At 34.1% G+C, this 72,089-nt stretch overlaps 2 protein-coding genes and 1 long non-coding RNA gene across 4 annotated transcripts; all 3 read left to right on the top strand.

The window, feature by feature from the left end:
- The first annotated feature begins 177 nt into the window (after positions 1-177).
- LOC130809469 (protein PECTIC ARABINOGALACTAN SYNTHESIS-RELATED-like) lies at positions 178-3,884 on the top strand. Of its 2 annotated transcripts, XR_009040816.1 has the most exons (4): positions 178-356; positions 463-558; positions 1,186-1,649; positions 3,617-3,884. XR_009040816.1 is itself a non-coding variant. In XM_057675262.1 (3 exons), exons 1-3 carry the CDS (start codon positions 354-356, stop codon positions 1,336-1,338), a joined length of 252 nt encoding a protein of 83 aa, XP_057531245.1. In that variant the 5' UTR covers positions 178-353. The 2 variants fall into 2 exon arrangements, 1 of the variants encoding a protein (XP_057531245.1); XM_057675262.1 differs by lacking the exon at positions 3,617-3,884 and having other exon boundaries at positions 1,186-1,338.
- Positions 3,885-29,802: 25,918 nt separating this feature from the next.
- On the top strand, positions 29,803-33,263 carry LOC130809470 (uncharacterized). Its single transcript, XR_009040817.1, has 3 exons — positions 29,803-30,004; positions 30,397-30,512; positions 32,935-33,263. It is a non-coding gene; the product is annotated as an uncharacterized LOC130809470 (long non-coding RNA).
- Positions 33,264-50,987: 17,724 nt separating this feature from the next.
- LOC130808320 (uncharacterized) lies at positions 50,988-51,793 on the top strand. Its single transcript, XM_057673798.1, has 3 exons — positions 50,988-51,204; positions 51,278-51,448; positions 51,681-51,793. The coding sequence occupies exons 1-3, from the start codon at positions 50,988-50,990 to the stop codon at positions 51,791-51,793; spliced, it is 501 nt and encodes a 166-aa protein (XP_057529781.1).
- Positions 51,794-72,089: the final 20,296 nt, after the last annotated feature.

The following is a 72,089-nucleotide window of genomic DNA, read 5'->3' as shown; positions in this document are numbered from 1 at the left end:
AATTGCGAATTACAGCCACCATGTTTCAATTTTGACCAGCATTCAGGCTAGGTGACCGGTTTCGTACAGATTAACCTGTTGACCAGCCATTTTACCTTTGACTTCCTTTATTTTTTTGTTTTAATTTCTTTTGTGAGTTTTTTTCTTTTTCTTTTAATTTTTCTTTCCCCAATTACTTTTCTCTCTCCTTCTTCTTCTTCTTCTTCTTCCCCAATTACCTTCATTCTCTTCTCCTCCTCCATTGTTACACATAATTAAGAAACCTTCTAATCCAACTAAAACTCGCACAGCAAAAAGATTTCAATTTAAGAAAACCTTCTGCTTACCACTATGATATCTTGGTGCTTGGATTTATGGTATATTGAGTACATAATAAACCTGTTGTTTAAAAATTGTATTTCAATGAAAATTGATTATAACCATTAAGGTTACTTTCTGAAATAATGTTGTACGCAATTGTAGACATTAGTTTGCGGACTTATTGGACTTCCTCCATCAAATGGCGTCCTTCCGCAGTCTCCAATGCATAGTAAGAGCCTCGCTACTCTTAAGAAGCAGGTAAGTGCAGTACTTTTATTAGTAAAAATCATTTTGTTAGTGATTATTACATTTTTAAGAAGCAGTGCTATGTTTGCTTTGCCCGTGATTAAGCTGATGCCCACCTCTGTTCTTTGGGGATACTTTGCATATATGGCCATTGATAGCCTCCCAGGAAGCCAATTCTGGGAAAGAATCCTCCCTTTGAGTCCTTTTTCTTTGTTTTAACTTTTTTTGAGTTTTTTTTCCCTTTTTTTTTTAATTCTTCTTTTCCCAATTACTTTTCTCTCTCCTTCTTCTTCTTCCCCAATTACCTCCATTCTCTTCTCCTCCTCCATTGTTACACATAATTAAAAAACCTTTTTAATCCCACTTGAACCCGGGGAAGTAGTTGTTATTCTACGCTTAATGGGTTATCCGAAAGAGACCCAAATATATGTTGCGTCTGGGCAAGTTTATGGGGGACAAAGTAGAATGGCACCTCTCAGAAACATGTTTCCTAATTTGAAAAAGTTTTTATCACCTCTTTCTAACACCCTTTTTAAAGAAGTGTTTCGACTTGTGTTGGTGTTCAAATGTATGCTCCTCCTTGAAGCTACAACAGCAATGAAATCGCTGGAATTATTGTTGATTTCGATTCTTATACAGGTGATGAAGGAAGAATTGGCAAACAAGGAGAAGTTAGATGGCTTCAAAAAGCATGTTACGACCCTAGCGGCGCTCGACTTGTTGGTTTGCTTGAAGTCTGATTTGTTTGTGATGACCCATGGAGGCAATGTCTTTGAAAACACATTATGTTGATGAATATACAGAGATTTAGTTGGATTAAGACTTAAGAGGGTTTTTAATTATGTGTAACAATGGATGAGGAGAAGAGAATGGAGGTAATTGGGGAAGAAGAAGAAGGAGAGAGAAAAGTAATTGGGGAAAGAAAAACTAAAAGAAAAAGAAAAAAAAAACTCACAAAAACAAAATTAAAGCAAAAAAAAAAGGGAAGTCAAAGGTTAAATGGCATGTCAACTGGTCCATCTGTACGGAATCGTTCACCTGGCCTGAATGCTGGTCAAAATTGAAATATGGTGGCTGTAATTCGCAAAAAATAAAAAAACAAGGTTGTAATTCGCAAAATCACTAAACATTAACACTGTAATAATTCGTAATTAATTCTTATTTTAGAGGCCAAAATATAAAATATAATTTTTTTGTTGTGTCTTATAAACTGAAGGGATAATTAATTTGATTATTAAATTTGTTATTATCGATATTGAATATATAATTACTACGGCCACTTAGTTTTATTAATGGTCAATTGAGACAAAAAGTTAGCTTGCAAACTTTTATGATGATAGACTGATAATCGACAGTGAAATATATTAGATTATCTAAATAATAGACCTAGGTTGGTAGAATTAATTAGTAAAAATTGGTAGAACCAATTAGGTGGAATGGTGGAAATGGATTGAATACTTAAAAGATAGAACTAGGGTAGTGCAAATTATAATAACAAAGAATGGTGGAACTAAGTTAGAGAAATTAGCTAATAAGTATTGATAAGTTAAAAAATATATATAATATGTTATATATAGCATGTTAAAATTAGGACCGTAGGTTGTATTGTTGACTTTATTTATTTATTATTTATTTATTTATTTATTTATTTTTATATCTAATTTAGTGATGTCAATGTTAAACTATTTAATTAGATCGTTTGGCCATTTCTCGAATAATAGGATAAATTTGGTTATTATTTTAGTTCTTGATAAATTTATAAATTTTAGACCAAAAATAAGCACTATAGTATTTTATTTTAAGACTTTATAATTTTGAAAAGTAATGTTACTTTTGAGATGTTAGGAGTGTTGTTGATCAAGTTGTACTTTTGAGTAGAATAACATTACTTCTTTGCTAAAAGTTTGTAATAGGGTTGACTTATGTTGACTTGGTCAAATTTAGAGTTGACTTTATTCTCAAACTCAGATATTACTCATAACATTCGTTTTGGTATTTTTATAAAAAAAAAATTGGAACTTATTTGCTGAAATATTATATTTATTTGATAAAGCATATTGAGTAAGATGTTAGAATTGAGTGTAAGACCTATTTTGACATCTCAAAATATTTTGATGGTGATTTTATAATTAAAGATTAATTTTGTGTGTTTTGTGCGAGTAAGGAGTCATAAGAGTGTAAGGCCTGTTTTAGCATCTCTAAATGATTAGAATATGCTACTGATGATACATATAAATGCTTAGGTTAATTGTTGTCGTCCCAGTACCCAGTGGTGTAAGGTAAAGGAGGCATCCACTGCTAGGGGAGAGTTGACCATTCTTAGACAGGTTTATTTTATAGACCGGGGTTCGCCCAAAAACCTTAGGAGGTATTAGTGAAAGGCCATCTTGTGGGCATCTAACACGGCGTTCGTTCCTTCTCCACTTGTCACTACAACAAATTTAACTTTTTGCGACATTGGATTTAGTGGCATTAAAAAAATGCCACTGATTAATATTTTTAGTGTAATAATTATTTGTTTTTATTTTTAGTTCCACTATAAGTGATTTAACGACACTTTATTTGATCTTTAGTGGCATATTTAATTGTTACTACAGTGTATAGTGGCATTTTTGACAAATATCACTAGATCCTATGTCGCAATAAGCTTTAGTGTGATTTTTTATAATGCTGCTAAAGGGTCTAATAAATGTCACTAAATCCTCTATATATACTATTAGAAATTTGAAATAGCGACATTTAAAATAAGTGTTGCTAATTATATCCCACTAAAAGCAAATTATGTTGTAGTGTGTTGATTATGTTTTGAAAATTTGTGAAATAATAATTGTTCGATTTACTAAGTTATTTAAATTAAATTAAGGTATTTATATTGTATGAAAGGTGTAAATGTTTTAAATTTGTTTTTCACATACGTTGATTTGTTTTTAAGTTGGATTTATATTTACATTTAACTAATGGATGAAAGTTTTAAATTTCTTTGTAATTAGAGATAATATTGTATGTGTTTTATGATTTGGAAGGACAGCTAGTTACTCCTTATTGATTGTGGATTTATATTTTTACACAGATGGTGAATGATAGCATGATTACTACCGTACGGGTAGGAAGTGTGAGAGTGTGCTCTAGGACTGTTCCTCTCATCTTGTCTCTTACATTTAGACCTTAAGACTTTTATTTCTTTTCTTTTAAAGGATTTTTTTTTTCTGCAATAATGTAATAAGATTTTGTACCTTTAAGTTTTATATACTTTACGGTTTATGAGGTTTATATTGTGGTTCTCATCCAATTATTTTTTTTAAGACTACGTGACAACCGACTTAAAAGTTATTTTCGAAACCTTTCTTCTTTCAAAAGACGGGTTTTTACAGTTGGCATCAGAGCCAAATGGTTCTATGACTTATTTTAGTAAGTTCTTAGGGATTAATAAAGTCTAAACTATAACATTAGGATCGCGATGAATTGATGTAAAAATTTTCATTTAGTGCTCCTAGGGCATAAGCTAGAAGTGAATAACAATGTTTGAAATTTTCTTGGAAGTATGTCTCCAAGAAGCATGTGAAACGTGAAAGAGAGTAAGGAAGCTACTCGCCGAAGACTTGCTACATTCGAGAATGCGATCTTAACTTAGACAATCAAAATAATCAGGCGACTAGGGGTCAATCCGCCTTTGACCGCTTTGATCGCCATAGGCCACCTACATACAATGATGCTGCTGATCCGGTTATTTTGGAAGGATGGTTAAGGGAGATAGAGAAGTTGTTTGATGCTACGAGCTACCCTCCAGAGGAAAGGGTAGTAATAGGGACATATTATCTGAAGTTTGAAGCTGACAATTGGTGGAGTACAGTTAAGAATGAGTGCTTGGCCACTTCTGGTTTTGGATGGCCACAGTTTTATTAGAGACTGAAAACGAGATTCTATCGAGATGGAATTCGTTGGCAAAAACAGGAGGAATTTCTTTCTCTAAAATGCTCAATGTTTGTCCAGGAATATACAGACAAATTCACCGAACTTTCTAAGTTTGCTCCAAATATTGTACCCACCAAAGCTGAGAGGGTAAAAAGGTACATAAAGAAAATGAACCCTAGGGTGAGGACTCATATTCTGAGCTCTTGAGCGACCACTTTTCGGGGGCATATGAAACTGCTTTGAGTATCCATGCCTCGATATTGGAAGAAGAATATTCAAAGGTTGAGACTTCAAAGAAACATTTTTCCTTTACATACTAGAGTCTAACTAAGAAACCAAAGTTCGACAATTCTAAGAAAGGGAGTTATCAGCAAGGGTCTGGTTCACGATAATGCGTCGGTCCGAAAAAATGTTGTGGATGTGGTAAGGAGATTCATCCGGGTAAAAATTGTGATGGCTCAAAGATTGTGTACAACTATTGTAAGGAGGAGGGACACAAGACATATCAGTGTCCTGAGAAGGGAGGTGCGACTAATATTGGAGCGGCGTCGGTGCAACGCGACATGATTAATTGCATGACTCAACAAGAGGCTGATACCCAACCTGATGTAGTGTCCGGTACATTCTTCTCAATAATGTGTCTGCTAATGTGTTATTTGATACCGGTGCAACTATGTCTTTTATATCAAGTTCTTTTGTTTCTAGAATTGGTTTGTCAGCTAGTTCTGTAGTTAAATCTCTTATTACCCTTACTTCTGGGGAAGAATACCCTTGCAATAGAGAATTTAGGGATATACCTATTGTAATCTCTAGATGTGAGTTGCAAGCAAATCTTAAAGAGTTTCCAATGATCGAGTTTGATGTTATCCTTGGTATGGATTGGCTCTCGGAACATTAGGCCACTTTTCATTGCCGAGACCAGAAGATTGTATTGAAGGGACCCAAAGGAAGAAAAATATCTTATTCTGGTGTCGTAGTAAAGAAGGGAGTGAAACTAGTATCAGCTCTAAGAATGAGAAAAATGCATCAGAAAGGCGAAATAATATTTCTCTGTAGAGGGAAGGATTTAAATTTGTTTTTCACATACGTTGGTTTGTTTTTAAGTTGGATTTATATTTACATTTAACTAATGGATGAATGTTTTAAATTTCTTTGTAATTAGAGATAATATTGTATGTGTTTTATGATTAGGAAGGACAGCTAGTTACTCCCCATTGATGGATTTATATTTTTAAACAGATGGTGAATGATAGCATGATTACTATCGTACGGGCAGGAAGTGTGAGAGTGTGCTCTAGGACTGTTCCTCTCATCTTGTCTCTTACATTTAGACCTTAAGACTTTTATTTCTTTTCTTTTAAAAGATTTTTTTTTTTCTGCAATAATGTAATAAGTTTTTGTACCTTTAAGTTTTATATACTTTACGGTTTATGAGGTTTATATTGTGGTTCTCATCCAATTATTTTTTTTAAGAGTACGTGACAACCGTCTTAAAGTTTATTTCCGCAAACCTTTCTTCTTTCAAAAGACGGGTTGTTACATAATACCATTCTAAAAGTGCGAGACTTAGCACTAAAATCGGGTCGTAAATGTGCTTGAAAACGAGCACATCAAGGGTGGCGCATTGCAACCATCGAGACCTAAAATTAAGGTCCTTGAGCCGCCGAAGTACCAAGCGAAGAGGGAAGCTAGGAAAATTAGAAATTTCCTTTGGTGCATGGAGACGATTTTCGAGGCACTACACATTGAGGATGATGCTTCAAAGATTAACACCGCAACATTGTACCTCATAGAGGACGTCGTCCTAACTCTTGCAGAAGTCAGTACGGCGACAGAGTCCTTAGATAATTTCCAATGGGTTCGGGATTCAACGAAGGACAAGGGCAAGAAGGTTGTTGAGGACAAGAAGGACCACGAAAAGCCTAAATCCTACCAATCAAGGGGCAAGGTCCAAGAACGAGCACGAGACAAAGCTCATCCCAAGGGAGGTCGTAAAGGAGGTAAGTGTTTTCTTTGCGATGAGGATCATTGGACTAGGGATTGTCCAAAGCGACAAAAGTTGAGTGCCATTGTCGCTAAGTTAGATGAGGAGTCTGAACCTTAAGAAGGGGTTGGGACGGTGCACATTACCAACATGAGACTCCTTAATGTAGGACAAGTCGAGCATCTTGGGGAGGAGGCCTCGACAACATAAGAGACCATCAACCATCAAGAAGGTAACTCGACGATTATCAACAGAGAAGTGAATGAGGGATCAACACGGGTTATTGTGGACACGAAGGCGTCACACAACTACTTGGCAATGCGAGAAGCCAAGGCCCTAGGGGTGAAGTTCACTAGAGTCGAGGGTTTGTTGAAAGCTATCAACTCAAAAGCCACGCTAGTGTATGGAAGAGCGTGGGACGTTCCTTTCCGCTTAGGCAAGTGGAAGGGAAAGGTCGACTTTTTGGTAATCGACTTTGAAGATTAATAAGAGATCGAATACTCTCTAGAGGGGGGTGAATAGAGAGTATGCCCGTTTAAAATTCTTCGCTGGACAATAAGCACAAGAACTTAAGTGACCTTTCAAAACAGTTTTCTGGAACTGTTTTAGGTCGTGTAACAAATGTATAATCTATATGCGGAATTAAACTTGAATAATGACAAGAGATTTGTTCACGAGGTTCGGCTCTAAATAGCCTACTCCCCGCCTAGGGTTCTCTTCCAATCCGTAGGATTCAACGCCTTTTATTAATGAACTTTAAGACACTTAGAAGATCACTCAATCTTCTCACACCACGTTCTTCCCCTTGAAGAACGTCTTACAAGTTCCCTTAATAAAACCAAATCTCAATCTCACAATAGAGATAACAAATCGAACACTTTAAAAAGTATTCTGTACTTAGGCGTATTTAATAATGAAATTTTTAACTCTTTAACATTAAGAACCTATTACAATTGTAAGAGTTAGATGACTAAGTTATTACAACACTCTAGGAATGCTTTAGAGAACACTAGATCTTAATCCAAGAAGAGAAAATTATAAGAAGTGTTGCAGCCTTAATCCTTGAATGAAGTCTTCTATTTATATTGTCACGCCTCAAAACAATCTTGTAGTCCAAGGAAGCTTCATCCGTGAAAATAGCATTTCTGATCAATTTGGACCGTTCCTCAAACTCTTGAAAACTTACTCAAACAGATGCTTCTGCTGTGATTTTTAAACGCGTCCTTTGTTTGCTATTTATAGTTTGCTTAATACTTATTTAGCTGCCACGTTAGTACTTGTACAATATATTTAAAATTCAATAAAAACAAGCATTAATAGGTTAATTTTAAGTTATTTTTCTATTACTAGTAAATATTCAAAATATCTCCTTATTTATAGGAAAGCCTATTATTAGTAATACTTGATTTCCAAGTAACTTATTAATTCAAATATTTCAATAACAAAGCGTGTACTATCATTAATTAATATTAATCACAAAAACGTGATACTATATTCTAACATTTAATCATTTAAATATCTTAAACATACATTTTAAATTCAAATTCAAATTTAAATACAAATTTAACATAGATCATAAAACACGTAATATATTTAAACATTTAAACTAAAACGTGTAATGATATATTCAAATATTCAAACATACGTTATTTTAATTCAAACTTAATTTCAATATATTTTAACCTATTAAAATATTTCAAATGATAATACGAAAATAACCTTATCTAAAAATAATTATCTTAAAGCCATTTAAACTTATTTAAACTTATTCCAGACTTCAGATTATTTATCAATTAATCATTTCACTAATATGTAATATATGTTTCATACTTAATCAGTTTATCAAATTAATTATTCAAACTAAAGACGATTTTGGACCGACGAAAAATATATATTAACATTTAATATTTAATATGATTTTGGACCGATTTAAACAACTAAATATAAATACTTAATTTATTTGTTTAATTAATATGTGTTTTGAATTATCATCATTTAAAAGAGTTGAGTCTTTAGACTTGGACGATGAAGTCGTGGTGCTACGTATGGAGTTCCGAGACAAGGTTAGGTCATCATCTTTGGTGCTGGAGTGCTCACCAACACATCAAAGGGGGAGACCTAAGACATATGGCTAGCAGCAAGCAAGGAAGAGGGCACACCGAGGATTGCATCCTTGCGAGCTACATGGACGCTAATGGGCAAGTGTTAAGAGGGGCACCAAGCAAGGGTCTAAGTGTGTTAAGTGCTAAAAGTTTTATTATTTTTATTTCTCTTTAGGTACGCTTTTACTATCTTTATTAAATAATAAATAATATTTAGCATATATTTAATTTATGAGTTAATATCTACACTTATATAATTATATTATAATTTTGTAGGATTTTTGACCCAAAATAAAGTTGCACGATATAAGAAAGTTGGAGTCAAGCGGATGAAATGTAATTCGCGAGTTACTTAATGTTCCAGTTTTACAATGAACAAGTCTAACTCATACGGACTCTGATTTAGGCGTTTTTTTGAGGCTACGGACATCTACTCCAACCGTTGTACAATATTTATATCTGAAAAAGAGGCTAATTCTACCTTGATAATTGTGAAAAAAAGATGAAAGATGTCGGCTGCATATGATAAGATAAGATGAACCAAATAAAGTTTGTCATTAGTTGTAATGTTCAAGGTATCATCATGTAGCCCGTAGGCTGTATCATCATATTGGACTCTCATGAGTCAAAGAAGTATGAAGAGAAGAATTTGGATTTAACTTCAATTCCTATTTGTTTGGCAGAAGTTTTATTAATTATTAGAAGACAAGAGTGAAAAGCTTGAGAAGCACATTTATTGATCCATAACAATTCAACCAAAGTGTTCGAATTTAGCAAGATTCACCTGTTAATTACCGAAAACAAAAAGTACAAACAAGAAAGACACTGACTTAGTTAAGTCGGTAAGATTCAAGTTGCAATAAACTTGATTATCCTACACCAACTAGCGAGGAGTTGTATTATTTTGTCTTTTGTTCCTTTTTAGCTCTATAAATATAGGCTTTAACATCTCACAAGCATATTATTGTAATATACTACTAATATAAGACTATGTAGAGACAAAAGAGAGATTGAAAAATATTTTCTAAGTCTTTGATTTTGTATAAAAGTATTTACTTAATGAATTTCTATTATTCTCCCTGCTCTGTCATGTTTAACTTACAGTAAATTTATTAGTGGTAACATGTACTAATGTCTTGGCATATTATTTTTATGAGATTTGAAATTGGTCTTTAACTTGTGCAACTTTATTATTGAGTATTTATGTAAACTAGCTTTTATTTCTAAATTTATATGAGAATAATTTTGTTCGGTACACTTAATCATTCTTGTATAAGTTAATGTTTCAAATTTAATTGGACTTTGTATTGAGAAACAACATAATATTAAACTTAGTTGGGTTATAGGGTATCTTCTTAATTAAGTTTAATGGTTGGTGAAGTCTTCCTAAAATTAAAGCAATCAATTCATTAAAACCGAATTAATGAACACTAGGCCTTTTTACTATCTTGGGTACAAATAGTAAGCTAATATAAAAGGGTTAACAGGGAATTTACGAGGGTACTATAAGTCGTACAACCACCTGTTCATATAAAAGTTGTAATTAATCAATGATTAAAAATAATCTTGCCAGTGACTAAAATACATATTGCTACTACATTCTCCTACTGATTTACACTCTTATTTACTCTACATACTTTACTTTCTTACATTAAGCTTACTTTATTATCCTATTTGTTTGGCAGAAGTTTTATTAATTATTAGAAGACAAGAGTGAAAAGCTTGAGAAGCACATTTATTGATCCATAACAATTCAACCAAAGTGTTCGAATTTAGCAAGATTCACCTGTTAATTACCGAAAACAAAAAGTACAAACAAGAAAGACACTGACTTAGTTAAGTCGGTAAGATTCAAGTTGCAATAAACTTGATTATCCTACACCAACTAGCGAGGAGTTGTATTATTTTGTCTTTTGTTCCTTTTTAGCTCTATAAATCTAGGCTTTAACATCTCACAAGCATATTATTGTAATATACTACTAATATAAGACTAAGTAGAGAAAAAAGAGAGATTGAAAAATATTTTCAAGTCTCTGATTTTGTATAAAAGTATTTACTTAATGAATTTTTATTATTCTCCCTACTTTGTCATGTTTAACTTACAGTAAATTTATTAGTGGTAACATGTACTAATATCTTGGCATATTATTTTTATGTTTGAAATTGGTCTTTAACTAGCTTTTATTTCTAAATTTATATGAGAATAATTTTGTTCGGTACACTTAATCATTCTTGTATAAGTTAGGGGCCGTTTGGTTGGGGTTAATAATCAAAGGGAAAGCGAATGGACAGACCCGATTCCCTTTGTTGTTGTTTGTTTGCCACTTTCTATCATTCTCTTTCCCCTTTTTTATTTTTGGGTTTACCCAATTTTGGGCCACACTCATTCCCCACCCTCCCCAAGACTTTTCCATTCCCATTCCCCACTTCATTACCCAAAACTTGGTTTGAGTGGGGGACAGTGTCACGGATGGCCTTTCAACCACCTGTACATTAGGCATACTCCCACTATGCGGAAAGTTCAAGAATGTCCTAGAGGTATCTAGGCTGTTCCGGAGTGTACTAGAGTTGTCTAGTACGCCCAAGAAGGTACTACACTTTGCTAGAAAAACTAGCATGCTCAAGTGGATTTCGAAAGGTGCTAAAGGGTCTAGCACCCTCTTGTATATACTAAACTAGTGTAGAAGGTTTTAGGGTAGTCTAGTATAGTGTGAAGTGTTCTGGGCTTGTCTAGAACCTCGTAGAAGCTTTCAGACTTGTAATACACTAAAGGAGTAGTATAGAACATTCTAGAGAAGTCTTAGATAGGAGCCTTCTAAAATAACCACAAGGCAAGGGAGCTTGCCTATAAATAGGCACCAAGGCTCATTTTTGCATCCAAGACTCCAAGCATTCATAAACACTCTCAAACACTTGTAAACTCTTGTAAAGCTTACTTATTAATATATAAGGGATACTACCCACCATTTTTTAGTGTGCTTTACTTGCACCCTTTTACTCATTCTAGCAAACTTGACTAGCCGGGAGTGCTAGTAACGTTCGTTAGCCCAACTATCTTCCGAAGGAACCTAGAAGGTAGTGGCACGTGTGCTACGACTTAAGGTGTCAAAGTCTCCGCACATGAAAGTGTGGTTGTAACTTGTAAAGAAAGTATGAGTTTGAGTTCCAATGTTAGTCCTCGTTTAATGGTTTAATTTGTTTGAATAAAATTACTGATTAAGATTGTTTTTGATAAATATGGATTTGTTTTGTTTGATTATAATTAATTGTAGCAATTCAAATCAAGTTAAGGAATAATGTTTTACATAAGTACCAAAATTCTAAATCCCTATTGCCAATATTTTATCTTCATACATGAAATAACATGATACGAAGTGATTTTGTAAATTTAGTTTTTTATTCTTAGTGTACAATAAAATAATTAGTAGTACTCTTATTAGATACAAATACATTACATCATTAATAATATAAACTAGTTCATAAGAATATAAGATTAATAAATATTCTTGGAGCAATAGAATGACAAGTTTAATCTTCCACAAAATATTCGGAAAATAGATTCCTCCTCAAGCATTTCATTCAAGGAATTTCCTTCAATTGAAGAATAACCAAGTCAAAACAACCAACAAAATTCTTCACCAGCTTATACACATGTTCACAAGGATGTATATATTGTTGAACCCTATTGTCTAATCAAGAAGGGATATTAAATTACCTAAAGATATACCATTGTGTTTGAGGTAATTTCTTTTCCTTTCCTGCAATAAAAATAGATTTTCACTTTTTTCACAATTAATGGATCAACCATCTTGGCATTGTTTAAATTGTAGACAAAGCTGAAATATTGGAGAAAAACACGGCCACTCTCTCTAGGCCAAAATAGTCGCATATAAGGAGGAAAGTCATAGTGAATTCTCAATCTATCCAACAGATCACCTGCATTGATCCCTTTTCAGACATGCCCATATTTGTCAAGATATTCTGTCACAATTTCTTGACCTTAAAAATTTTAAAACAAAATTATCAAAGCACATTGTACAATCGTAGCAATATAAAGTTTTAAAAGACAATTAAACAAGCTTTTACTAGGTGAAATACAAAAATTAAAGCAATATCATTAATTTCGAAATTAACAACTTATGTATTGCAACAATAATTTTGTTGATTTGTAGATTTGCATAGCATTTGAGAGCAAATTCCACGTACTCAAGGGAGCTAAGTTGAGGAATAGACCATGCATGCTTAAGCCCTTCTTGCCAAACAAACTCCAAAGCGAAATCTGGCGTATGATGCGCACCTTCCAAATCAGGCCAGCAATGAAAAATAGCATCCTCCAAAGCCTTTTGTTCCTCTTTAGAAAGCAAAAAATCTTATTGTTGATCATGTCCAGCCTTGGAAACGGGCTCAAGCTCCGCACGCATAAAATGTATGGTTATTTTGTCTCCATCTCCACCATTCTTTTGGAAAATTGCCACTTTTTTTTATTATAATAATAAAAGTGACCCTTTGCAAGCTGAAAAAATGGAGTACAAAATTTGTTTCCAAGGCATTAATTCTGAGAGTAATACCGGTCTAGATAAGGCTACCAAGCCTTGAAAACAAATTTTGTACTCCATTTTTTAAGTAAGGACCTACCTTTATAGTCTCAGCATATGCATTCTATGATTGAAATTTTAGTATGAAGTATCATTCTTCATGGAGATGTATGATAGGCATTTGACATGGGACCAGTGTTTACAGATAAATCCTCGGATAATGTCAATTAAAGCATTTTCCCCAACCATATAGAACTCGACAGCTCTTTTTCACACGTTAGCTAACTCTTCAAAATCATGTGTATCAATATGCACAATTTGTTTACCAGTTTCTAGCAAAGGGGCAACAAATTTAAGGGACATACCAATACTAGGGTTTAGAGATGATAACTTATTCCTTTAAGGGCCTATTTGGTTAGTGGTATTAAATGGTGGTAATGAGAATGATTTTTAATGTAAAATTTCATCAAAAGTTCCATAATCATTCCCATGGTATTGAAACTTTGATCACACAAAAGTTTTTTTGTTCAAAAATTTCCATTACCACTTGATACCACCTCTCCCAATGGTAATGCATTGGAATGAATTTTATGAAGAAAATGAGATGATTGAAGTTGGACAAGCATGGCCATCAAGGTAATTTAGAGATTTTTCATTCCCATTGCCACCATTTATTACCACCTACCAAATGGGCCGTAAGAGGTTAGAGGGGTTGCTTTCCAACATGAATTGTCTAATGTCTGATTTCCCAATGCCGGGAATTCACTCTCCAAATCAAGCTTAGTTGCATTCGACACTTGTTTCGATTATGGTGAAGCTTGTGCTGTCTTCCCTTTCCCCATATGTTAAGTGCTACCTACTGTTTTCGTTCCCGAAGCCGACAATTCACTCCCCAACCATAGCCCAACATCCCGTCCATTCGAAGCGAGATCCGGTTGTGGTGAGGGCTGTGCAACCGTCTCCTTCCCCATACTCTTATATATTCTTACAAGCTTTTCAATTAGGTTTTCAAATGCTTAAGTTCATCTCTAACCTCCTTTCCTTCCTCTTCTTCTGCTGACCCACCCTGGTTCGCGTCCTTTTCCTCCTCTCTAGGCTGCTGCTGGTGGTTTCCCCTGCCTCCATTATTTTGAACTTCATCTGTTCTTGCCTGACTTTCCTCTATTGAAATTTCTGCTGAGGTCCTCATAACCAAGGTTGTAGCTCTTGACTCCTCCCCTCTCCCTCTTCCTCCTCGCCCTCGTGACCCTCTCCTACCCTGCATACCGCCGGCAAATGGGGGCAGAAATTGAGCAGCTATTGGTGTTGAAAACGGCTACACGCCCATTTTCTCCAGCCCACAACACTCTAGAATTTGGTTTTTATATTCCTTATCAAGAATATGACGATAAGCAATATTTCACTTCAACATGCTACGAAAGTTATTTAGTATTCTGTAAGGTGTTGGGGCAATTAGCGTATGTGGAAGTGTAGGTTAATGAGAAATTTGTAAAGGATAAATGCATGATAAATACTAGAGCGGAACACACAAAATATGAAAATATAATCCACTATATTAAATAATATGAGAGTATTAGAATTACCCTAAGTATTAGGGTGATAAAGGAAATTACGAACTCTCACAATTAATAACTTAGAAAGAGATACAAGGATAGTGGATAAATGAAAACAAGGAAAAGTTTAGTGTGTTGTAATAAAATAAGAGAGTATGGCTTGTATGAAGATGGCTTTAGTGAGTAATGCTTTTATGGGATTGTTGATCGGATGATGAACAAGATGGAAGAACATATTCCTATTTATAAGGAACAATGATGATGTTCTAGTTATAGACCTTTGTTCAAGTCTCTTATTAGTTCACCAAGCTTCTAGAAAATGGATGACTTTTCCATGCTAATTTCCAAATGTAATTGGGAAATAATTTTGGGCCACACCCAACATTAGGAATTTAATTTGGTACTTCAAGAAATTATTAGTATTACAAGTTTTAATTTCTTGTGGTTATTGGATCCATGTGTGCCCACTTTGAAGTATCATTTCTCCCAACTTTGTTATATGAATGGAAATGTATTTAATTTTTTTTCAGCTTGCAAAGGGTCACTTTTATTATTATAATAAAAAAAAAAGTGGCAATTTTCCAAAAGAATGGTGAAGATGGAGACAAAATAACCATACATTTTATGTGTGCGGAGCCTGAGCCCGTTTCCAAGGCTGGACATGATCAACAATACGATTTTTTGCTTTCTAAAGAGGAACAAAAGGCTTTGGAGGATGCTATTTTTCATTGCTGGCCTGATTTGGAAGGTGCGCATCATACGCCAGATTTCGCTTTGGAGTTTGTTTGGCGAGAAGGGCTTAAGCATGCATGGTCTATTCCTCAACTTAGCTCCCTTGAGTACGTGGAATTTGCTCTCAAATGCTATGCAAATCTACAAATCAACAAAATTATTGTTGCAATACGTAAGTTGTTAATTTCGAAATTAATGATATTGCTTTAATTTTTGTATTTCACCTAGTAAAAGCTTGTTTAATTGTCTTTTAAAACTTTATATTGCTACGATTGTACAATGTACTTTGATAATTTTGTTTTAAAATTTTTAAGGTCAAGAAAGTGTGACAGAATATCTTGACAAATATGGGCATGTCTGGAAAGGGATCAATGCAGGTGATCTGTTGGATAGATTGAGAATTCACTATGACTTTCCTCCTTATATGCGACTATTTTGGCCTAGAGAGAGTGGCCATGTTTTTCTCCAAGATTTCAACTTTGTCTACAATTTAAACAATTCCAAGATAGTTGATCCATTAATTGTGAAAAAAGTGAAAATCTATTTTTATTGCAGGAAAGGAAAAGAAATTACCTCAAATACAATGGTATATCTTTAGGTAATTTAATATCCCTTCTTGATTAGACAATAGGGTTCAACAATATATACATCCTTGTGAACATGAGTATAAGCTGGTGAAGAATTTTGTTGGTTGTTTTGACTTGGTTATTCTTCAATTGAAGGAAATTCCTTGAATGAAATGCTTGAGGAGGTATCTATTTTCCGAATATTTTGTGGAAGATTAATACTTGTCATTCTATTGCTCCAAGAATATTTATTAATCTTATATTCTTATGAACTAGTTTATATTATTAATGATGTAATGTATTTGTATCTAATAAGAGTACTACTAATTATTTTATTGTACACTAAGAATAAAAAACTAAATTTACAAAATCACTTCGTATCATGTTATTTCATATATGAAGATAAAATATTGGCAATAGGGATTTAGAATTTTGGTACTTATGTAAAACATTATTCCTTAACTTGATTTGAATTGCTACAATTAATTATAATCAAACAAAACAAATCCATATTTATCAAAAACAATCTTAATCAGTAATTTTATTCAAACAAATTAAACCATTAAACGAGGACTAACATTGGAACTCAAACTCATACTTTCTTTACAAGTTACAACCACACTTTCATGTGCGGAGACTTTGACACCCTAAGTCGTAGCACACGTGCCACTACCTTCTAGGTTCCTTCGGAAGATAGTGGGGCTAACGAACGTTACTAGCACTCCCGGCTAGTCAAGTTTGCTAGAATGAGTAAAAGGGTGCAAGTAAAGCACACTAAAAAATGGTGGGTAGTATCCCTTATATATTAATAAGTAAGCTTTACAAGAGTTTACAAGTGTTTGAGAGTGTTTATGAATGCTTGGAGTCTTGGATGCAAAAATGAGCCTTGGTGCCTATTTATAGGCAAGCTCCCTTGCCTTGTGGTTATTTTAGAAGGCTCCTATCTAAGACTTCTCCAAAATGTTCTATACTACTCCTTTAGTGTATTTACAAGTCTGGAAACTTCTACGAGGTTCTAGACAAGCCTAGAACACTCCACACTACACTAGACTACCCTAGAACCTTCTACACTAGTTTAGTATATACAAGAGGGTGCTAGACCCTTTAGCACCTTTCGAAATCCACTTGAGCATGCTAGTTTTTCTAGCAAAGTGTAGTACCTTCTTGGGCGTACTAGACAACTCTAGTACACCCCGAAACAGCCTAGATAGCTCTAGGACATTCTAGAACTTTCCGCATAGTGGGAGTATGCCTAATGTACAGGTGGTTGAAAGGCCATCCGTGACACTGTCCCCCACTCAATCTCCTTGACGTCCTCGTCAAAGTCAAGCCATGTACTGTCACTTCGTTCCATCAATGCAACCTCATGAGTCCATACTTGGCCCATATGTTAGTCCTTATGTTGCATGCTCCTTGATTCTCATGTCCTTTAGTCCCAATAAGAGCCCCTTGTGTACGTATCCTGACACACTTCTGTTTAGTGTGAGCTCCTAGTCGCACTGCCTGATTGCCTAGATATCTAGGCCTCTGGTAGATGCATGTTCCACGATGCACCATGCCCTAGTTGGCCCCAACGTCACTTCTTGGCCACAAGGGCTCCGTTTTGCTCCATGTTCTAGCAAGCTTGCCCACCATGGCTCGCCATCGAGCCTTGCTCCTAGAACCCTGCTGCGCTTTGTTGCTTGACATTGCCGGCCCTTTGTTGGCACTTGGCTCCCCCATTAGCCTTGCCCTATCCCCCTGCATGCTCGATGTGGCTTGCCCTTGAGCCTTATTGCACTTTGTAGGACGCTGTCGTATGCGCACAAATTTAAATTATATTTTACCCTATACCAACTTGCTATCTATAGTAAGTGGCAAATAAGGGTCGATCCCACAGAGATTGTGATTACTAGTTTTAAAAGATACTATTAAATTACTTTTTTTTAATAGAAAATATGTAAAGTAAAAATATGGGGGGAAATGAGTTATGATTACTCTACTAACAACTTAAAAATAAAGTAAGCTAAATGTAAGCAAGTAAAAATGTAGAGTAAATAAGAGAGTGTTGTGTGCAAAGTTTCATGCAAAACAAACCAAGTTTGAGCTACTTTATGCGCAAAAGTTCCAAAAAAGCTTAAAAAACCTTAAATCGCAACTTACCAAGTCATATTCTTATGACTATGATTTACAATTCTAACCACTTCAACACAATAATATATACCAAATAGTGTTGTGTGCAAAGTTTCATGCAAAACAAACCAAGTTTGAGTTACTTTATGCAACATATACAAGTGTGCTTGTAGAAGGCTGTCTCGAGGAGGTGTGACCAATTTGGAGCCAATTGTTCCTTTTCTCTCAAGCCTTCTTTCATGTCGAGGGGTGGGAAGTCCAATAGGCTTTGCCATGGCCAAATACTCGGCTATAAAGTTACTAATCTCATCGCTCACAGTGTCTTGAATCATACTCCCCTCGGGTTCTGCTAGATTCCTCACCTTGTTTTGTAAAACACCCATGTATCTTTCAAAAAGATAACACCACCTTAAAAAACTGGACCCAAAAGCTTGATCTCGCGAACGAGATGGACAATAAGATGAACCATTATGTCAAAGAAAAAAGGTGGAAAATACATCTCAAACTTGCATAAAGTTACAATCACGTCGACTTGAAGAGCATCAAGTTTTAAGGGATCAAGAACTTTACTACAAATTGTGTTGAAGAACAAACATAGCTCGGTAATAGCATATCTCACATGTTTTGGCAGTATTCCACGGATTGCGATTGGTAAAAACACTTGCATCATTACATAGCAATCGTGAGATTTCATGCTTCCCAACTTCAGCTCACCATTTAGGACCACAAATCTCTTCACGTTGGATGAATACCCAGACGGAATCTAACATCGTTAATATTACAAGAGTGATCATTAAAAATTTTCCTATTTTGCGTTGCATCCAAATGTTGTAGATCATCTCAGTCCAAACTCCAGCAATGAGCTTATCTTGATCAGTCTTCTTTTTGTTCAACTTGTTCATCCTCAAATTTCGTCTGGGAAGTTAGTCTCTGCTAACGATTGGTGAAGGAAGCTAAAGAGGCAACTTTTGACTTCTTGAGCATATTTGCAGTCAAAAAGCAGGTGCTGAGTTGATTCGATTGCCCTATTACGCATCACACAGTATTCATCCACGTTCTCCATCCATTTCCTAACTCTATCTTTGGTTGCCAACTTATTTTGGATAGCCAGCCATGTGATGAATCTTGTACTTGGGCTAGCGATGTTTTTGATCATGATAGTCCCCCATGGCACCTTAGGAGCTTCTGCAATAAGCGTATCATAAACTTTCCCAATAGCAAACTTATCCCCTTTAGCTATGATCTCCCATCCCCTTAACTGGTCCACCATGTCTCTTTGGATGATGATTTTCTTAAAGCTCCAAACGCGTGAATAGAAACCCTCACATTATGGACTTCCTGCAATATCATATAGTAGCTGTTACCCATTTAACCTAGAGGTTATCCTTTTTCCGAGCTAAATTCCATAAGTTCTTGAGCATCATCGCAACTTTCCTGGATAACCCCTCCTTACCAGTCCAAAAGAAGAGCGGCACACATCCTCCACCATCTTGATATGCTTTTTAGGGAGGCAAAAAATTTGGGCCCAAAAGTTTTTCATCCTACCAATGACACTCCAGACAAGCTGAATCCTACCTGTGTACGAGAGCAAACGAGAGAACCAAAACTTGACTCTACCTAGAATCTTGATAAGGTTCTTAGTCGTCGTACCTTGAAGATTTTGGTTGAACTGGGTGATCTCGTAATGAATCTCTCCTTCAGTTTTGAGCCACTTGCCATCTCTATCTAGAAGCTCATATATGCCATTAGTTGCTCGTCTTTCCTTGATGGTAGCATGGAAGTATGCAGTCTTCTCATCCCCATTCCTCAACTAAGAAATTTCGGATTTTAAAGAAGAGTCATGCTTTCAATATTCCTCCACTTCCTTGCCTGTATGATTGCCTCTCTTTCTCTCTCTTTTTGATGAAGATCATCATTCATAGGGTTTTTTTGCATTTGAGTTTGAATTATGGCAAGGTTTTCCTCCCATTTCTCTATTTTGTCTTTAACCTTAGTGAACTCCTTGAAGTGCAACCTTTTTAGCCGTGTTTTGACATTCTTCAACCTGTACCATAGTTCTGCAGCCCTGTGTGGTTTTGACCTTCCACGCTTCCTTAACCTCCTGCAAGAAGTCCTGATGATCACATAAGTAGTTGAGGAAGCGGAACGACCTTTTCTCCTGCTGGTTCTAGCAGAATGAGGTTAAGATTAAAGGAGTGTGATCTGAGGTTTAGGCATTAGCATAACGCACATGGTCTTGACTGTACTTGTCCATCCAATGCAGATTCCCTATAACATGATCTATCTTGGTTAAAGTGCGCTTTTGCCCCTCCTCCTTGTTAGTCAAGGAGTATCTATGACCTTGCACATTCAGTGGGTGAAGCTCCATGTCTTCCATCCGCTATTGCATATCATAGAGCTCATAAATTGTCACTCACGAAGCATTTTTCCTATGATCTTCTCTGTAGACTGCATTAAAATCTCCGATGAATAAACAAGGAATGTCGTAGTCTAACCTCTGTGGTCATACACAAAGACTATATGGCTCTCCTGAGTATCCATGGTTGGGATTCTGGTGGTAATGTATTGTTGGTGCGTACCACACGTTTCGTATTTGCATCAGTCAGATCTCCAACCCACCCACATTCAAGCACTTCATTTATGTAAGTTTCATTTCTTTATTGCTTTCATGTCAACTAATGCTTTCATTTATGGTTTTGTTTGATTTCAGTGCTTTCTTTATTGCTCTTGTCCATCATTTATTGTTTTTATAAAATACTTGTTGGTTTCATTTATTGCTTTCTCTATTGCTTCTTGTTGACTTCATTCTAGTTTCTTCACGTCTTATTTCATAGCTTTGTTCATTGCTTATGCGCTAGTTAGTTTAGATATGAGTGAGTAGTTTTCTTAGGGGTTTTCATTAATAAAACCCTAGGATTGGTCTTTTTCTTCATTGTCTAGGATTAGGGTTTGAGGTTAATGATTATTGATTGTTGACACTCGATACGAATCTTGTCCTGCCACTCCTTGGGAGACATAGGATGATTATAGGTCGTTCGTGTGACTTGTGGGGGTCACCAACTTCCTCTCGTTGTCTTGAGTGTCTTGATTGCTTATTCTTTGATCTCCCTCTACCTAGCTAACCTTTTGTCCATATCAACCTTCCTAGGGTGGACCTAATCTATCCCGGTTTGTCTTCTATTGATTTATATCGTTTTTATTCTTGCTTTGTTATTATTGTTATTAGTTTAGTTTAAACAACCCACGCTTTATATAAACCTCCCTACGTTAAGCTTAGAGTCTAACGTCCCTTGTCCTTGTGGTTCGATCCCCGACTTACCATTACACTAGTTGTAGTCATATTAAGGTGTTTACAAATACTATTTGATTGATTGGCCTTTTAGCAAACGACGCTAAAAGCCGTTATCATAGGCTTGCTTGGGGGGTCTCTAGTTGGAGTTAATTTCCAGCTTGAGCTTGTATTCGGTTTTCCCTTTTGGTGTATAATACATATTACTTGCAAAAAAAAAATATTCTTGATAAAGGATATGATTTGTGCATAAGAAAATGTAATTACCTGGAGATTAAGAGTGACATTTGTGAAGCAACTGTCTGCTGTCCATGCGTAGCTTTCTGACAACGAAGCTTCCACCAAAAGAAAACCTTACTCAAGCAAAGGCTCGGTGGCAACCATCTATATTTGCCTTTGCCCCGAACATGTTGATCCTACGTAAATAAATTAAACAAAATTTTGGAAATGAATGATAAAATCCTTGATTTTCAAATGATAATTATGTATAAATCACTGTTAGAGCTATAACATTGCAAAATCAACAAGAATTAAGTGCACTGAAAAATGCTACAACACATGTTAGCCCCTTCACATTGTACACTATTAAGACCATATCCAAGAAACATTTGTAAAAGTACACAATACAAATAGATTACTATGTCATTCTTTCTTTCATTTTAGGAAAAAAAATTATACCCTACTAATATTTGGGGAGTCCAGCAACACTATTATTTCACATTTCGGAGAATAACAATACTACCTCCAATTTTGTACAAATGTGTCAGTTCCTTATTAGTCTAGTTCCATACAAATGTCCTATTTCCATTCATAGTAATGGGTTTACCCATTTTACCCTTACTTTTTACTTTACTTTAATTTCACCTAAACACTACCCCCATGTGGTCCTCATCTATTTTACCTATTTTATCCTTACTTAACTACTTTTCTTAAAATTGGTGCAAATCACATATGAGACATTTGTACCTAATCGGAGGTAGTATTTACTTTGTAAAATTGAACAAAAACCACTTAAAGAAAGAAACTCGTAAATTGAATCAACTAAGTGAAATCAATATCACTAGCTATTTTAAATTCTAACTTGCCTACAATCATACCAACACACCATGTTTGATGCATGCTACTTCTGGATAGTTGGAAGTTGGAATTTAGTGCCCTACTTGAATCTTTATAAACACTTACAAATTTTTACAAGAAAAAACTATTACCAATTTTTGAAAACTTACAACTTTGATCAATAGTAATGATTATCATGATAAAATAAATTATTACTCTCATTGTCTTCATCTTAGCTTGTCCCCAAAATAACAATAGAATAAAGAAATTTTTACATTAATCTGCCTAGACCCTCCTTAAACCACCTCAAAAGAAAAAAATATCTCTATACAAAATCCAATGAAGAAATGATACTGAAACAGCCCAAACCAGCGTAAACAATATAATAATATTGTAAACAATATAATAATATTGTCTACAAAGCACAGCGAAAGACTTTTAGAAGTCTAAGCTGAATCCAACCTGTGGCTCGATAGCCACAGCAACCAATATCAGAGTATTTAAAAACTTTACATAACTGTAATACAATAACTTATGACCCAGTTATAAACTAAGTTAATACATTATAAAATATCTATGTTTTTAAAAGACATGATTTGTCAAAATATCATTATAAGTTAACCTTCCGAAAACGATGTCCTCGCTATCGCAACACATGACACATAAATGAGCAGCACATCCATCCGCACTAAAGATGGCAACCTAAAAGTGGATCTATCCCCTGTAAGAGATAGGCCCTATAAAAAAAACTGTCAACAATTGCATTGTTGAGTAATCCAACAAACTACTACATTTGTATACAAGTCATTAACAAACATCTCCAATCAAATTCCTTGTTCACTTGGTAACCATTTATAAACATCTCCAACAAACTATTGCATTGTTGAGTAATCCAACAAACTACTACATTTTAAAAGACCGTTTGGTATCGACATAAATACGGCTATGAACCTTTAGTTCATAACGAATCAAAACACGGCTATAACTTTAAAAGTTAATAGCGTAAATCAAAACTCTTTTAAAAAGATCGTTTGGTATCGACATAAATACGGCTATGAACCTTTAGTTCATAACGAATCAAAACACGACTATAACTTTACAAGTTAATAACGTAAATCAAAACTCTTTTAAAAGATCGTTTGGTGTCGACATAAATACGGCTATGAACCTTTAGTTCATAACGGATCAAAACACGGCTATAACTTTACAAGTTAATAGCGAAACAATACGGCAAATGACAAATATGATATCATTTGCGAAACAAACAAAACTTTATGTACCAAACGTATTTATTCAAAACTCATATCAAATCAATAATTTAACAGCACTTTAAAACGTGGGAATATATAGACCGTCAGGAAGTAGGCTTGATCTAAATCCTGAGAACACGGGTGATCGTCATCACCGAAAATACGGTTCTTGCAAGAACGAAACGGGATCAGGGCTCGAGACCGATCCGAATAACCATTACATATTATCAAGCTATAGGATTTCACAATAATCCGGATATAAGTATCCGTTGCCAATTCCCAAATACGTACATTTTTCAATGTCGAACATTTCAATATAAAACAAAACAATAATTCAATTGATTTTCTTTGAAATCAACAATTATACCTCATTTTCATAATACAATATTTCAAGACTCGTATTTTATAAGTTAGTAACATACAAAACATGCTTTTGTAATCTCTTTAAATAAATACAATATTTAAAAGCTCATATATAAAAACCTATGAACATTCAAAACATAATTTAATCAAGGACTAGGAGCAAGGTCAAACGAAGTCAAAATCCACAGTTTCAAACACCAAAAGTTATACGATTTTGCACAAATATCAATAGTAGTAATACCACACCTTATAAAACATAACTTGAACTTTGAAATACTTGAATTAAATTTAAAAGATAGGATAGTAGTTTGCTTGTAGGTTACCTTTCTACGCCATGAATAACAATCAATAATTAAAATACCAATCAATTCATCATCAACCATCAACATGTAAAAACTTGAGTTACTATCAATGGAGTTTACCCAATTTTAAATCCCAAATACCCAACTTATATCATATCCACCTAATACCAACTAATCAAATACCCAATCGATACTTATGTTCCCAAATTTGATACTAGAACCAATTACCCATACTAATCAATTAAGAACCCATAACTCAACAATATCAATCAATAAAACTCAATCAGATGATAAATAATAACCCTAAACACTTGGAGTACTCAATTTGAACCCCAACTTTAATTATGAACAAGCAAATCCAAAATGCTATTTTCGGATTTTCAGGACACTCTGTTAGTATTTTGGGCGTAACTCTCTCATACGAACTCATTTTGGGACGATTCAAGTGCCCACGCGACCGCGACTCGAAGCTCTACAAATCATATGCAGAAAACAGAACCCAGAAATGGCTAGAAGAGGCTCTAAATCAGCCAAGAACAGTGAGGACAGAATCTGATTTTTAAGAACTCTAAATGAACTTTGCTCTTAAAGTTTGAAGATGAATCAAAACTCCAAATTGCAACCACTAATCAAATACTACCACATGAATTAGACCACAAAGAGAACCCAAATGAATCCAACATCAACACTTGAATTAATTACCCAATTTATTTCATAGCTTCTAGTTCCACTTTATAAATCCCGTATTAGTACCATTTCAGGACATATCATTACTAAAACAGACATAACTCTCTCATACGAACTCATTTTGAGACGATTCAAGTGGCCACGCGACCACGACTCGGAGCTCTACAAATTCTAAGAAGACACCAGAACCTAGAAACAATCACAACTGACCCGAAAATGGCCAAAACAGAATGCTCAGTTTTTGAGCTGAAATTTCAATATCCAAATACTAAATTTTATATTAGAAACCAAATAACCCAAATAACCAATTCTAATCAATACTAAAAACAACTCAATTACTAATTGAATCCATATACTCACCTTAAATTCAAGTTGATACCTAAATTTGAATCAAAGACCCAAATTGAATCCACAAATACCAAACTACTTTAAAACATTCAATTAATACTTAAATAGAATAGTTTGTGGATTACCTCAATCACCATTGAAGGACCTTTCAACTTTCAATCTTGAACTTCAATTTGAGTCACAAAATCCCCAATTATTTCATGTTCAAAGATAACACCATTTAAAGAGTGAGACTAAGAAGTGGACCAAGAGATAGGTGGTCCTTGTGGTGGTGGTGACTCACGTGTGTGATGGTGGAGGGAGGAGAAAGAGCCTTTGCTTGCTCCTGTTGGCGGCACAAGGCTGGTTGCTGGAAGGGAGGCAGCTGGCGTCACAGGAAGGGGAGGGAAGGCTGGTGACATGGCGGCGAACAGCCGGTTTGGTCGGCCAGCAGCAGGCAATGCACAAGGAAGGGGAGAAGAGAAAGAAAGGGGGAAGGAGGAAGGGAAAACCGTGGGTTTTCAATGTGAGGGAAGAGGTGTGTCGGTTTAGATTGAGGTAAAATGAGTTTATTTTTAGCTTTGACCCGTTAAATTCTATTAAAGCCGTCTCATCGTAAGACAGTCTTATATAAGACATGCTGTAAGGATATAATAAGCGATTTATGAAATAAGTAATTGGTAGTATGAATAAGGATTGCATTTAGGAATTTATTTTTAATACTTTATTTAAATTTATTTTTATAAAGATAAGATAGTAATCAATTAATAAAATATAATCAAAATACACTTTTATCGAAGTATTCTTTATACAAATTTTATACATTAAATAAAATATACCTCTTTCTTGAAAATGTTAACAAATGAAATACTTGAGTCAATATTATCAAAATAATAATATTATTACTCGAATTAACTTACTTAATAACCCCAATCATCTATAACCTACTAATAACAAACATTTCTACCAATTTCTTTATCCTTATATTTCTTACTAATCATCAAGATTCAACAAACTTACTCCAACATTCATCTATTTACCATTAATCATTTTTTGTCCAATATAACTTTAATTAACACAAAGTTAATTATTCTAACCTATAATCCACAAGTCCACAAGTCCAAAAGAGTCTAGTACTTCATCCAAAAATGTTAAATTATGTATTATTTATCATTAGAAAGCATTTTCCTCAATAAAATCCATAATCTCAATATTCACTTAATCTAATATCAATCAACCAAGGCCCATCTTCTTTAATAGAACAAGTATATACAATAAATCTTGAAATCAACTAATTAAATTTGAAGATGTAATGATTGTTTGATGAGAACATGATAAAATTATGACATGACAAAAAAGAGAAGAAAGAATAAAAAATATATAATTCCTTTGTTCCAAATTATTTTTACGAAGTTCAATCCACCAATTCAATCATTGATATATCAAATTATATATAATAAAATATTATAAAAAATTGATATTAATAATCTTTACATTGAAACGAATCAAACAAGATTCCATTTAACTATATTTTAAATTATAAATTAAAAATTAATCACATATTAAAAGTGATGAATAAATAGCGTAAAATCTCTAACGTTTGGAAGTAATTTCAAACGGAACTAGTATATAATAATATGAGTTGACAAAACAATTAATCATCCAAAGTAGTATTACCTTGCTTTAGGAATTCAAGATGCAAGACAGCAATGTTGCGGCTCAATCGTGAGTATACTAAGTAAGATTTGTTATTGTTTTTTTTTTTTTCCTGATTTTTTTAAGATTTTCCTGCAAATGTAAGAACCAAGGAGGAGTGAATGCAGGAATCAGGTCACAAGACCAAAAGTTGCAACCAAGGCGGCACCAAAGTAGGCGATTGTTTGTTCATAAAGAACCCAGGCGACGAAGGGAAAAGGATAAGGAAACAATCGAATGTGTAACCACAACATAATGAAGAACAATGGCACAAGAGGAGGGTAATGGTGTTGTGTTGCTTTCGAATTTTCAGAGGGTGTAATGGTTGATGGTTGCCCAGTCTAAACAGAAGAGAGAGAAAATAAGGGTTTGGAAAAGGGAATTTTAAGGAAGAGGATGAATAATAAGTAGATGGGAAAAAAACAAACCAGATTTTTTTTTTTTTTTTTGCCATTAGAAATAGGATTAATAAAAAAATTAAAATTAGGTAATAAAAAATAATAAATAAAATAAGAAAAGGATGGATGAAACTAATACTATTAAAAGAGATGTCTTATAATATTAGTCATCTACTTAGGCCTAATTTGTTTTTTCATGTTCTAATCTAATACTATCTTCTCAATTCAACTTACATTCCACCTAGAATAATTCTTGATATTTATTTTCAATTTTTCAACTCTAAAATATTAATTTCTCAAATGTTAGAGTATTAGTATATTATTATTTGTATTAATACAATATTTGTCGTGTAGTGTATTATTAGATAATTATTAGTCCTATTGGTTTAGTATTAGTCGTATTAGTGTATTATTAGTATACTAGTGTAAAAACTCGTGCAATGCACGAAGTTATTAGTATGAAAATATATTTAAATATAACTTAAGATAATATATATTATCATTATAAAATTTATAAAAGTAAATTATATTGATTATTGATAATTTTATATACTATGTATGTTATAATTAAAAATACGAATAAATATCGAAAAACATATAAATTTTACTTAAAAAGATATTTTACATCACGAATACTTCCCAAATAAAAAATCAATTGACCAATTATATATACATTATATGTTCCAACTAAGTGATTTTCTCTACAGGAATATATTATCTAGTAAGATTGTACTTTGCTCACTTTACCACTAATTAACTAAATCTCATGTATTGCAAACATTAGATTGAACTTTAGGTCAGTTTATTTTATTGGGTTATAACTAGTTGACAAATTGCATTCTCCGATTATGTTGATATGAAAAATATATAGGACCCACTAATTTGATGTATACGAAGCGTCCATGTGATTTCATTATTTGTATATATTTTAATTTGAAATTAATTTGATTTGTATAAATTTAATTTTTAAATTAGTTATTTTTATAAAATCATGATTTTTTATTGTAATTAACTAAATAACTAATTAATTAATTAGTTATATTAATAATTATTATTATTATTATGATAAAATAATTGAAAAAACTCAAACTCCATGTAGCCCTCCCCTCCCATATGATAAATCAATTAATTCCTTATTCTTTATAATTTATGCAAATCTTCTATTTTAGAAATTAAGTTATTTTGTAGATTTTCGGTCACTTAGAATATATACAGCTATATATTTTTGGATCTTTTATTTTAGGTATTAAGAGAGATAAATCAAGTAATAATACATGTAAACAAATTAAGTCCACTAAATTATTACACTTGACAATCAATCTTAGAACATAACATGTATCATTTTTCAAGCATTTTATTAAATAGTATGATTTCATTTTAAAATTAGTTATTTTTAAAAATCATGATTTTTTATTGTAATTAACTAAATAACTAATTAATTGATTAGTTATATTAATAATAATAATTATTATTATTATTATAAAATAATTGAAAAAACTCAAACTCCATGTAGCCCTCCCCTCCCATATGATAAATCAATTAATTCATTATTCTCTATAATTTATGCAAATCTTCTATTTTAGAAATTAAGTTATTTTGTAGATTTTCTGTCACTTAGAATACATACAGCTATATTTTTTTGGATCTTTTATTTTAGGTATTAAGAGAGATAAATCAAGTAATAATACATGTAAGCAAATTAAGTCCACTAAGTTATTACACTTGACAATCAATCTTAGAACATAACATGAAACAGTCGTATTATTAGGAAATTTCATTAGTCGTTTTTAGCGCCTAATTTTTCTTATATATTTGTTCGTTACGAATTATAATTTAATTAGTGATGGTAGTAATTTGAAAATTCTCTACAAAGATTAGAAACTTGTTAATTCGTAACGTGATTATGAATCGTAACAAGTAACGTAAATTTTGGAGGTAAAACTTAACGTTGAGCAACTACCCATAACAGTTCGAGAAAATTTTAATTATTACCCAAGCATATTATGTACCCATGATGAAAGTAAATTAAATATTTCTCACATATACAAGTGATTTTTAAACATGAAGTACAAGTTACATAACTTGTTACATGTACAATAATTTTTACCTAAACTTTAAACTATCTTAGATAAACCTTTCTTATACCATAATAGACCAAAGTGAGGACAAAAAGCACTCCAAATCAGCCCCAAACAGCAGCTAATATGGCTGTCCCAATTCCCCTTAGTAGGTCCTTGTTCTCTTACACACTCAAGCCAATCACACTACCCAAAACCCCTTTTGTTCTACCCAAAGTTTATGCATCATTACAAGCATGCAAGAGGCAAATATTTGAAGCAAAAGCACTCAATTTTCTGAATTATTATTCAGCCATAAACCCCAACACATTGCTCCCAAGTTCATCCATGAACAAACATTAGAATCCTCCAAACTTTCAATAACTAAAACACCTTCTTTTCTCATCAAATCTTCTTCAAAAACCCATCTAAAACTTCTGAAAATTTATGTTTATAAACTCAAATCTCCCATAAAAATAATCTTCATCTTAAGAGCTTTCCATAGACACCAAACTTGAAGAAATCCACCAAGTATAGAGTAAGTTATGTTCATTTCTTTATTCCACTAGTTTTTGTTAAAACTTGTTCATGTAAAACATTTTTTTTTCATGAATCTTTCTATAAACTAAGATCATTATAAAATGAGTATTTTATCTCTAAACTAAGAAAATCATCACTTATAAATCTATAAAAATCGGCCACAATAGAAAATAAGAAGATGTATTTCCACAAATATATAAATTTTGTTACTTAAAGGATTCAAGTAAAATTATGGGACTTAACTAAGTATGTTGCTCAACATAATAAGTATACTCCAAATATGTTAAAATCATCACAAGTATTAGTCTAACAACTCTAACTAGGGAAAGTTAAATGCATGTTAGAAATCCAAAATTATTATTGATTTTTGGATGAATGCAATATGTTTAGTTGAAGAGTTGGAGTTGAGACTTGAAGGGCAAGGACCCGAAGTTAGAACCACTTCTAAGAACGCGTAGGAGCTTACGTGGGAGCTTACGGAATAATCATATAGGCTTGGAGTCGAGGTATGTCACATGGGGTGATTTTTAAAGGATTTAAGAACAAGTTCGGAAAGTTTGTGTATAAACTTGTTTTTTTTAAAAAAAATAAAATTCCCGAAGAGAAGTTCTTAAATCTTGAAAAATGATGTCAAAATGATAAATTTGAGTATGGAATAATTTATTACATGTATTATTATTGTGGGCATCATGCATGTTGATTTTACAAATTATTGTATGTTTAAAGGCATGTTTAACACTACTTTGTGAAAGTTATTGTGATGGAAAAGATTATATGAATTTGAAAATATTTGAAATTCATTTTAAAAGAAATTTTCAGTAGCTATATGTTAATAAAATTTCTTGGATACTCTTTGTTGAGATTATTCGTTAAATTGATATTTTAATGGATTTTAAAGTGTTAAATACTCTTATTATAAAATATGGTATTAGATGAACTTTTCATCATCAAAAATAATTACTAAAAACATATTATAATGTCTCCAACAAGATTTGGCCAGAATATATTTAGTTTGGAATTTTTTTTTGATTTTTGAATAATCGTTAAATTGTTTAACGGTAAATTGTAAAATGGTAAAATATAAAATAATTACCAAATAAAGACATATGGACTCGAAATTTTTATCACATACTTATATGAACAGTAGGTAAAATTGGTAAAAGTTTGGGAAGGTTTCGTTGACATTTAAGGACCTTAATAATTTTTACTCAGTTATTAATAATCGGTAAGTTTGAAAACGGTAAAATATAAAATAAATACTAAATGACGTCTTTTGGACATGAAAATTTTATGAGACACTTATATAAACAGTAGATACATGTACAAAAATTTATATGGATTTTCGTGACCATATACGGACTTAAATAAATTTTATTCGGTTTATCGGTAAAATAACGATATTAATTATTAAAAATACCCCACATGATTTTAATGATTATTTAAAATTTTATACCCCTTAAAATAACTTCTGGAATGTCATATAAATTTTTATAATATTTTATTTGAACTCAAATAATTTTAAACCTATTTTATTCAATTTATCGATAAAATGTCTATACAAAATAATAAAACATCATACATGACTTTTATAAGTTCAAATGGCCTAATAAAAATGTTATATGACTTTTGAAACTTTGGTATAATTATATAAAATAAATTATTAATTATTTACTAATTTATCAAATTAATAGAAAATGTTTATTTATTAAAAAGTGTAATATTGTTAATTAAATTTGGGTAAAAATAGACCTATATAAAAAATGTATAATTATAATAATAACCTACTGCCTCATAGTATAAATTAAGTTTAAATTACATGGTTTATAAATTTTACGGATTTAAGACACCATTTAAACAACGGTAAATACCCAAATTGTCGAAAATAATTATAAGATCGTTATAAATTCGCATAACCAGTTATAATCTGATGGGACAACCATAAATTCATTTTAAATAAGGTATTATAATGACTTGATTAATTTGGGCCTTGTTAGAGAATTAATATGTACTTTGTAAATCAATTATCGATTTTATTACCGGCAAAACTATCTCGTATTTAAGAAAATAGTGTTTTATGAAATCTTCTGTCATAATGATTTTATAGACTTATAAATCATATTCTAGTTGTTTTGAATGAATTTCAAAACCCTTTTAAGTTATATTTACTTTAAGAAGGATTGAAACGAAACATTTTAGTGGTTTCCTTGAAAAATCGTATTGAACTTTAATCACTTTTTATTGCGATGCATTTCCATACATGCTAGTGATGCCCCAATATAATACAAAAGGTTATGTTTAATGATATGATTATGCTAAGCATGTTTTACCCATGTGGGAAATATTGTGATTTGATTTTGCTAAGTCGCAAATAAAGTATGTTTTGCTATGTGCAAATAAAAGATGCTTATCATATGGAAAAAGTTAATATTTTGACTTTCAAATGCTATTAAAATTACAAGATATATATTATGTACAAAAAAAATGTTTTAGCCTAAATGGCGGGTACATATGCCACAGCAAATGTTGTGTGCATGATTAAACGGCTCACCAATGCTGAGCGCGTATTGTTCACAATACCATTGTGTTACACTTGCCGGACATGTCGCGGACGGTAGACCGACTACCAAACGAGTCACAGGATGACTCACAGAGTACCCATGTAAATTTATGATATGAGTTTGAAATTGATTTGGATCCATTGAGATCTTATGATTTATGGTAAAAAATGAGAATTTGAAATGACTATAGAGCCATTGAACTGGATTTGAATCATAATATGATTTATCAAATGAAAAAGCATATTTCAAAATGAATTTACTCAAATAAAAAAGGGTTTTAATAACTTGTTTGACGGACACCAGTGTGTTTATACTCAGCCTTTTTGCTGATACTATGCTTTGTATGTTTTTCCAATGGTTTTGTTTTTAGAGTAAACCCCTATGGCACCTCGACGAAGAATGGATATGCGAGCGGAAGATGAACCCGAGTTGGAGTATGACTCCCCTTTTTGTTTAGATCTCTTTATTGTATTTGAGAGACTATTAGTTTAGATTTAGACTATTTAAGGATGTAATTTGAACTTTGGACTTATTTCGATTTGGTTGTAATTTTCCTATATTTTGGACAGTTAAGACTTCCGTTATATTGCTTTGGTTTGGTTCAAGTATTATACTTGGATATTGGTTTGACCTTTAAGTAACCCCTTAATTGTGTTGGCAAAAGTAAGCTTCCGCTTGATTAATACTAAATTCCAGTTAGTGTTTGCCTTCATAATTCGAGGCGGTTACATAACATGTGTCATTTTTCAAGCATTTTATTAAATAGTATGATTTAATTTTTAAATTAGTTATTTTTAAAAATCATGATTTTTTATTGTAATTAACTAAATAACTAATTAATTAATTAGTTTTATTAATAATAATTATTATTATTATTATTATTATTATAAAATAATTGAAAAAACTCAAACTCCATGTAGCCCTCCCCTCCCATATGATAAATCAATTAATTCATTATTCTCTATAATTTATGCAAATCTTCTATTTTAAAAATTAAGTTATTTTGTAGATTTTCTGTCACTTAGAATACATACAGCTATATATTTTTGGATCTTTTATTTTAGGTATTAAGAGAGATAAATCAAGTAATAATACATGTAAGCAAATTAAGTCCACTAAGTTATTACACTTGACAATCAATCTTAGAACATAACATGTGTCATTTTTCAAGCATTTTATTAAATAGTATGATTTAATTTTTAAATTAGTTATTTTTAAAAATCATGATTTTTTATTGTAATTAACTAAATAACTAATTAATTAATTAGTTATATTAATAATAATAATTATTATTATTATTATAAAATAATTGAAAAAACTCAAACTCCATGTAGCCCTCCCCTCCCATATGATAAATCAATTAATTCATTATTCTCTATAATTTATGCAAATCTTCTATTTTAGAAATTAAGTTATTTTGTAGATTTTCTGTCACTTAGAATACATACAGCTATATATTTTTGGATCTTTTATTTTAGGTATTAAGAGAGATAAATCAAGTAATAATACATGTAAGCAAATTAAGTCCACTAAGTTATTACACTTGACAATCAATCTTAGAACATAACATGTGTCATTTTTCAAGCATTTTATTAAATAGTATGATTTAATTTTTAAATTAGTTATTTTTAAAAATCATGATTTTTTATTGTAATTAACTAAATAACTAATTAATTAATTAGTTATATTAATAATAATAATTATTATTATTATAAAATAATTGAAAAAACTCAAACTCCATGTAGCCCTCCCCTCCCATATGATAAATCAATTAATTCATTATTCTCTATAATTTATGCAAATTTTCTATTTTAGGAATTAAGTTATTTTGCAGATTTTCTTTCATTTAAAATATATACAACTATATAATTTTGGATCTTTTATTTTAGGTATTAAGAGAGATAAATCAAGTAATAATACATATAAGCAAATTAAGTCCACTAATATTATTACACTTGACAATCAATCTTAGAATATGACATGTGTCATTTTTCAAGCATTTTATTAAATAGTATGATTATTAGTCGTATTAGTATAATATTAATAATATATTATTAGTAGTCTTATTAATTTAGTGTTAGTTTAGTCGTAATAATATAGTATAGTATTTGTCACACTAGTATATTATTAGTCGTTTTAGTTTAGTTTTTTCATCGTATTAGTATAATACTGCTAGCAAAAAGTATATCAAGTTTATTAAAATATAATAAAAATTTTAAATTCATCATGAATGACTAAAATTTGAATAATAAAGTAAAAATAACCATTTTAATTGAAAATTTTAGATAGATTTTTTCATTCCGACCAAAATTTGATCAAATATCAATTGGAAAATAGTCGGAAATATTTTTTTATCGAACTAAATTTTAGTTGGAAATTAGTAGGAAATAGTCTAAAATAAAGGGTGGGTAATTTCCCTCCCTCTCCCATTGTAAATTTCTCAAACATTCTGTTGAACATTGTGTTAGTCGAATATTTAGTCGGAAACAATCCGAATATTAGATTGTGCTGTAAGAAAAACTGTCTTAATTTCTGACTAACATGATTTTAGTAGTAGATTTCAGTCGGAAACTGTAACAGACTCAAAATTATTAATCTTAATCTTTCGATTAATTATTCCGAATTTCTATTCAAATTCCTAATCCTTTGGTTATCCAATTCAAACCACCTTTAATTCCTAAACCTTATCCCGATTTTGTAAATATTAAACTTTAAAATATTAGTTTCTTTTAAAAAAAAATTTATAAGCACTAAAATATTATTTTATTATTTTATATTAGGAAAAGTAAAATTTTATTATTATATTTACGGTTTTGTTAAAACGTTACGTTTTAATTTCCTTTCTTTAGACTAACTTTACTACTTATCATTTTAACCTTACAACTTTGATTTAATTATTTTATACCTAAAAATTAACCATATTTTTATTATTAACTTTAAGTATACTTTTAACTAAAATTTTCACCTTAATTAACTTACCCATTATTCTAAAGCATATTCACTTGTACAAACTAGAACAAAAATTTGATGAACCAAAATCCTTTCTATTTAATCCATGATGTTTATCACTTACACAAGCTAACCTTCTTCTACACTCCAACTCTTACAGATCTCTTACATACTCACTTACACACTCCAACTCTTACACATTCACTTACACACTCTAAATCACTTAACATAAGTTAACCTTCTTCTATACTCATAATACTCTTTTTCATACAATCTTATGAACTAGAAATTTGCCCAAAACCCATTATAAATACCCCCCTTAGCCATAAGATCACTTCCACCACCATCATCAAATCTTTCTAACATTCTTTCTTATATCTTCACTTCGTTAAAATCTTACTAACTTAATACCCTTTTTATTAGTTGAAGAATCGAATGAAGATGGAGCTTGATCTTATCATTTCTTAAACCATAATTATCAATTTTTGAAGAGTCAAGTATTATCATTTTTGGAGCTTGGGTATCATTTTTAGGGTAATTGAAAATCTACTTCTATGAAGCTTGGAGCCTTAAAAACCTTCTCTTTTGGAGCTTACTTAGAGTTCTTATTTTCCTATTATTGTTCTCTTGCTTGGTCTTAATACCATCATTGGAGGAAAATGGTACATATTTTCTTAACTCTTGATATTTATTTTATGTATACTTGATAATATAAAAAGCATGATAATATGATTTTATTTTAGTTATATAAGTTTTACATGTTTATATTAAAGTCATATCAAGTTTAGAGATATTTTCGTAAAAACGATATTATTTTAAAGTCATTGATATATATGAATATTATTATGTAAAATATCATGTATGTTAATGTAACGGCCCGGTTTAAGTGACCTGGAAAATCATACGAAAACATGATTCCGGTTCACAAACGGACACATGAAAAAAATTCATTTTTCACTCGGATCGTCAACGTTCCAACGGTAAAGGAATATGGTCAACGCAGGAAAACAATGTCAAACAAAATAAAACAAGTCAGCGGAAGTCTTTACATACAACTCGAGAGCCTACCGGCCTCTAGACTAGCTAAAAAGTTGTACGAAATAAAAAGAAAAACGTCATAAACTTTTGTTACATAAACTGAGTTATTTCGACTCATAAACTTATTACAAAGTATATCTTAGACTTGATGGTTACGGGTTCTAAGCTGAGTCCTCACTCCAGCCCCCACCTGCAATCAACCTACTGCTCGTCGTATGACAACACGTAGCAGGTTCCAAAGAATCAACCAATACACGTCAGAGACTTCATACATATATCAAACAGGTTGAATACAAGCATGGTGTTTACCCTATCATGCAAAGGCTCTAATACATATTCATTATTCAATATTTCCAATCTTGTAACGTTGCCCGTCCTGTTCGGGTCGTTCAAGTATAAACCATTTATTCTTAGATAATTCCAACTTGTAACGTTGCCCGTCCTGTTCGGGTCGTTCAAGTACAATTTCAAATATTTTTGGTGGAATACACTTGGGAGGGCTAATCCCAAGGCAACCACCGACCTAAGACGTTGCCCGTCCTGTTCGGGTCGCCAAAGGCTAAAGTATGCATACCCCATGGTGACCGTAATGATCCAAAACTGCCATGGGAACAATAATTTATAATATTCCAAACCATTTGTTAACCCTCTTTGGGTAACATAACCAAACGTCAATCCCTTTGGGTGACAACACAAAAATTCTTAGTTTCCACTTAATTATTTCATATTATTTGAGGTGTCTAATCCTTATGTGATTTACAAAGCCTCAATTAGAAATAAAACAACACTACTTGCACAACCACATAAACAGTATGGTCTAAGCGTGTACCTTTGAACGCTGCAAACACACGTTGTTCAAGCACAATTAGAATTTCGCCCTCTTATGAAACGAGGTCCTAAATAACACACACACAAAACGATCACGTATCAGATCGTGTTTAAACATTTAATCCACTCAATACCATTAAGATATCACTAAGACTTGATAATTTCAAATGTTTTCATCCAACTCCCAATAGTTCCAAATTTTACATTCTGACCAGAAACTTTTATGGCCATTTCGGACAGTTTAGAAAATTCAAATTAAAAATCCGACTTCACCGCTGCGTCCGGAACGCATCAATTACCTTGGGTACCAAATTTCATAATTTCTAGCATCCAATTACTATTTTTAATTATTTTAAGCGTTTCAACGAGTTTTAAAACGCATCGGTTAAATAAAACAACAACGAAACACACCCAACACTCGGATCGAGGCGCCACTACCGAGGCAGCAGCTGCTGTCCGAAATTCCTTTTACTTTAATTATTTTTATTTATTTTTTTATTATTATTTAAATTATTTAATCCTTTTTAAATCTCATAACCAAGATACACCCAACCGAAACCGAATTTACATTCTACTAAAATAAAACAAACAAGACCAATTCTCCAATCACACAACCACTTGATATTTCCTCACATCTAACAATACACAAAATCCCATCATCAATCTAAACCATCATCAAAACATAAGGCTAACAACTTAAGACATACTCATCCACAAGATCCTTCAAGAGCACTTAAAATTTCATAAACCATGATAATTAAATTAAATACTTGATTCTCTTATCAAATTAAAATTTTGTAGAGAATCATAAACCATCATTTTTTTTTGAATCAAAACATATATATATAAGGACAATCCTTTAAACAAATCAAATTTTGTTAAAGGATTTATAAACTCATGGATACCTACATTACTTAATCCATACACTTAAAATTTCTTCTAACAAACTAAAATCTTGCTAGAGAAATATAAATCGTAAAATAAATCCATTTTAACCTTTGAATAGACTTTATTCTTATAACAAATTTAAACTTTGTTAAAGAATGCAAATCAAGGAAAATTTTATATAATAGAAATAGGATTTAATCCTTTTAACAAACCAATTTTATCAAATGATTATTAAAGAAAACTTATATAAAATACTCAATCCTCCTAATAAGTCATAGGATATCATCATAAAAAAAAAAAGAAGATTATGTAATCCCATACTAAAATTTTTTATAAATAAAATTTATAATTAACAACCCAACTTAACTTACCCTTTGATTAGAAGATTGGATTGAGCAAAAAATGTCAGACTTTTGGCGATACGCGAAGTAAGACCTGTTCTCCCACGGTGAACTCTTCTGGCCGTCGTTTCAAATCAGCATAAGACTTTTGGCGATCCTGTGCCGCTTTCAAACGATCCCTTATCAATCTCACCTTCTCCGTCATTTGAAACAACAATTCAGGTCCCAAGGTCACCGCTTCAGTGAAATCGTCCCAATAAACCGGGCTACGACAACGACGCCCATACAAAGCCTCGAATGGGGCCATCTGTATAGAAGCCTGATAACTGTTGTTGTAAGAAAACTCAACTAGATCCAAGTGCTCATCCCATGACCCTTGCCACTCCATGGCAATAGCGCGTAACATATCTTCCAATATCTGATTTGTTAGTTCTGTCTGTCCATCCGTCTGCGGATGAAACGACGTACTATAGAGCAACGTTGTACCCATTGCCTGTTGCAAGGTTTGCCAAAACTGTGACAGATATCGTGTGTCTCTATCGGACACAATAGTACGGGGTACACCGTGGAATCGCACGACATACTTAATGTAGGCTCGAGCCAATTGTTCCATTTCCCAATGACAGTTCATAGGGATGAAACGTGCTGACTTAGTCAAACGATCAACTATAACCCATAACGCATCATTACCTGCTTTCGTTCGAGGTAAACCCACAACGAAATCCTTAGAGATATCATCCCACTTCCATACTGGTATCTCTAACGGTTGTAATAACCCTCCTGGTCTCTTATGCTCACTTTCAACCTTCTGACAGGTCAGGCAGCGTGAGACATATTCTGCAATATCCTTCTTCATCCCAGACCACCAAAACATTAATTTAAGATCTTGGTACATCTTGTCACCACCCGGATGGACGGAAAAATTTCGTACAATGCGCTTCATCCAGAATACGTTCCTTCAAAGATTCCTCCCATGTTGGTAAACACCAGCGACCATTGAACCTCAAGCTTCCATCTTCCTGAACAAAGAATCCCTTCGCTTTTCCTTCCGTTGCTTGTTCCTTTAACTTTAAAAGTTTCGGGTCTTTATCCTGGGAGTTCAAAATTTCTTCAAAGAACGAAGGTCGAATAGACAAAGCATTCAGACATCCCTTTAATTCACCCTTACGCACCACTTTCAAGTTTAACCTCACAAAATCCCGATGCAACTCTTCAACTCCGTCTAAGGCGGACAACGAGTGACTGGACTTCCTACTCAACGCATCGGCTACTAAATTTGCTCGTCCCTCGTGATATATGAACTCCAAATCATAATCTGTCATCAACTCTAGCTACCGACGTTGTCGCATGTTTAAATCGGGCTGAGTGTAGAGATACTTTAGACTCTGATGATCAGTGTAGATCCTACATTTGACGCCATACAAGTAATGCCGCCATATTTTGAGAGCAAACACTATAGCAGCTAACTCCAGATCATGGGTAGGATGATTAACTTCATGTACTTTCGATTGTCGTGACGCGTAAGCAATCACCTGATGGTCTTGCATCAGTAAACAACCCAATCCTTTCTTCGATGCGTCACTGTAAACAGTATAATCCAACTTTGGGTCAAGTAAAGTAAGAACGAGGGCCGTAGTTAACCTTTCCTTCAAAGTCGCGAAGGCCTGTTCACACTCGTCAGTCCACTCAAACTTCTTCTCTTTCTTCATCAACGAAGTCATAGGCCGGACAATATGCGAGAAATCCTTGACAAAATGACGGTAATACCCAGCCAAGCCCAAGAAACTTCGTACTTTGGTGACATTCTTTGGAGACAACCAACTTCGAACTGCCTCTATTTTTGCCGGATCAACCGAGGCGCCCTCCTTAGAAACAAAATGTCCCAAAAATGAGACCTTTTCCAACCAAAAGTCACACTTCGACAACTTATTTTTGCGTAGGGTTTGCAGGACTAAACGTAGATGTTTCTCATGATCATCCCGGTCTTTCAAAATGACCAATATGTCATCAATAAAGACTACCACAAACTTATCCAAAAACACACTAAATACTTGATTCATCAAACACATGAATACAGCTGGAGCATTTGTTAATCCAAAAGGCATCACAGTGAACTCATAATGCCCATAACGTGTTCTAAAAGCTGTTTTATATACATCCCCTTCAGCTATTCTTAGCTGGTGATAACTCGATCTTAAATCAATTTTTGAAAAGATCCCAGCGCCTCTCAATTGATCAAATAAATCGTCGATGCGGGGTAACGGGTGCTTGTTCTTAATGGTCACTTTATTTAGTTCCCTATAATCAATACATAATCTCAGACTGCCATCTTTCTTCCTTACAAAAAGAACTGGAGCCCCCCAAGGGAAAACACTAGGTTGGATATAACCCTTGTCCAACAATTCCTCAAGCTGAGACTTAAATTTTTCCATCTCCTTCGGAGCCATGCAATAAGGGGCTTTAGAAATCGGTCCTGTCCCCGGTACCAAGTCAATCGTGAAGTCAATTTCCCGTTGAGGTGGCATTCGGGGAATCTCGTCAGGGAAAACATCGAAAAATTCATTCACTATAGCAATATCTTTGGGATCCTCCTCTTTCTTTCCCCCCTGGCTGATATGATATAAGTACAAAGGGTGTCCTTGCCTCACAAGCCTTTGCAACTCTAAGGTCGACACCAAATTCGTTTTGGGCCCCTTGGGAAACTTCCTATATCTAACACTTTCCCCTCGTGGTCCTTCCAACAAAACTCTCTGCTCCCTGCATTCAATAGTGGCCTTATACCTTCCTAGCCAATCCATCCCCAAAATTACCTCTAAACCTTCCATATCTAACAAATACAAGTCACTTGGAAAGACAACTTTTCCTATCTTCATGGGTACATCTTTATACAGTCTATCGCAACTGTATAATTTTTTTCCCGATGGGACAGCTACCGTATAAGAAACATTTTCAAATGTTCCTAACTTTAATTCTTTTACTTTACTCTTTGCAAGAAAAGAACATGTAGCTCCCAAATCAAATAATACATTCACAGCTATAGAATGAATGGCGAACGTACTTATAACCACATCCGTCGCCTAATCAATTTCTCTTGCACTGACCGCAGATAGTCTTCCATTAGCCGGCTGTGCATTCATTCCTCCCACTTGATTTCCCCCACGATGCTTTTCTAACTCTTCAACCCAGTTTCCATCTATCCGGCCTTGTCCCCCATTAAAAGGTCGCTGAAACCTCTGATCCGCATTGCCATGATTTCCATTCCCGTACTGTCGGCTGACTTGACTGCCGGTGTTGTTTGAATTCTTTTGCCGGTGCTGCCCACCCGGCTGTTGACTTCTACCCCCTTTCTTTATGTAGCATTCATACTCTCTATGGCCTCTTTTGTGACAAAAATTACACTCACCCAAATTTCCGTCACAATCTTTTCCCGGATGTTTTTTTCTTGCACCTTCTACAAAAATAATTCCTCTTATTGCCATCTCGATCCAGTAATTGCTTCGCAGGCTTAGCTTCTCTCTTAAAGCCCACATTTGCCCCAGACCCACCTTCTTGAAAATTACCAAAATTTATGGCTTTCTTTTGATAAGAACCTGCTGGAGTCCTTGATGCCTGATCAGCACCTTCTTTTCTCTTCTCGGGGATATTACCTTTCTCTCTCTCCTTCTCCTTCCTCAAGATATTCTCTATTTGAGACGCTCGCTTGTACATCTGTTCCAAGCTGTTATAACGATCACTTTCATTATGTTTTTGAATGTCATACGACAATCCCAGCTCAAAACGCTCCATTTTCTTCTCTTCAGTGGGAACATCATCAGGACAGTACTTGAGATACTCCATAAATTTGTGGTAATACTCATCAACAGTCATACCACCCATCTCTAACCGCACAAACTCGTTCGACTTATCTTTCCTTACGTGCAGCGGATAGAATTTCTCCCGCATGGCCCTTTTAAACAAATCCCAACCAAAATCCCCCTCAACCTGCTCCAACAACCCCGATCTACTGTTTGCCCACCAGTAGTCGGCTTCTCCAACTAAATAAAATGCAGCCTGATTGACTTTCAATCCTTCCAGGCATTCTACTACATCAAAAAGTTTTTCGAATTCTCTTAACTAGAGTTCAACCTCCGATGGTTCCCCTTTACCTTCGAAGGTCGAGGGTTTGCTCTGACTAATCCGTTTGCTCATTTCAGATGCTAATTCCGAAATAGACCTCTCTCGTGGTGCGCTTACACTTGATAATACTTTCACCAGATTTCTTAGCGTACGGTTAACATCATTTCTAGACAGTCTCTTTCTTGACAAAGGAGGCATCTTATTTTAACACCAAGCGTCCCAAGTCTCAGCACTCTCATCATAGCTTGCTAAGTCAAAGTCCTTATCATCTTAATCTTCCCCAGAATCAGAGCTGGAGTTCGAGTGCGCTTCATCTGATTCACTATCGCTATTTTTAGGGTGGTTTATTGGTACTTCCTCCACGTCTTCCTCAGGATCCTCTTTGTCTGAGCAACCCCTATCAAACCCAGTCTTATAGCCATACAGGTCATAGTGCGACCCCCAATTACCACTCTCATCTTCGCTGGAAATCTCTACATAAATAGGTGGTTCCCGCTTAGGCTCCCACATTTTGATATCACTCTCTGATTGAACCTCGGTTTCTACTAGAGGAGGGTCGGGTAAGTTCCGCTCCTTCGATGGTTCCATGATCACATCAGCGCCGTCCGATATGTAGGGCTCGCCCTCCTCCTCGGGTTCTACATTTTTCCTAGATTCGGACAAACGATGTAACTCATTTAGGTCCAAATCTAAATCATAACATACCCTATTAGCCTTTGCCTTAACCATACGCATCCTCTCCCTATATATTTGGATTCTTTCACCATCCCTTATTTTCCATATATCAGCATTGGAGACTTCTCTCTAGTCAGTCTCTAGGTCAAACATCGATACCTCACTAGTCTCCCCGGGGGTGTATAAGTCAATGGGTGTTTTTCCGTTATCCATAAATCCTGATTCTACACGTACAAAACAAAACAAAACATTACTAACACAAAATAACTTACAACACAAACACATTTCAACAAACCTACGTCCTAAGGACTACTCCCCAACTCTCTACTAGGTTGTTTATTCCTTTATCATCTGAAGAACGTTGGCTCTGATACCAATTGTAACGGCCCGGTTTAAGTGACCCGGAAAATCATACGAAAACATGATTCCGGTTCACAAACGGACACATGAAAAAAATTCATTTTTCACTCGGATCGTCAACGTTCCAACGGTAAAGGAATATGGTCAACGCAGGAAAACAATGTCAAACAAAATAAAACAAGTCAGCGGAAGTCTTTACATACAACTCGAGAGCCTACCGGCCTCTAGACTAGCTAAAAAGTTGTACGAAATAAAAAGAAAAACGTCATAAACTTTTGTTACATAAACTGAGTTATTTCGACTCATAAACTTATTACAAAGTATATCTTAGACTTGATGGTTACGGGTTCTAAGCTGAGTCCTCACTCCAGCCCCCACCTGCAATCAACCTACTGCTCGTCGTATGACAACACGTAGCAGGTTCCAAAGAATCAACCAATACACGTCAGAGACTTCATACATATATCAAACAGGTTGAATACAAGCATGGTGTTTACCCTATCATGCAAAGGCTCTAATACATATTCATTATTCAATATTTCCAATCTTGTAACGTTGCCCGTCCTGTTCGGGTCGTTCAAGTATAAACCATTTATTCTTAGATAATTCCAACTTGTAACGTTGCCCGTCCTGTTCGGGTCGTTCAAGTACAATTTCAAATATTTTTGGTGGAATACACTTGGGAGGGCTAATCCCAAGGCAACCACCGACCTAAGACGTTGCCCGTCCTGTTCGGGTCGCCAAAGGCTAAAGTATGCATACCCCATGGTGACCGTAATGATCCAAAACTGCCATGGGAACAATAATTTATAATATTCCAAACCATTTGTTAACCCTCTTTGGGTAACATAACCAAACGTCAATCCCTTTGGGTGACAACACAAAAATTCTTAGTTTCCACTTAATTATTTCATATTATTTGAGGTGTCTAATCCTTATGTGATTTACAAAGCCTCAATTAGAAATAAAACAACACTACTTGCACAACCACATAAACAGTATGGTCTAAGCGTGTACCTTTGAACGCTGCAAACACACGTTGTTCAAGCACAATTAGAATTTCGCCCTCTTATGAAACGAGGTCCTAAATAACACACACACAAAACGATCACGTATCAGATCGTGTTTAAACATTTAATCCACTCAATACCATTAAGATATCACTAAGACTTGATAATTTCAAATGTTTTCATCCAACTCCCAATAGTTCCAAATTTTACATTCTGACCAGAAACTTTTATGGCCATTTCGGACAGTTTAGAAAATTCAAATTAAAAATCCGACTTCACCGCTGCGTCCGGAACGCATCAATTACCTTGGGTACCAAATTTCATAATTTCTAGCATCCAATTACTATTTTTAATTATTTTAAGCGTTTCAACGAGTTTTAAAACGCATCGGTTAAATAAAACAACAACGAAACACACCCAACACTCGGATCGAGGCGCCACTACCGAGGCAGCAGCTGCTGTCCGAAATTCCTTTTACTTTAATTATTTTTATTTATTTTTTTATTATTATTTAAATTATTTAATCCTTTTTAAATCTCATAACCAAGATACACCCAACCGAAACCGAATTTACATTCTACTAAAATAAAACAAACAAGACCAATTCTCCAATCACACAACCACTTGATATTTCCACACATCTAACAATACACAAAATCCCATCATCAATCTAAACCATCATCAAAACATAAGGCTAACAACTTAAGACATACTCATCCACAAGATCCTTCAAGAGCACTTAAAATTTCATAAACCATGATAATTAAATTAAATACTTGATTCTCTTATCAAATTAAAATTTTGTAGAGAATCATAAACCATCATTTTTTTTTGAATCAAAACATATATATATAAGGACAATCCTTTAAACAAATCAAATTTTGTTAAAGGATTTATAAACTCATGGATACCTACATTACTTAATCCATACACTTAAAATTTCTTCTAACAAACTAAAATCTTGCTAGAGAAATATAAATCGTAAAATAAATCCATTTTAACCTTTGAATAGACTTTATTCTTATAACAAATTTAAACTTTGTTAAAGAATGCAAATCAAGGAAAATTTTATATAATAGAAATAGGATTTAATCCTTTTAACAAACCAATTTTATCAAATGATTATTAAAGAAAACTTATATAAAATACTCAATCCTCCTAATAAGTCATAGGATATCATCATAAAAAAAAAAAAAGAAGATTATGTAATCCCATACTAAAATTTCTTATAAATAAAATTTATAATTAACAACCCAACTTAACTTACCCTTTGATTAGAAGATTGGATTGAGCAAAAAATGTTTTTTTTTTTTTTCTTGAGTGCCAAAAACCAAGAGCAACAAGGGAGAATTTTCTGAATTTTTTCTTCACTTAGAAGATTAAGGATGTGAGGAATTCAAATTGAAGCTTAAGGATTAATAGGCAAATTAAGGGATGGCTTAAAGTGTCATAATTCACACTTATGAGAGGAGTTACAAAACTCCTCCCCTCTACTCCTACATAACCGGCTGCCTATTCCCCTTCCCCTATTTATTTTATTTTATTTTATTTTATTTTTTTGTTAATTAATTAATTAAACAATTATTATACTATTGTTAATTGTTACGCGATAACCTCGTACGCGATAAAATTCGTTACCGTTAAAATTTAACTCACTTTATTTCTTGTAATTAACTATGTAAAATAATATAATTTAATATTACTTATTTATTTTATTTTATTATACTTTATTTTATTATATTTTATTTATTTTTAAACCCGATAAATTACGGGGTGTTACAGTTAATTCTATGAATTTTTGCATCAAGAAAATGCTTAAAAATAATGTTTAGTGATGTTTTTGTGATGAAATCTTGGTGGATAAAATTGGGGTGAACTTAGAAATTTTAAAAGTGTATTTTATGAGTAATTTACAGTAGCTAAAAGTTAGAATAACATTTTAGATATGTTCTTTGAATTTTACTTCGTTAAAACTACGTTTAATTGAATTTTTGGTTAAAAATATTGTTCTAATTGAAAAAGAGGTTAAGATAGTTAAGATAATATATTATTTAAGTTAAAAATAAGTTTGGACCAGAATGTTTTTATTTTAGGATTTTTCTATGTTTTTATTGATTGTTGAGCTAATTAACGATAAAACAGGAAATAGTAAAATATGAAATAATTACTAAATGAAATTATTTTGAGTTGAAACTTTCATGAACTCCCTACATAGGCAGTTAGTACAAGCTTTGATACTTGGATAAATTTTTAAGACCATCTATGGACCTTTGCAAATTTTATAGTTTATTAATAAATCGGTAAATCGAAAAATGGTAAAATATGAAATAAATACAAAATGGACTCTAATTAACTTGTAACTTTTTTAGAACATTACTTTAATATGTTGAATCATATGAGGACCCTTTTACAAATTTTCGTGGACCCTATGGACTTTTATTATTTTTATATCCGTTTATGGCTAAAATGACTGTATTAATTATTTAAAATAATAATTATGAATTTTATTGGTTAAATAAACTTAAATATCACTTTTAAAATGATTCTACATCATCTTGGTATTTTTAAAATTTTATTTTGGACTTGAGTAATTATAAATAATTATTAATCAGTTTATCGGTAAAATAGCTAAACTAATTTGTTGAAATGTTAGTGTTATTTTCTTGAATTTTCTGGTCTAAAACTCATTTTATTTATATTTTGGACCCTTAATAACTTTTTAGATTATTTTTCATGGTTATGATAGATTCGTTTTACTATTTTTTTTTACTTGGCCATTTGATAAAATGTGTTATAAAGTATTTAGAAGTATTATCCTTGACTGTTATGATTATTTATGGCATAATAATGACTTAGTTTAGCCTCTGAAATTTCAGTATATGTTGTGAAAATTCATTATATAATTAATATTAATTGATTAGATAACTAGTAATTTGTTTCTATTAAAAGGGTAAAATTGTCTAATTCGACTGAGTGGAAGTTTGACTTATAAGAATGTAAAATTTTTGGTGTTGAGTCTTGTTTGATATTGCATGATGTTGATTGTATGACTCTGATAGTAATAAGGTAACATCGAACCATGGACTGGCATGTAAAATCTCGGCGCCCGTGTTAGCTGGCACGTAAAATGCGGTGTCAGACAGGGGGTCTGAGAAAAACCCATCTTGTGAAGTGTCGAGCATAACAGTATTGAGAGGAGCGACGACTCCCACCACAGTTAGGGTTTAGGTCTACGGTCCTCACCTAACCAGACCCTTACATATATCAGTAGTCATTATTGTTGTGATCTTATGATATACTATGATGGTAAAGTTATGAGTCTTAATCGAACTTGATTAAATAAGCATTAAGGTTACCAAGTATTTAGTAGGTGTTATGAACTTCTGCAAGTATTTGAAAATGGTAACTTAATGGCTTAACAAAGGTCAATAATGAGTAATAACCTTCTATATTGTGCTTGATTATTATTTTGTAAGCATGATTTAACTATCGCATCATAAGCTTGTTGAGGAAATTGTACTCGTCTTTATCGCTGACCGATTCAATCGGTCGTCATCCGTATTATGGATGACAGTATTTTGCTGGAAGGTTTAGCTTAGGGTTCGATCCAGGCTGCAACTTTATTTATTCTATCGAGGACTTAGTTGCATTGATTTTACTTGATGACTTTGATGATTATGTTGTACTTTTGTTTTTTTTTATTATTATTTTGTATTTTTTAAGCAAACATTATGTTATATTATCTCAGTTGTAATATTTTAAACTCATAAACTAAAAGGTTTTAGTTTTTAATGGTTTTTTAGCAGTTTGACATTTTAGACTTTCGCATTATTTATCTTAAATATTATTATTAATGTAAATTATGTATCAAGAGTGCCGCTCCTGCTACAGAAACTTTCAACTATTAAATGATAGTAGGAAAATTCAGTCTGTGTACCAACTTTTTTTTTGTAGTGAAATGTTGTATTTCCATTGTGTCCTAAACGTTGGATAGTCTCACCTACGCCTACACCTATGTCAATTGTGTCTTATTTATTATACTACATTGTATGATAGCTTTTCTATTTCTTTGGTCATGTTATTAGCCTTAATTTTATCTTACATTGCCTTATTATGTTTTTTTGTCCTATCTTACTTTGCTTTCCTTTGCAAGTCTTGCATCCCTTCTCAAAACTTGATCAGAATTTTTATAAGCGAGATACACTAGGTACGATGTTGATAAAATCTCTCAACATGATACTAATAAACTAAATTCAAAAAAGACTTATTCTTTATTCAACCCCTTTTAGAGCTAAGTACGAAATACAATCTTTTAGAACATTTAACTTCGTATGATGCACGACTTTTTGAGAACGGTGGCACATTGGTGTATTAGTAAGTAGGGATGATTAATGGTCGAGTTTGTGTCGGGTCGAGTTTGAGTCAGGTCGAACTAGAGTCCGACCACTACGAAAAATGTTGCCTCTAGCTACGCTTAAAAATACATTTAGACATTCTTACATGTGAGGCTGATGCATTTAGCCACACTTAATTAAGCGTGTTTCCAGCTTGTGTGAGTGAATTTTAAGCACCCTTAATAAACGTAGCTAAATTTGCTTTTTTGCCACGCTTATAAGCGTGGTTGAATCTATCTTTTGCCACACTTATATGTGTGCCAACATTTCTTCACTTAATAAGTGTAGCTTAATGCATTGGTATTCTTTCATTTTTCTTCCTATTTTTCCATACAAATAAGCGTGGGTAATGATCATAACTAACACTTTAATTTTGACAGAAAAATTAAATGTAATTATTATTATTTTTTTTTATTAATATTATTATTATTATTGATGGGATTATTATTATTATTATTATTATTATTATTATTATTATTATTATTATTATTATTGTTATTATTATTATTATTAATAAAATGCTAGGAATGAATGAAGGGAGACCTAAACATAAGAGTTTAAACTTAAGTAATACAAAATGTACAACTCAATTCCAATACAAAAATCAAATGAGTTTTACAAACTTTACAACTCAATAACTAAAGCCACATAGTAGCAACGTAATCAGCACTTTGATTCCTAACACAACATGTGTCTCATGTGCATCTTTTAGAATGGTTTGGGTTTTTGTTTGATTTCTAACACAATACAATCAGCAGCAATACCATTGCCTAACAGCACATAAATGATAAAACTCAGCACTTTATGCAACAAAACATAAAACTCAGTACCATAGCCTAATACAGGGGCGGTTTTGGGCCAGTTCAAAGTGCTCAACCGTCCAGGGCCCCTAAAATAGAAGGGTCTCATATTTTTAATGCTGCAATATTTTTTAGTTATACTCCATAGCACAGTTGGTAAATAGTTTATCTTTTTGCTAGAGAAAAGTAGTTCGAAACCCGGTAAATACTTCACTTTCCCAATTCCCATACAAGCATTACTTCTATTATTTATTACCAAGACTCTGCTAGCTACTAGCGTACTACTTAATAGCTAATGCTAATAAAGTACACCTGCACTTCACTTTTTTCAAACAACAGTCAACCTCTTTTAATTAATCTTTTATTATTCTTTCTTTTTCCAATGTCATCACACGTATAGTACTACTACCTAACCAAGATACTCCACTTCATCTTCTTCAATCCTTCAAACTTCCATAATCCATTTAGTGTTTTTGCTATATCTCTAAATTTTTTACCCGTTAGAAATAAAAAACTGGCTTTCAAAATTCCTACAAACATAAAATTAAAGTTTATATCGTTAAGAATCGAAGTAGAGATCTGCATCTTATATATTCATCTAAAAGAAAAAAAAAAGGGAAGGATTAAGGTGTTCAGGGGTGAATTTGAAAAAAGATCTATAAAGAATTTGAAGATTGTGATATGAATATAATTGAAATTTTAATTTTGTCTCCTTTGGCTTTTATATTTCAAATTTTAAGTCATTGTTACTTCTAATTATCTGTTAATTAATTTTATGATGAATTTTTATGATAATTTTTATTTTTCAAATTTCTGACACAATATTGGTTAATTTTATGATAAATTTTTTTTGATAATTAGTGGCATTACTGTGTACAACCTACGGGTTAAGATTTATGGCTGAAAGTTTCATTCTTGGGAACATACTGCATATAATTTTCATTCTCTCACTCGGTGCTATCTTCTCCTTCACTCTATTTTTTTGTTTCTAGTCCTTAATCTGTGTTTAATAATTAATTATAATATGATTCGAAAACTACAATCTGGAGCTGAAAAGCATAATAGGAAAAAAAGAGAACAAAGTTTGATTCAGTCCCAAAAAGGTGCTTTAGATAAATTCTTTAAAAAAGACATCCCCGCACAATCTTCAAATCCTTTAGAGGAACAAACTGTTGATTTTGATGATGTTGAACATGTAGTTATTGATGAACCAGTAGGTGTTAATCAACCTATAGATGTTGGTGCTAACTTGAAAAATACTGAAAATTTAAGAGACTCAACCTAAAATTTACATGCTTGACTTATATGACCTAGAAACTGGATTGATATTTTGGCTTTACCCTAAAAGAGATTTGAGCATAGTTAAAGATCCTAAAAACACTGTTAATCGTAGATTTTTTTCGGCTTTATATGTACGATATTTGCCCAATGGTGAAGCTTGTGATAGAGAATGGCTTGTTTACTCAAAGGAGCTTGATAGAGTGAGTATTTTGCTTTTGTTGTAAGATTTTTAACAAAGGGAATGTAAAAGGTGCTTTAGTTTATGAAGGATTTTTTAACTGGAATCATTTGAGTGCCAGACTTAAAGAACATGAAACTAGTAGTGAGCACATTTTGAATATGGCTAATCATCAAGAACAAATGTCCTTAATTTTAAGATGTGTTGATGGCTTTACCAACTCCTTTAAAGTTTAAGAAATTTTTCTTGAATTTTTAGAAGTTGATGATACAAGTGGTGCAGGAATTTTCTTAGAGTTGGAAAATGTACTAAAATCTCATGATCTTGACATAGATAATGTGAGAGGTCAGGGATATGATAATGGGTCGTAAAAATCAAGGTGTCCAAAAAAGATTATTATATTTGAACCCTAGGGCTTTTTATACTCCGTGTAGTTGTCATAGCCTTAATTTAGCTTTGTGTGACATTGCAAATACTTCAGACAAAGCCAGAGATTTTTTTGGAATTGTCCAACCCATTTATACTATGTTTTCTAATTCCACTAAAATATGGCTAATTTTAAAAAAAACATGTGAAAAAATTAACACTTAAGCCATTGTCAGCCACAAGATGGGAAAGTCGAGTTGAAAGTATTAACGGCCCGTTTGGTTGATGGTAATGAAGTAATGGGAATGAAATGTTGTAATGGCAATAGTAATGAAGGAATGGATATGAGAATTGGTAATAAAGATTCTTTTGTTTGGTGTGCATGACTAAAGAATGGTAATGGAAGATAATATTCCATTGATTGCATTTGGTTGTTAGTAATAAAAAATGGTAATGACTCTTAGTTTCATTATTGTATATTTGTATCTAAAAGCATTATTGTATCTAAATTATTTTATGGTTTGAGAGAGTGAGGGGAAAATAGGGAAAATCTATGCTTGAGAGAAAAAGGAAGAAATGACTGAGAAAAAATTTTCAGCTCGAAACAACATTACCTTATTTTATTACCACAGTAATACTTCATTACCATTACAGCCTAATACCAGGTTGTTTGATGGTAATAAAAATGGCCCTTTTTGGTAATTTCATAACCTTATTTTATTACCATCCATTACCATTGAAGGCATCCAAACAACCAAATTTTTTATTACTAAATTTTATTACCATTACCGCCCTCTAATACCATGTACCAAACAGGCCGTAAGGGTATAAGGTTTCAAATTGTTGATGTCCAAGACGCCTTACTTGAACTAGCTGAAAAAGATATGGATACTCGAGTGCAAAGTGAAGCAAAGTCTTTAGCAAATAATGAGCTTGGTAATTTTGAGTTTTTGCTTGCGACTGTTATTTGGTATGAAATTTTAAGTGGAGTTAATTTGGTTAGCAAACAATTACAATCAAAAGAAATGATGATAGATGTTGCTATTAATTCAATTAAAGGTTTAATAGCATTTTTTAAAACTTACAGAGAAAATGGTTTTTCAAATGCTTTGAACACAATAAAGAATTTAACAAATGAAACTGGTATTGAATGTGTATTTCCTAAAAAAACGTCAAGTACGTAGAAAAAAACATTTTGATGAGACAAATATTGAGAAAACTTTACTTTCACAAGAGGAATCATTTAGAATACAATACTTTTTATACATCATTGATCAAACTATTGGTTCCTTAGAGAAAAGATTTGAACAATATCAGTTACTAAATATAAATATATAGGATATTTATGAAGATAATAAAGTTAATTATTATTAGTAATTGTATTTACTTGCTAGAGAATAAATATAATTGGTGGGTCAATAATAATTGGACCACGACTAATATAATTAATCCTATAAGGTCTTACAAAAGAATCAATTGAACGATAAATAACTCAGGCCCATTAGGAGTATGGGCTTGTGATCCAATTAGGTTAACAAAAGAATCAGTTTTCTTTTGACCTAGGTTACTAGTATTATATTAGGATATAATATTTGTAGTGGAAAGGGAGGAATCATACAGTTATTTTAAAAAACCAGAAAAAGCAAGAGAAACATCTCTTCCATTCTAAAAGACGTTGGTATTCAATTGATTCTGGTAGACTAAATAGAGGAGCAACGTTTGAGGCTCTCCAGATTATCTTATTGCGTTAATTTTTGTGGATTTCACGCTACAAAGGTAATATAGACTAATCCTTTTATATGATTCATGTGTCTGATTATGTTTATGATCTTGAGATAGATGTTAGGAAAGTGTTTCCTGAAATTCCGCTTTTAAGTATCTATGAATCCCAACATAAACAACATAAATGAGAGCTTAACATTTGTAATTTTACTTTACATTTATGAGTATGCATGAAGTTTTATTTCAAGTAGTTAGTAATGCATAAGAATAAACACAGTTTCGTTAGATGTTATTAAATTAATTTTGATGAATGAAGTTTGATCTCCAATGATTATTAATTCATAAGAAGAAATGTAGTTAAGTGTCAATTGTAATCTTATAAGATTCATTTTAATGTCTAGTTTCTCTTAAAATTATGAGAGATCAAAGTAAGAATTACATTGTTATTTTCATAATCTTATAAAATTCAAAATGAAATCGTAGTTTAAATAAAAATAATGAAATAATTAAAACATAAATTTAAAATAACGAATTGGTTCATTACTATAAACTAGTAAACTACCCATGATCTCAAATGCAAAATATCCTCCCAATCTATTAACCAACTAACACATTACTCTACTAATCTATAACCACTAACTGATAAAAAAATATAAAACATTAATTCACTTAATGAAAAACCACTTGATGACTTTGAATCAATTATCAAACAGTTTCATAATATTATGTTTTATAGCTTTTATGCTATTTTAATTTCACCTCAAAAAATAAATACTCTATAAAAATAAATTTTAATCAGTAAAACAAGTTTTAGTCAATAAAAATCAGTAAATATCAGTTACAATTAGTAAAAATCGGTTTTAATCAATAAAACACAACTATAAATTATGACTACAAATAGATTACAATCGGTAAAATTAGTAAAAATAAGTTTAAATCATAAAAAATCAATTTCAATCAGTAAAAATCAGTTAAATCATTAAAAATCCCTAGAACTAAATATATAGAACCTTACTCTTACATAATTAGATATATTATGTTTAAAGTTGAACGTCGAAAACGCAAAAGTTCGAATAGTTCAGTAATAATAAGCAGAATTGTTTCGAGTATAAAACGAGGAAGTACAAGACACTTGGAATACTGAAAGTGGAAGCGCTGTCGGGAGTAGCAGTTCGCGGAATGAAAGAGACCTGAATTCCTGCAACACAACGTTAGCCTTGCCCGGGGGGTGATCTCCCAGAAAACCCCTCCGACGCTCAAGTTAGAACGGAGATGAGAGATTAATGAACAAACGATTATAGATTGAACGCCGGAATGTGGATGTCGGGGCAGAGGTTATTTGTATTTATATTTGTTAGGCTAATAAAGAGGATTGTAAGCAAGTATTTTAGGAGAGCTTGTGTGGTGTTTTTTCCCTGCCTTCCACTTGAGGCTGGCTGCCTCTATTTATAATGGTGGATAGGGAGTTATTCTGGGAGAAGGTAGGTTATCATGGATAGTGGTGGGCAGTTATCAGCATAAAAGAAGGGGAATCATGATGGTGAAGAGTAAGGGTTAGTTACATAAGGGAAGTGGGGTAATGGCCAGTTACATAAGGGAAGTTAGGGTTCTAGGAAGTTATTAGCTTATGGGCCAAGCAAGGAGGTTGAGAAATTCAGAAAAAGCCCCTTGACCGAAAGTCAAGGTCAACCCAAAAGGTCAAAGGATATTAAGGTAATATGACATTAATAATTTAAATAAAAATAAGTGAGTGAATAAATGTTACCATGACATTTAGCCCCACGCATGAAGGATGATGTGAGGAGAGAGCCCCAACGACTTGAAACATCTTTCTTTATGCGGAAACACTATCGTAGAGGACATTCGAATGCTTAAGGAGATGAATATATCCATAATTTGGCAGACCTTTTAAAGGATTATGGAAATTGGGCTTGTAAGATTCGAATCAGCAGTTCACACGCCAAATTCCGAGTTGTAACGAAAAAGTTATGACATTTTCAAAATAGCCATGTGAGACACACCAAGTCCAAGAGGGAGGCGGATAAAGCAAATCGAGCTGCGTCTTGTGGCATGTCGTGGAGTAGCCCCGGCCGTCTATACCGTCCAGCAGCAAAAACGTAGATGTTGAGGTTCGATCCCACGACCTCCAATACAGCGTGCAGCACTAAGGACCAACTGAGACAGCTTCACCAGCATGTAATAATTCGCGCGGACTTTTAATATTTTAATACTTCCAGTTCAGCTTCTATTATACTCATGCCGCGGAAGCTCCGATACTTAAAATATTTTTGGAATTTGCTTGCCAAAGGAGGGTCCGACTTGTCTACCTTGCGGACAACATGTTGGTTTTCTCCATTTCATTTCGGATCATATTGTATCTGAGGCCGCGGAAATTCAAAGACTTAAAATATTTTTGGAACGAGATCGCCACCAAGGGGGGTCCGACTTGTCGACCCCACGAACAAGGTACTAGTTTTATTTTCTATTTTCCTTCTCGTTATTATATAATATGCCATGGAGTCTTAGGAGGATAATATGCCGCGGCACAAATTAGTTGACCCACGTATGTCTTGAAGTCCGAATAATAAATCACATGAGCGGTTGATGACGCGGCTTGGATTTATACTTAGATTTTTTAATCTCCCCTGGGGGACCTAAGGGGTCCGACTCATCGATATCACGGAATGATAAAAATACTTAGAATAATTTCTCGTCTTAACGAGCCCCTTATCTTTCTATGACGCGGAATGAGCAAATACTTTGAAAAATTCCTCCTCTTAAAAGGTCCCATATTTTATATGCCGCGGAACAAATGTAAGGGCCCGCGTCTTCAACCATACGGACAATACGAAGATCATTACATACGGACAATACAAAATTATTGGGGGCACTTGGGGGTCCGACTCATCGACCATCGAACACCTTCCACAATGAGCACGGATTTATTGAAACTTTGATAATTTTGTAAGTTGATCATGCAGGGGTTTGTAACGATGAAGAGGATGACGCGGCAAAGGATCCGCCACATCTATAAGTCGGAATGTAGAATGAGCAATCCTCATACTTAGATTTTTTCCAATGTTTTTAACTTTTGGGATCTAATTTAGGGTCCGACTTATCGACCCTACGGCTTCGTGAGGAAGCCTGATAACTTAGAGAAATTATCAACATCTTCACACACCTTGGGAGTCCGACTTATCGACTCCCCGGACACATTCAAGTGTTTAGATACTTAGAAAAATTATCCATTTTCCCCCTCTCATTGGGGGTCCGACTTATTGATGACACGGACATCTTCCACAATAATTGTTTCATGCCTTATAGGAATTGTAGGGCAACACCAAGGCAAGTGAACTCAGCTATATAGAACATTGTCGCGGAATAAATAATACCTGCATGGACTCATTGCGGAATTCTCATAACTTAGAAAAATTGCAAGAAAGTTGGTCATATATAGAGTCCGACTTATAGACTCTGCAGACACAACCAATATTCTCGAAGTTCTATAGCCACCGCGGCTCCTTCGTGATGTCTTCCGCAAGTTTTAAAGATTCAATTCAGAAGCCTCAACTACTTTTTGCAGTTGTCGGGCAGTTCGTGGAAAATGGAATACTTCCGCGGATGTGTGGTGAACGCTTCCGTTAGCAAATGAATTCAGGACTAAATAGTATAAGGGGCCCGATTTTTCGACTTTACGGATTGGGCGTATTGGTGCCTGCCATGTTGGTCGCGACTTAAATCAGCGCTTGAAGGAATTGTGACAGTGCAACGTTGACGAGAATGACGTGACCTCAACACATTCCACAGCTAGTATGGATGATGCGGCAACTGACCAGTCACGTCTATAAGTCGGACGAAATATGAGCAATCCTTTCATACTTAGATTTAGCCCAAGGTTCTTAGCTTTTAAGACCTATTTTGGGGCTCGACTTTTCGACCCTACGGTTTCGTGCGAAGGCCCGGTGACTTAGAGGAATTATCAACATCTCCACCCACCTTGGGGGTCCGACTTTACAGATGCCACTGATTTCTGCCGAGTCTATGGAAAACGCTGATTTTAACAAGATTTGCAATAAGAAAGTTTAGTGGGCGTCTGATACTTGATAACTTAAGGCTGTGTAAACGGATGTCGAGTACGTCCGACAACTCTACATTTTGAAGACTAGATAATTATGAGAAAGTAGAATATAACACCGAATAATTGGAAACGTTGGAACTTGACGTTGGATGATGAATGAATTGTTGAAACTTCTACCATATTGAAATTGAAATTGTGACGGACAAACGTATGTAACTGATGAATGAGAGCTATTGTCTAATTCGACTAACGCTGCTTTTAGTTGAAATTGAGACTGATCAATGAGAGCTATTGTCCATGTACACTCATGACGGATGGAGACTTTTCTCCCCTTCCTTTTTTAGAGGGGATGACGTAAGTTCCTCGTTTCATGGTGTTGATGAGGCATTGGCGGCCATTATCTGGTCTCCCTTAAGAATACCAACTTGTCCGTCATCTTGTTCAAATTGCAATAAAAGTTGATGAGGGAAGGTTGCGGCTTTGATTTTGTTGATGAGCTAGAGCCCATGATGGCATTATAAGGGAATGTCAGGTCCACCACCGTGAATCGTATGGGCATTGTTCTTGTAACACCCCAGAATTTCCGATCCCTTAACGAAACCAAAACCGTAAAGGACGGGAGGAAATTCGGGTGTTACATAAAAGAAAAAAAGGAAAAGAATTTAGATAAACTTCAATTATTAACTTTAAAAAGGTGAGTAAAAATTTTGGCAGCATCTGCCTTAAAACTGTGCGCCTTTGTAGAAAGATAAAAGTTGATTTAGAAACTAATAAAGTAAAGGCACCAATGGCCTGTCAAAGCTATGTCACGGCGGAATGATTCGTCGCCGGCTTCTCAAATCAACATGCCAAGCATGGATCGTGGTTCCAGTGTCGACGTTTGCGTTTTAAAAAGACTTAACTCCTTAAAACCATGCTGATTTATAAACTACGCAGCGGAAATACAAATATACGAAGGAGGACGCAAGGCCTCATAACAAAACATATACAACACCAAAGTTTACAAAAGATAACAAGAGCTACAAAATCAAAGATAGCGGTATGACACAGGTTATGCTTCGCCCTCATCACTCTCCCCAAATGCAATGCAATGCAAAAGAAGCTCCAGTACCTGCTACGCCTGTCTATGATCCCCCTGCTGCTCGACATTAGACCAAAGGCCAATGTGTCATAGCAGGACAATCATAGAAAGTCAACAACAGACAAACATAAACACAAACACGTACACGTCAGTAACTAACATTAAATATAATAAGGCCAACTACTAGATAACATTATATTATAAAACAACATAAGACGATTTCATAAAACGCAAGTTCAGATAGTAACCGTTTATCGGCCACTTACACTTCTTAATTTCATTACGTGCTTTCCAACCTGAACCATGTGCTCTTGGGTAGAATGCAGGTCTTCACGCTCCTCTTTTCAAACATAAACTCTTGCAAAACATGCATAGCTCAACTCGACCAAGGCATTAACAGAATACCTAACACATGACCTTATAGAGCTTTTCTATCTTAAGGTAAGTTTGATCATAGTCCGTAATACCCTTGAGGTAACTTAACTTAGGCACACTTCTCGCTAGCATAAACTATTCTATCAATAAGTAAATATTCTATCAAAGAGTAAACGTTTTATCAACGCGTAAGCTTTCTACCAAAGAATGAACCTACTATCATTAAATAACTTTCGATCAATGAATAAACTTTCTATCACTGAATAATTTTCTATCAATGGATCTTTTCTCTACTTCCTGGCATAGTGACACGGCCAAGGGCGTTATCGGCCTCCCGGCGCCCATTGGCAAAGTATGAGCTCATGCCCCGTCCAGCTGACCCTCTCGGGTCCTACCTTCGGGAAAAACCTAACACACTGGGATACTAAACCAGTGAAGAGGCCACCATATTGGGGTTTGCAAGGCCCGCATGGTAACACCTCGGTCAAGGGGCGTTATCGGCCTCCCGGCGCCCAATGACCCAAGCATGCTCATACCCCCCTTACGGTGGTCCCGTCGAACCTCACCTAGGGGACTAATAAAACAACCGGACATAATCCAGTTAAGTCACGCCAGCTAATCATAATATAGTACCTTATCAGATGGGAATAACTTCCACTCTCAACTATTAATGAGCGCCCTGGGATAGCAGCGCGCACAAACCCACTGAGCCACTCAATAAAATATGAAATTCACCTATAAAGGAATCATTCTAACTCCAATTAGGCATAATCTAATTCTTAAACAAATAAGAGGGGTGGTCCCCGCCTCCTACTAACACTTTTATTCTCTATAACTATTCTAAGCGCAAGAATTTCCTAGTCGACGGCGTTTCGTATAAGGCGTACTCGCTAGTATCTCAGTTTTGATGCAGTGCATATTATTACAATGAACAATAATGTCTTAAATAGAAATTGCGTATAAGAGTTCGTTACTGCGTGTACGTACCTGTAAGCGTCACTGCACGATCAAAAGTCACAAAATCACCCCAACTAAGGCTCTACTTTCCTCTTACGAAATGGGCTCAATGGGTGAGACTAGGAAATGGGTTAAGAGGTTGGTGGTTCTTATGGTGGTGGCGTGGCTCAAGACACGGTGGTGGAGGGGGAAGTTCTGCACGGATCCAGAGAGGAGCAGCCGCCTGTTGGGGCGTGCTTGCAGCCGCCTGCTGCTGGGCTGCCGTGGGAGTGAGGCGAGGCTCCGGTGCTGCTTGGTGGTGTTTTCGTGGGCGGCTGAGCTGCTGTGCAGGAAGGGAAGGGTGCGGGTAGGCATGGCCACGGGGCGGGTTACCCGGAACCGAACCGGTGCCGAACCGCTTGGAACCGGAACCGTTTGCGACAGGTTCCGAACCGCCCCGAACCGCGAAACCGTGAAACCGCCGGAAAAAAGTCGCCGGAACCGTGAAACCGCCGGAAAAAACCGTCGTGAACCGGGCCAAAAAACCCGCGGGTTGGAACCGGAACCGGTTCGGGAGAACCGGTCCAACGGTTCCATGGAACCGGTTCTGGAACCGGAACCGGGACCGGTCCGGTTGAACCGGCTCAACGGTTCCATGGAACCGGAACCGGAACCGGAACCGGGACCGGTCCGGTTGAACCGGCCCACCGGTTCCATGGAACCGTTGAGCCAAACTAGCCGTTAGAGAGCCGTTGGAATCCATCCTATAAATACTCATTACTTTCAATCATTTTCATTCACAACTCATCTCTTCTCCTACTCTCTCTACTTAATTCTTTAATTACGCAATTATTCTCTTAATTACATAATTAGTCTTCTAATTATTTCTTAATTTAGTTAGTTACATAATTAATCATTTATTTATTTCTTAATTCTATATTTCTATTTTTACTTCTATACTATCAATCATGTCTTCATTTTTGAAAAAAGCCACAAAAAAAGTTACTAAAGTGGCAAAATCATTAGGAGGTTCCAGTTCCTCCAAAAGAAAGGCCACTTCTACTCCGTCGGTATCAACAACACCCTCCATTAGTAATTATAATTATGAACCTAATTATCCGGAAGGGTACGACCCGGAGTTACATCAATATGCAGAAGAAGTGGAAAAAGATATACAAATTGAAGAAGAAGAAGAACAAGAAGAAGAACCAACGACCCCAATTGGGGTACATATATCTCGACAGTCATCAACAAGATCAGATGAAGAACAAGGAGAACAACAACAACAAAGACAAGCTCGTGGTAAACGAGTCAATTTCCAAACTATCGGTTAGTTTTATAATTTTATTCTTCAAATTAATTAAACTTTAAATTATTTATTTATTTAATTATAGTTTTATAATTTTAAATTATTTATTTAGATGAAGATGAACCAGTAAGACAACCTTTTCCGGCAATGCCACCTTCTAGTGGTAGAGCTGTTTCACATGTGTGGTCGTATTTCACAAAAGAACCAACCGAGAATCCAGATATGTTCCTATGCACTTGTCAAATTTGTGAAAGTCAAGGAGTAAAGCCCTTAGTTTCATACAATTTCGCCAGAGGTAAATACTTTTTAAGTTTTTTATACATACATAATACATTCATACATTATATATTCATATTTTATAAACATTTATTTATTGTGTTTTGTGAATACGTGTTAGGTGGTGGAACGGGATCTTTTAACAAACATTTGGCAAAGAAGCATGGAATCACAAAAGAAACTCATGCATCAAGCGGCAGCGGGACCACAAGTGGAAGCCGACAGACACAATGGGACATTCCCAACACAGGTATGCCTTTTAGATATAATCGTAATGACATGATTGATGAATTTTCTAGGTATGTAATTTGCGATGAATTGCCTTTTAACCACGGTGAAAGTAGGGCATATGAGCGTCTCACTAGACAACAATTGCAACCACAATTTAGAGCAATCCCTAGGAACACTCTTAAAAGACGAACAATTAAATTATACGAATCAATGCGCTATGACCTAGTTGAAATGTTTAAATCGTTTAATGGTAGGGTTAGCATAACAACTGACATATGGTCTGCTCCCCCACATTTAGAATCTTATATGTGTGTAACAGCACACTGGATAGATCGAAATTGGATTATTCAAAAAAGAATAATTGCTTTTGAGACTATGCCAGAAAGACACACCGGCGAAAACATAAAATATAGATTAATAGAGATATGTAGGGAATGGAACTTATTAGATAAAATATTTTGTTGTTCAACAGATAATGCAACCGCAAACATAAAATGTATAGAACTTTTATTTAACGAACCCGCCTTTAGTTTAATCCTTGGGGGTAGCTTATTACACATACGTTGTTGTGCGCACATAGTTAACTTATCTTGTCAAGTAGGTATAAAACAATTAAGTGAATTATTAGAACCAATTAGGGATATAGTAAAATGGCTTAGGATCGGAAAGATTAAAAGAAGATATAAACAATTATGTGACCAATACCAACTTAAAAAAGTGTATTGGTCATTAGATACTCCTACACGTTGGGGGTCAACGAACGATTTATTAAGAAAGGCGATTGCTTATCGCCCAGTAATAACACAACTATATAGTGAGTGTACAGATAGTTTCATAGCTGATGAAACTTGGGAATTAGCAATAGGTGTACATAACATATTAGAAGCGTATGACCACGCGACTAAGATTTTTTCTTATGTTTATGAACCGAACGTTCACTTAGTAATAAGTGAATGTATTACTATTTTTTATCACCTGCTTAAACATACACAAGAAGATACTAACCCACAATTAAGGCCGATTCTTGCTGAAATGATGGAAAAATGGAAATCATATTTTACCGATTTTCCTTACATTTATGGAATCGCAACCATTTTGGACCCACGTTTTAAAACCGAGGTCCTAACCAAAGTAATAGGATTTTATTATCAAGCGTTAGATCGCCCGTCTTCCGATGTAGCTTATTATGTCGGAACATGTAAAAAATATTTAGCTGAACTGTATGAATTTTACGCTAGTGTATATAACCCGAAACGCGATATGTCTAGGCGTGCTAGCGTTTCGGCTCGTCCCTCTTTCTATAATTCAGTAATTGCTAACATAATGACGCAAGATGATAGTTTTGTAGGATCTTCTTCTTCCTCGACCACATTTTTAGAACTAGATAGTTATCTAAAACACCACTTTGAAATAGACCCAAGTGTCTATAATATTTTGGAGTGGTGGAAAGAAAAATCTGTTAAATTTCCCATTTTATCGAGAATTGCAAAGGATGTCCTTGCAATTCCCGCGTCAACTATTGCGTCGGAGTCTGCTTTTAGTGCAGGTAGAAGAGTTTTGGATGAAAAGCGATCTCGTCTTGCTCCACATAGTATTCAAATATGTGTTTGCAAGAAAGATTGGGATCAAGCTGAGATTCGAACACAAGGACTAAGGAACGATGATGATCAAGACGACGATGATGATCCATGGATGATGATGGATACAACTTCATCATCGTCAGGAGGAGAGTCAGCGGAAGCATCTAATCAATATCAACCACATGATGATGACGAAGACGAATAGGATCAATCCGACAAGCGACAACGATGAATCAACACTCAACAACTATAAATAAAAGGTATGACAAAGAACTACGTGGGCTTTGATTCCTTCGGGATACGTAGGCAGCTTAGTATTCATTTGGGTACTAGGTTCAAGTCCATTTTCTCCCTCTTTTTTTATTAATCATCTTTATCGACATTATCATTGATTCGTTTCTTATTAATTAATTTTTTTCCATTCATTTTAGTAAATATTTCAATAACGATGACAACTTGACATGCAATGAATTTCGCTAATAATCAAGTAATCATCAAAGGTACGTCCGCGATATTATAGTATTTTTTTATTATACAAAAATTTAAAGAAAAAATTAAAATGGAACCGATGGTCTGACCCGCCCGTCCCGTGAGTTGGAACCGCCGGAACCGCCTCATGAACCGCTAAGGAACCGTTTGGAACCGCCCGGAACCGGAACCGGAACCGGAACCGTTCGCGACAGGTTCCAAATGGAACCGGAACCGGGTGGAACCGGAACCGGATGGAACCGGAACGGAACCGGACCAACCCGGACCGTGGCCATACCTAGGTGCGGGAGTGAGGGAGGAAGAGAAAGAGAAAGAAGGAGGAGAAGTGACGGCTCGGTCTTGTGAGCGTTTAGGGTTTCGTGGGTTTTTATATACCGTTCCTTTTTTTTTTTTTTTTTTAAAAAAAATTATTATTATTATTATTATTAGGTTTATTTGTTTATTTATTATTATTATTATTATTTTTTATCTCGGTTTATTTTTCTTGCGAGACCCAACTAATAGACTTCGTGGGCTCACACATTAGTAAAATAATCATTTTGATTCGAACCTCTTTATTTGAGAAGTCGTAACTATATATATATTTTTTTAATATATATATAAGTCGACATTTAAATCCGTATATGAAAGAAATTTATTAAAACTAATTCAGAAATAATTTAATATAACTGAAAAATCTTTAAAAGCAATTAAAATAATAATAATTTCATTATTAAAATCTCGGGGTGTTACAGACTACCCCCCTTAAAAGGAGTTTCGTCCCCGAAACTAGCGCAACCAAGGTACTAATTGCGAAAATTTATATTTCTAATAACTCAAGGAGGCGTCTTAACGATTTTAAGCCTAGGGAATTAACTCAAAGATCGTGACCTTATTGACACTATTATGCTCACTCTATTCAAATACTCATACATATTTCGTTTCGAGCATTCATAATCATTTAAATTAACTCAACACCCAATCAAAACATGTAAATGTCACACAATTGACCTAACACAATCAATCAAAAGCATGTAAAATCATACAATTGACTCAACACGGTCAATCAAAAGCATGCAAATATCACACCAATTGAGTCACACATTCAATCAAAGCATGTAGATATCACATAGATAGGTTCAAACAATCAATCCAAAGCATGTAAGTTTGTAATAGGTTGTTATCATAGAGACAAAAATGCGTGAAAACGCAGGAGAAAATGCGTGTAAACGCGCGAAATTTTACCGCACTCTACCCCCCTTAAAACTTAGTTACGACCCCGTAACTCACTAACCTCGAAACATATGCAAGGATAGTGTGGTTAGACCATGAAACATTAATTATTTAATATCTTTGATCTCAGTACTACACACCTTAGTATCTAGGTCTCAATGTGTTCTAGTAAGATAACTTTCTTCAATGTTTACAAAAGTATTGGATCTAGCACATGTGCCTTTTAAAAAGTGTATCACTTGAGCTCGTAACAACACGAAACGTCCTGTTTTCTAATGTAATTCTTCAAACGACTTTTTTTTTTTTTCAATTCTACGTGACCACCTAAGGTCGTACTTTGTGATGATCTTGTAATGTACGGAAGGTTTAACTATTATAATTTGAACCATGAATGGGGGTAAAATATCAAAATAACCAAGTCCTAAAAGTAAAGTGCACGAAGTTGCTCAACACTTAACTCGTATTATAATTAGACACCCTAGACCTGAGGATACTTGAATCTTACTAAACTGGTTGGTTATCAACTTCCAAATCGCTTCACCGCTAACTTTACTTATCATAACATAATCTTAACCTTTTACTTAACACGAAATGCTCCTTTCATTAATCATATATGATCAAATCATTTTATAACATATTAAATCATACATCATGACTTGATTAATAGATTAACAACTCAAATTAATAACTCAAAACATAATACATGTTTCAAGTATATAATCAAATTATATATAACACATTTTAGCAAGTTACTATAGTTAATAATTATGCGTTCACAGTCATGATACTAATACACATATCGTAATTATTCAATAATAACATCCTTTATCCATCATAATATCAAATTTTTAATTACGTCAATATGAGGATGATTTAGAATCATGAAGGGCAATGTCAAAGGTCACCAACACTTTTCAGCTATTCATTTACCCCACGACTAGATATGTTGAAAGTATATAATTTATATAAATTAAGATCACGAGCTAATATATGGTTAAAGTAATGCATCATGTTCATATATAACGACAATACTAATGGTACTAATAGGGTAATAATAATAGTGATGATCAACAAAGATGACATTTTATGTATACATAAAATAATGCAAGGTGAAAAATAACCGATGAACACACCTACATCACCGCAATTTCCAATATTAATAGCAAAGCAGTCATGTATCACACAATTTGATAAAGTTGCGATAACAACACTAATTTCATAATATCCAATCTACATCATAACATTTCCATCACAATACTACCTCTAACTATAAGACCGTTATCGCAACCATATGACTGCTACATTAATAATCCTAACATTATACTAAAGTACAACGACACAAGCCAACAAAATAACGCAACACTTGAAATTATGCATTACAATTATTCTTCGCAAACAAGTGGAATTCGATCGCCCTTCGACCTAAGATGCGAAACTTAAAACTAGCAACTATAACATAATCGTTTGTATTAAAACACGTCCAAATTTCAAAACTCTTCATCAAATGCTTATTACGATTCAATGATTTAGTAACATCAAATTAAAACTCTTCTTAACACAACTCTTTATCGTATAGTAACGATTGTGTATAATAATCGTTTATGACATAATCCATTATCTCGATTCATCTATCAAATTGTAATTATTTGCATACTCATATTCGCTTCTTCAATGTTTAGGTTTAAAACACCTCTTGACTTTTATTAGGACTACATTATCTTTAGTAACTCTCCAACTTATCACATCAATCATTATTAAAACAATAACTTGCGTAAAGTCAGCTTCATTTAGAATCTCATCTAGGTCTTATCATTTCAATACACTAGCTATTAAATTGGTGATCAAAGAGATACTCAAAAAGACTTAAAACATTTAACTGTATCTTACATGCACATCATCAGATTATTTTATCCTTATGGCTTGTAACTGCCCAGAAGGCCATGAGGAAAACAAATTATAATATCATTGATTCCCTTTTAATTTCAAATATCATTCTATCTAGCTAACTTTTAAAACCTTCACAATTCTTTTTCATATTGTCATCCGATTAAAACATTCATCACTTCATATAAGCATTTAATAAGACAAAATTATCAATTTTAACTCCATAGTGCTCCCTCGAATCAATCCTTAGGCCCCTAACGTGCAAATTTGTTTATGATGATTATTCTTTAGCTATCCACTTTAATATAAAGTTGCCGACTTATGTATGAATGATATACCATGTCTCAACGAAATACAAAACTCAAAGGACTTGCGAATGAAAATTTTCTCCTCTGATACTCAAACCCAAAATCACCCATATTTTATCCAAAGAGCCACTTCAACTTGTTCCTTTTTCTTTTTTTTTTTGTTTTTTTTTAAAGCAAATAGTGATTGAAAGGTCATTATCACTCGACAAACATTAAATACTATATTCATTATGATGAGAGTTGGATGCTTACAAAAATCAAAATCAATGACAGGGGACCCTTATAGTATATAATTCATCAAAATATATATAAAGTGATTACTAAGGCTAATATGTTGACTATTGTTTTCACTCTCAATTGATTCGCAAGGTCTCACTACAAGCATAAGATGTTGGGTTTAGAGCTAACAAATATATATTACATTAACCAATTTAAAGCATCAGTATCAATCACCGTATGAGAGTGAAAACGTTTATTGGTAGACACGATTATGCCACACTAAAACTCAACACCAACGTTACTATAGCTAATTACACGGGTCAAGAGCCTCAACCTAGTAAGAATTATAACTTCAAATGAAAATATCAAGGCAATCCTAGTTTGAACAACAATATTAATGTGATAATTTAGTTCAACTGATATAGCATTATCTTTAAACACTTAGAGACGTTGAAAACAATCTCTGACTTCAACTCATCACTATATGAAGAATTTATCAATAATACTCTTATAGATTATGGTTCGAAATTGGGGGTTGAATTCTCAAACTATAAACTCTTAACGTGCTCTCGAACTTCTCCTTATATTTAGGTTTTAACGCATCTATTCTTTAACAATGACTGCATTATTATCATCAACTGATAGATTAAAATTTTATTTACAGGATATCGCATACAAGATCCCTTTCTTTCATTTACAATATATCGAATTCTTATTACACTTTAGCTCTTATCCTTATTCTAGTTTAAACTACTTACGATCATGCTTGCACAGTCATTAAACATATTCAAGAGAATTATGATCACCACTTCTATGTTTTGATGAACGAATGCACTTGACAAATGGAATGCTCAAGCAGATAAATAAACAGTGGGTTCATGTATAGAATCAATATCAAAACTTGTAAGCTTTATGAAAACAATTAACATGAACAAATGTTCAGACACATAAGACTAAATTTCATATAATCATCACAAGCAAGAGAAAGTTCCCGATGCAACCAACTTCTCTAGAATTTCATCATTCATACTTCATATCTCCATAATGACTACTTATAATACAACTAGTGAGTTGAACCAAATACTTAAGAATTTCATTATTGCTTGATAATGCATAATTCAAATCTACTGATTGTTAAATCGTGTCATCATTCAAACCACCATCATAACTTTTAATTATAATAATAACACACATAAGAATGAATCTCATAACAAGCTAAACAAACTACATATTAATCTATGCACATGCAATGGTAATCATTATGCATGAATATGTAATATATGCACCTATCCCATATCTACCCAAACTCTCACGAATGACTTCTAACTTCAAGCAATTTCTAAACGATTTTGAGGACACAAAGCGTCGAAAATAGGGACCACTGGCTCTGGTAACCACCTGTAACACCCCAGAATTTCCGACCCCTTAACGAAACCAAAACCGTAAAGGACGGGAGGAAATTCGGGTGTTACATAAAAGAAAAAAAGGAAAAGAATTTAGATAAACTTTAATTATTAACTTTAAAAAGGTGAGTAAAAATTTTGGCAGCATCTGCCTTAAAACTGTGCGCCTTTGTAGAAAGACAAAAGTTGATTTAGAAACTAATAAAGTAAAGGCACCAATGGCCTGTCAAAGCTATGTCACGGCGGAATGATTCGTCTCCGGCTTCTCAAATCAACATGCCAAGCATGGATCGTGGTTCCAGTGTCGACGTTTGCGTTTTAAAAAGACTTAACTCCTTAAAACCATGCTGATTTATAAACTACGCAGCGGAAATACAAATATACGAAGGAGGACGCAAGGCCTCATAACAAAACATATACAACACCAAAGTTTACAAAAGATAACAAGAGCTACAAAATCAAAGATAGCGGTATGACACAGGTTATGCTTCGCCCTCATCACTCTCCCCAAATGCAATGCAATGCAAAAGAAGCTCCAGTACCTGCTACGCCTGTCTATGATCCCCCTGCTGCTCGACATTAGACCAAAGGCCAATGTGTCATAGCAGGACAATCATAGAAAGTCAACAACAGACAAACATAAACACAAACACGTACACGTCAGTAACTAGCATTAAATATAATAAGGCCAACTACTAGATAACATTATATTATAAAACAACATAAGACGATTTCATAAAACGCAAGCTCAGATAGTAACCGTTTATCGGCCACTTATACGTCTTAATTTCATTACGTGCTTTCCAACCTGAACCATGTGCTCTTGGGTAGAATGCAGGTCTTCACGCTCCTTTTTTCAAACATAAACTCTTGCAAAACATGCATAGCTCAACTCGACCAAGGCATTAACAGAATACCTAACACATGACCTTATAGAGCTTGTCTATCTTAAGGTAAGTTTGATCATAGTCCGTAATACCCTTGAGGTAACTTAACTTAGGCACACTTCTCGCTAGCATAAACTATTCTATCAATAAGTAAATATTCTATCAAAGAGTAAACGTTTTATCAACGCATAAGCTTTCTACCAAAGAATGAACCTACTATCATTAAATAACTTTCGATCAATGAATAAACTTTCTATCACTGAATAATTTTCTATCAATGGATCTTTTCTCTACTTCCTGGCATAGTGACACGGCCAAGGGCGTTATTGGCCTCCCGGCGCCCATTGGCAAAGTATGAGCTCATGCCCCCTCCAGCTGACCCTCTCGGGTCCTACCTTCGGGAAAAACCTAACACACTGGGGTACTAAACCAGTGAAGAGGCCACCATATTGGGGTTTGCAAGGCCCGCATGGTAACACCTCGGTCAAGGGGCGTTATCGGCCTCCCGGCGCCCAATGACCCAAGCATGCTCATACCCCCCTTACGGTGGTCCCGTCGAACCTCACCTAGGGGACTAATAAAACAACCGGACATAATCCAGTTAAGTCACGCCAGCTAATCATAATATAGTACCTTATCAGATGGGAATAACTTCCACTCTCAACTATTAATGAGCGCCCTGGGATAGCAGCGCGCCAAAACCCACTGAGCCACTCAATAAAATATGAAATTCACCTATAAAGGAATCATTCTAACTCCAATTAGGCATAATCTAATTCTTAAATAAATAAGAGGGGTGGTCCCCGCCTCCTACTAACACTTTTATTCTCTATAACTATTCTAAGCGCAAGAATTTCCTAGTCGACGGCGTTTCGTATAAGGCGTACTCGCTAGTATCTCAGTTTTGATGCAGTGCATATTATTACAATGAACAATAATGTCTTAAATAGAAATTGCGTATAAGAGTTCGTTACTGCGTGTACGTACCTGTAAGCGTCACTGCACGATCAAAAGTCACAAAATCACCCCAACTAAGGCTCTACTTTCCTGTTACGAAATGGGCACAATGGGTGAGACTAGGAAATGGGTCAAGAGGTTGGTGGTTCTTGTGGTGGTGGCGTGGCTCAAGACACGGTGGTGGAGGGGAAGTTCTGCACGGATCCAGAGAGGAGCAGCCGCCTGCTGGGGTGTGCTTGCAGCCGCCTGCTGCTGGGCTGCCGTGGGAGTGAGGCGAGGCTCCGGTGCTGCTTGGTGGTGTTTTCGTGGGCGGCTGAGCTGCTGTGCAGGAAGGGAAGGGTGCGGGAGTGAGAGAGGAAGAGAAAGAGAAAGAAGGAGGAGAAGTGACGGCTCGGTCTTGTGAGCGTTTAGGGTTTCGTGGGTTTTTATATACCGTTCCTTTTTTTTTTTTTAAAAAAAAATTATTATTATTATTATTATTATTAGGTTTATTTGTTTATTTATTATTATTATTATTATTATTTTTTATCTCGGTTTATTTTTCTTGCGAGACCCAACTAATAGACTTCGTGGGCTCACACATTAGTAAAATAATCATTTTGATTCGAACCTCTTTATTTGAGAAGTCGTAACTATATATATATTTTTTTTTAATATATATATAAGTCGACATTTAAATCCGTATATGAAAGAAATTTATTAAAACTAATTCAGAATTAATTTAATATAACTGAAAAATCTTTAAAAGCAATTAAAATAATAATAATTTCATTATTAAAATCTCGGGGTGTTACAGTTCTGCTTCTGTCTTTCTCCCTCACCCGTACAGGGAGTATGATTGTTCCCAGGGGTATGACTTGATTTCCTCCGAACCCGATCAAGGGTTTGTCGAGGGGCTGTAAGTGATTTTCTTTGAACTTCATTTGCCTGAGGCATTCCATCGTTATAAGATCGGTCGCGCTTCCGGTATCCTCCAATATTCGCCTCACCATCATTAGCCCAATCTTGAGGGTAACCACTAGAGGATCAGTGTGTGGTTGTTGCAGTGGTTGAGAGGTAGTAGCATCGAATTTCATGATCGGCCCACTTGACGCGATTTTTGGAGGTCCTTTGAGCAGAGTATAGACGTTGTCTTTCGCGGTGCGAATTGTGGGATATTCCTCGGTGTAGCCGCCGAAAATCATATTGATCGTTCCTTGTGTGTTGGAACTTTCACGCCTAACCTCGTCTCTTCTCGGAGATCTGCGTTTCTGGTTCCAAGGCCTTCTTTCCGCGTCGTTTCTTGTGCCAAAATCCTTCTGATTGATGAATCGTGATAGCTTCTCCTCGTCGGCTAACTGATGCAGGATACGCT

Source organism: Amaranthus tricolor, chromosome 3, assembly GCF_026212465.1.
Source record: "Amaranthus tricolor cultivar Red isolate AtriRed21 chromosome 3, ASM2621246v1, whole genome shotgun sequence".
NCBI classification, from domain to species: Eukaryota; Viridiplantae; Streptophyta; class Magnoliopsida; order Caryophyllales; family Amaranthaceae; genus Amaranthus; species Amaranthus tricolor.
The sequence above is the reverse complement of the archived record's forward strand: the minus strand, read 5'-3'. Positions and strand labels throughout refer to the sequence as shown.

Coding starts and splice junctions, on each gene's coding strand:
- LOC130809469 (XM_057675262.1), top strand. Junction 559..1,185: donor TCGCTACTCTTAAGAAGCAG/GTAAGTGCAGTA, acceptor ATTCTTATACAG/GTGATGAAGGAAGAATTGGC.
- LOC130808320 (XM_057673798.1), top strand. CDS start 50,988: ATGATTCGAAAACTACAATCTGGAGCTGAAAAGCATAATAGGAAAAAA. Junction 51,205..51,277: donor TAATCAACCTATAGATGTTG/GTGCTAACTTGA, acceptor TATATGACCTAG/AAACTGGATTGATATTTTGG. Junction 51,449..51,680: donor AAAGGAGCTTGATAGAGTGA/GTATTTTGCTTT, acceptor TTGAATTTTTAG/AAGTTGATGATACAAGTGGT.